Raw genomic sequence first — 72,067 nt, 5'->3', positions numbered from 1 at the left:
TTTCTAAGCATAAATGACAATCAACAATATAAACCTTACAGCTGGTTTTAATAACAGAATTCATTTGTTTCTCAAACGAGAAAGAGCTATCGAGAAACACTCCTAAATCTTTAGTTCTTAACTTTTCCAGTGGCCCAAGGTCAACATTATCTGCTAATGCTAAATAGGCTGCCGTTATTAACTAATGCTAATTTGACATGAATTAGCATTATGCACTAATGCTAACACTTACTTCTTTTTAAAAATGTGAGTAGCTAATGCTAACACTATTTCCCTTAACTTTATAACAATGTGAACGGCTAATGCTAACACTCTTTTTCCTAGCATTATAACATCTGAGCTGCTAATGCTAAGTAGGCTGCCATTAGCACCTACATCTAATTTAAGGCAAATACGCATTAGAACCTAATGCTCATATCGTTTTCCTTTGCTTTATAACAATGTGAGCAGCTACTGCTAAATAGCATTAGCTAATAACAGCAGTCTAATTTAATGCAAGTTAGCCTCATTTGCATTACAACGATGTGAGGAGTTAACGCTAAGTATGCTGCCATTAGTGGCTAATTCTAATTAGGGGTGAATAAATATTACCAGCTAATGCTAATATCGTATTCTCTTCCCTTTTAACAATGTGAGCAGCTAGTGCTAGGTAGGCTGATGCTAGCAGCTAATGCTAAAGCCAATTTAATGTGAATTAGCATCACATTAGTGAGGAGTTAATGCTAAGTAGACTGCCATTAGCAGGTAATGCTAATTTTAGGTGAATAGGAATTGGCAGATAATGCTAATACCATATTTTCTTGCTTTATAACAATGTGACCAGCTAATGCTATGTAGGTTGCCGTTATTAGCTAATACTAATTTGAGGTGAATTAGCATTATCCCCTTATGCTAACAATGTTTTTTCTTACTTTTTAACAATACAAGTAGCTAATGTGAACACTTTTTTTTTTTATTGAATTCTAATTTTTCCCTTGCGATGTGAAGAGTTAATGCTAAATAGGATGCCATTAGTGGCTAATTCTAATTTTAGATGAGAAAGCATTAGAAGCTAATGCTAATATCATATTTTCTTGCTTTATATCAATATTAGTAGGTAATGCTAAGTACATAGCCATTATTAGCTAATGCTAATTTAGGTGAATTAGCATTATCCACTAATGCTAACACTGTTTTTGCCAACTCTTTTCCCTTGCATTATAACAATATGAGCAGCTAATGCTAAGAAGGCTGCCATTATTAGGTAATGCTAATTATTATGTGTGTTAGCATTATCCACTGCTGCTAGCAATGTTTTATCTTACCTTTTAACAATATCAGCAGCTAATGCTAACACTACTTTAATTTCAGTTAAACCTACTTAGCATTAATTAACTTCATTTAGCATTAAGAAGTTTTTGCTATAGGCTACCATTAGTGGCTAATGCTAATTTTAGGTAAATAGAAATTGGCAGCTAATGCTAATACCATATTTTCTTGCCTTATAACAATGTGACCAGCTAATGCTAAGCAGGTGCCATTATTAGCTAATACTAATTTGAGATGAATTAGCATTATCCGCTTATGCTAACAATGTTTTTTCTTACTTTTTAACAATACGCCATTAGTGGCTAATTCTAATTTTAGATGAAAAAGGATTAACAGCTAATGCTCATACTGTTTGCTTTGTAAGAATGACAGCAGCTAATGATATGAAGTCTACCGTTATTAACTAATGCTAATTTGATGAGAATTAGCATTATCCGATAATGGTAACTCTTTTCCCCTGCATTATAACAATGTCAGGAGTTAATGCTAAGTAGACTGCCATTAGGGGCTAACTCTAATTAGGGGTGAATAATTATTAGCAGCTAATACTAATACCGTTTTCTCTTTTTCCTTATAACAACTTGAGCAGCTAATGCTAATTTGATGCGAATTAGCATTATATTAGTGAGCAGTTAATGCTAAGTAGGCTGCCATTATTAACTAATACTACGTTGACGTGAATTAGCATTATGCGCTACTGCTAATACTGTTTTCTCTTACTTATTAAAAATGATAGTAGCTAATACTAATACTCTTTTCCGTTGGGTAACAACAAAGTGAGGAATTAATGCTAAGTTGGCTGCTTTTAGCGGCTTATTCTAATTAGGGGTGAATAATTATTAGCAGCAAATGCTAATACCGTTTTCTCTTTCCTTATAACAATATGAGCAGTTAATGCTAATTTGATGTAAATTAGCATTATATTAGTGAGGAGTTAATGCTAAGTAGGCTGCCATTAGCAGCTAAAGGTAATTTGAGGTGAATAAGCACTAGTAGCTAATGCCAATACCCTTTTCTCTTGTGTTATAATGATGTGAAACGTTAATATTGTTCTCAAACAACAGAATGAGAATGAAATATTGATTCTAACAGGGCCCATAAACAGCATTAGCTTAGCAGCATTAGCTTATCAGAGTCTCCATCATGGTCACACAAATCCTTAGCGGAGCAAAGTGGCCTACTTAGCAATAGCTGCTGTAGAAAGCAAAGGGAAAACAGTATTAGCATTAGCTGCTAAATGTGCACTTGAGAACAAATCTATTGTGAATTCAGCCGTGAATGTAGTGTTTCCAGTAAGCTTCCATTTCCAAATGTTAGCTTCTCCTGTCTGCCTCTTTGTCACACACACAGACTGAAATGATTCACAGCCTTGTTTCATCCTTCTGTCAGTGTCACTGACTGTCACTGTGACTGTGGACATACAGCATGGGAAACACACACATGGCTGATACTTGTATCTAAAGTTACAAAATGTTGTCTCTGTCCAAATATTACCTAACTGTAAGTCTACTTTTAATGAAACTCTCAACATGACTTATCAGTTATCATTAATGTTCCTGCAAACAGACTCCTTGAAGACCCCCTACATAAATATCCATGTACTATCCAGCTAGACTAGTGTGTCTGTCCCTGAAAATATTCCTGCATGTGTGATTGTTCATGTCTCATCTGCAGGAAACAAACAGGAAGTGAGTGAAAGACACAGGAAATGATTCCAGCTCTTCCTCCTATATCAGACATTCTCTCCATACCTGAGAGTGTCCAGTCTCCAGCCTGGATCCTTCAGTCCAGCCGACAGAAGCTTCATTCCTGAGGGACCTGGATGATTGTAGCTCAGGTCCAGCTCTCTCAGATGGGAGGGGTTGGAGGTCAGAGCTGAGGCCAGAGAAGTACAGCCTTCCTCTGTGATCAGACAGCCTGACAGACTGCAGACACACAAAACAACAATCCATCTGTTATCCATCTCTATAGCAGCATAACTAAGTGATGGTTCAGGGTCACCTGATCCAGCTCTAACTATAAGTTTTATCAAAAAGGAAAGTTTGAAGCTGATCGTCAAAGTAGAGAGGGTGTCTGTCTCCTGAACTCAAACTGGGAGCCGCTTCCACACCCAGTCCAACATAGCCAGGCTTTCTTTGCTGCTTTGACAAAACCTCAAATCCCAGTCAGAGATGGTGAGCATCATCACAGTGATGATCATTTCTCTGTTAACCCAGGCTTTCTGCTTCAGGATCTGTGCACGCTCACAGAACAAGGAGACCTTTAAACATCATTTCACTAAATGGATGGACTGAGCTCAGCCTACAGATGAACTGGATAAATAAAGATTTGACCTCAGTGTGCTCAGTGTTCCTGTCTATTCCTAACATATTCCTAACATGATAGCTGCACTTTAGAGCTCTAAAACTGGAACTGACACATATTTAAACTCCACATGTTACTCAGTACATTCAGTTCTGACACTCGCCCACAGTCCAACAAAGGAAACATGGAGATCACATCAGTTTGTCACCAAAGTCTAATTATTCCAGAGGGCAGTGTTGATACAACTAAAGTTATTTTTAAGCAAAGTTGAGTTTTTTATCGTCGGAGTACTTCATGTCTGAAGTATCACTTAAATGCATTACACGCTGTTGATGGCAGCAAACAAACCACCCAAACAAACAGAGTTGGGAGGCTTGGGCAGACTACGTAGATTCAGCTAGTGGGAGGAGTCAAGATAAACCAAAGAAAGACAAGCTAACAAACACCACAGTGAAGTGAGTAGCTACAAACTTCAGGCCAATTAGTGTTGTTGAAGAAGTCGGTCTGAGGAACGTTCTTAGGATCAACAAATGACGGCATGTATGAGCCTCCCTCAAGACGCACCATCACAAGAAGAACACATGAGCTGTAGAAAAAGGAGAGACTATGAAAGCCACGGCGTTACAACGTGCACCAGCTGTTGGTCTCTCTGTAGACCTGGGAGTTATAGTACATGATATTAATGAAGAGTGGGAGCTGCATTCTATAGCAAACAATTTGTTATGAGGTAATCAGCTGATCTTAGTTTAACCGGAAGCCCTTCACAATAATTGCAAAGCCTTTATTTTGTCCAACTACCATCAGTTCGTCTGTACTGATGGTAACTTAAAGTCACACTAATGCAGTTTAGTTTGTATAGTGTAAGTAGTAGAAGTATACTACAGTACTCTGATCACTGATAGGATAGATTTATGTAGATATACACCTTTGTGTTTAACATTACTGCATTATAGTACTGTGATCTTTGACCTTATATATGGTTATGTTAGCTATACTGACGTATGCATATAACTGGATATGTATCTTATCTATTCATCTTATTTGTCATGTATTTGTATTGTGTACTTCCTTTTTGTAAGAAACCACACACGTGATCACAGCCACAAGAATCAATCAGTGAAAGAATAAAGTGCCTCAAACCAAACCTTAAGCTCCTTATTCCACACGCTGGGCCTTCAGTGGTGCTCTGGCTGACACACCAGAGTGACTGGAGTGCTAAAGAGTGAATCGGACACACCAGTGTAATCCCTGATATCTCCACTACATTTAATCGTCCTTCAGCCTGTGGCTGCAGTTAGCTGGTCTGCTAGTTAGCTGGTGTGCTAGTTAGCCGGTGTGCTATTTAGCCGGTTCGCTAGTCAGCTGGTGTGCTAGTTAGCTGGAATGCTAGTTAACCGGTTTGCTAGTCGGCTGGTGTACTAGTTAGCCAGTGTGCTAGTTAGCCGGTTCGCTAGTTAGCTGGTCTGCTACTTAGCTGGTTTGCTAGATAGCCGGTGTGCTAGTTAGCTGGTGTGCTAATTAGCAGAAATGTGACTTTACAGCTCGGCCTCACTCACTGACATTAGTCAGATATGACTGAATCTATATCACACTTAAAGCTTTCTGTAAATGAAAGGCTCAGTGAAAACGAGGCACTTCAGTCAATTTTAAAACACACACTCTGAATATAACCTGATCCAGACCAGGTTATAGGTTCAGCATCAGTAACCACGGTGATGTAGCCAGGTAAACACTTATGCATTTATGCTCACAATCACTCCAGTTAACCCAGCATGCATGTTTTTGGACTGTGGGAGGAAGCAGAGAACCTGAAGACAACCTACACAGGCCACACTATCACCCTTATTTACAGAATTATAATTTAATTGGGTGATAAAGTAAAGAAAATAAATATTTTAATAAAAAAATATTCATAAATGAACTATTATTCAAGTAAGTAAGTAGAATATATTTATATAGCACATAATCTCGTTTGTATAGAAATGTCTTCATCTGCTTTTTCAAAGAGTCAGTGGAGTCTAGACAGCATAAAGATAACAGCAGGGAGTTCCACAGCCTCGGTGCCTGAAAAGCTCGATCCCCACGTGTGTTGAACCGAGTCTGTGGGACCAATAGTGACCTCTGACCTAAAGACCTAAGTGCTCGGTATGAAGCATGAGGTTTCAACAGGTCAGAGATGCACTGAGGAGCTTCACCATGTACAGCTCTAAAAGTTATGAGTATAATGTTAAAATGAACCCTAAAATTTAGTGGCAACCAATGAAGAGAAGCCAAAACTGGAGTAATGTGTGACCTCTTGTTTGTGCCAGTTAAAAGTCTCGCCGCAGCATTCTGTACAGTGTGAAGCTCCAGAGCTGATTTGTTGAGACAAGTAAAAAGACCATTACAATAATCCAAGTGAGTAGAGATAAAAGCATGAAGAATCATCTCAAGTTCTGCCTTTGACACCAGTCTGAGTTTAGAAATGTTTCTTGGATGATAAAAACAGTTTTGAAACAGTTGTTTAGAGAGTTTCTCAAGCAACATTGAACTGCCGAAAATAACACCTAAGTTTCTGAGACTCGATTTAATGGAAGGACCTAAAAACTGATCTGCTGCCTAATTTCTGAAGACATGTGATCAGGAGCAATGATCAAAGTTTCTGTTTTATCCGTATTAAACTGGAGAAAGTTGAAGTTTCACAATTATTTGATTCCTGAAAGACAATTATTTAAACAAGAAAATGTATCAAACTGAGAATCTTTGAAAGAACAGTATAACTTAATGTCTGAATGTCATCAGCGTAGAGATGATAAGAAATATTATTGTAATATCTGATAATTTGGCCTAGAGCAGGGGTGGGGAACTCCAGGCCTCGAGGGCCGGTGTCCTGCAGGTTTTAGGTCTAACCCTGGGTCAGCACACCTGAATCAAATTCATTACCAGGCCTCTGGAGAACCTCAGGACGTGTTGAGGAGGAATTTAACCATTTAAATTCAGATGTGATGGATCAAGGAAACATCTAAAAACTGCAGGACACCAGCCCTCGAGGCCTGGCGTTTGTCACCTGTGGCCTAGAGGACGTATATAAACCAAAAAGAGAATCGGGCCTAAAACAGATCCTTGAGGTACCCCAGAAGGCAGAACGGATGTTTCAGACAACACATGATTCATACAGACAGTCAAAGATCTCTCAGATACAGTAGATACGACAAACCATTTTAAAGCAACACCAGTAATCCTGAACAAGTCCTTCAGCCTATTTATCATGATGCTGTGATCAACAGTATCAAAAGCAGAGGAGACATCCAACTCAGTGCACTCTCCAGAGTCTGCTGCCATCAGAATGTCACCACACACTTTAAGTTAAGCCATCTCAGTGGAGGACAGTTTACAGAAACCAGACTGGAAAATGTCCAGAACACTGTTTTTCTCCAGAAAGTCGTTAAGTTGTTCTGCAACTGTTTTTTCCACGTTCGTTCAATGATTCATTACAATCAGATTTAGTATAGACTGGTACACGAGGAATATCAGGAGAGACAATTTTCATAATTGTATCAAACAATACTTTGGTTCTTTTCTGAAGCCATTAGATTTGAAAACTATTCAGTTCCAGCTTTTTTATCATGTTGTTAAGTGAGGATATTGATTCCTTGAGATGTACTCGATGAACCTCAAGCTTGGAAGCCTTCCATAAACGTTCTAACTTGACAGAATATCTCTTGAAATTTTGAGTATTTTCATTTATCCAGGGATAGAAATTTGAAGAATGGACAACACTTTGCTTCAGAGGTGCCGCTGTGTCTAAATAAAATGGACAAAGTGTTGTCTCCAGGAGTTTAGCTGATTTAGAGTGGCCAGGTACGGTGGGTGTGCTCCGGTTAAAGAACACGGAGGCAGACTTCCAAATTCAGGTGATTTATTCGGTCTGTAGTGAGGATACAGTCACCTGACCTAAACCCAGTGGAGATGGTTTGGGATCAGTGTTGGGCAAGTGACTTTGAACAAGTAATTATAGTTAGTAGTTACCAAGAAGTAACTAGTAACTATTAGAGATGGACCGATCCGATATTACGTATCGGTATCGGTCCGATACTGACCTAAATTACTGGATCGGATATCGGAGAAAAATAAAAAATGTAATCCGATCCATTAAATATCACGAAAGCACCTCACAAAACTTGCAACACGCCGTAACTCACCTCAGAACGTTAGCACGTCGGAGCAGTATGCATCACGTGATAGAGCAGCTGTGGCATGCGGGACCTGTCGGTGGTCTGGATAGCATTTGGAGCTTCGCTAGCAACCCGGCATTTCATCTCCGACAAAGTTATCCCCGAGAGAAGTAAAGCAAGTGTGTAAGTCCATCTCTGAATGTTTGTAAAGCATTCCTGCGTTAAGCTTAACAAACGACTGCCTCTCGCTCTCCGGCTGCTACTTCAATCATGAAACTGCTTAACGATCAGCTGATTGGCTTTTCTGTCGCGAGTCCGTCTCTCTTCTTTGTTTTTGGCCCACTTTGCACCAGAAAGAGGAAACCAGCGGCTGAACAACAGCAGCACGTTTAAACTTGATAAGCTGTTGTTACAATTTATTTAATATTACTTTCTACACCAGGATCTTTTTCTACGTAGCTGATGCTGGTAACTGTGCAGGGGCGGATCTAGCAAAGTTTAGTCAGGGGGGCCGATAGGGCATTAACAGGGAAAAGGGGGCACAAAGACATACTTTTCTTTCTTATTCTCATTTAAAATGTCGAGCTTTTAATAAATAATTATCTGACACCCAAAGTTTTAATTTGATGTAAAATGAATAGAAGTCAATTACTGTATATAGTAACTATTAAGTCTAATATATATACCCTAGTAAGCTATAGTACTTTTTCCTTTGGGAAGGTACCATCTGTGCAGTCTGCAATTTTGTTGAAGAAAGATGTTGAATCTATTTAATATTTCTTGAAAAATAATTGATTTCTGTGCATTTTTTTTCACACTGCATCAAATTAAGGTTGATTACGTCGATTAAGCATCATGAGGTGGAGCGTGAGGGGTGGTTCCCTATTTTTTATTTATTTATTTTTGTTGTTGCTGGGAGTTGGAACCCTATTAGTTAGGTTGCTTAATATTTACGCTAAGTACTCTTTAAAATACCAGAATAGGGAGGATGGTGTAGGTTTAAGTTTATTAGATTGATCAGTATTGCTGAACTATGAAATATTTTTTTTTGCATACAGGTATAACAGAATAGCTTTAGTGTAGTTGTTGTTTTAAACTTTAGTATGAACTTATACAAAATGCAGCAAGATATTTAAAAAAACAGTTTTGTTGATTAAAAAACACTATATCGGATTCATATCGGTATCGGCAGATATCCAAATTTATGATATCGGTATCGGTATCGGACATAAAAAAGTGGTATCGTGCCATCTCTAGTAACTATACTACTAACTATAGTTAACTCTACGTAGTTACTTAGAGTTAAAATATTGTAAGTCAGTTACTAAAAGTAATTAATTACTTGAAAAGTAACTATTGCGTTACTTTAAAAAAAATGTTCAACCCTCTGGGGTCCAGGGTATAATTGGCCATTTTTAACTACTTTTGATTTGACCTCTATATTCCACCTTTAAAAACTATTTACTTTGCCTGTTTGGTATCATTCTTTTCAGCACAACCTCACGTGTCTGAATTTACAGTTATGTTTTCATTTTGACATACTGTATTAACACAATTGACCTAAAATCAGACAAAAAACAATATGAGTAGAAAAAGTTATATTTTTTACTGTTACAACCACAAACATGTTTAATAAATCATTAACTTGAAATCTAATAATTTTAATATTTTAATAATATTTTAATAATAATAATAATAATAATAATAATGGATTGCATTTATATAGCGCTTTTCGGGCCTTAAAGTGCTTTACAATGCCACTATTCATTCACTCTCACATTCACACACTGGTGGAGGCAACTACAGTTGTAGCCACAGCTGCCCTGGGGCAGACTGACAGAAGCGAGGCTGCCATATCGCACCATCGGCCCCTCTGGCCATCACCAGTAGGCGCTAGGTGAAGTGTCTTGCCCAAAGACACAATGACCGAGACTGTCCGAGCCGGGGCTCGAACCGGCAACCTTCCGGTTACAAGACGAACACCCTTAAAATCCTATACACAAGGTTTGCAAACAACCATTTTGTTATTTGTAACAATTTACCTTTTACCCCTGCAGCACCTGTAACAATTCCATTCAATTCAACTCTATTTATATAGTGCCAAATCACAACAGTCGCCTCAGGGCACTTAACATTCAGCAATTGCCTCATTGTTCTGACAGACAACATAAAACTATCCACTACACTACACACTAACTTTTTTTGTTCTTTTTTCCCCTACACACTAACTACACAACACAACATACTATGCACACACTCCAAATGCGCTAAACGTCACAAATCTCTCACATCTCACACCGTCACTCCTAAAACTTCCCCCTCTTCCTAAACAACCAAATGTCATGTTGCTATATCATTTTTTTGATTGGTCGACATGGTTCATTTTTCCACCAACAGGAAAGGGATGATTTGGGGTTTTTTTTGCTCATAAGCAGAGAGTGCTTGCTGTGCTGTCCTTAGACAGTAAAAGTGACGAAACTATTGAGGAAAAAAACGCTGCGTATATATTGTTTATCATGACTCTGGTTTTATGTGACCTATCAACACAATTTAAAAACTGGGATATGTCACCTTGTTGCTTTGTAATCTTGAAGTGGTCATGTGATTGGCTTACCATGAATACTTTATTCTTCCTCAGCCAAACAGCAGCACTCATGCGATTGTTTTGCCCCCTTAGCTCCAGGTGTTGTGCCAAAAAGTGATCGTCTGCCAGAAAGTGATCGCTGTCCGCGGGAGTGCATGCAGCTGCTTAACCCTTTAAAGCCGGTCAGAGTGGGCACACTCTGTTTTGCGTAACATAATATTCCAGAAACACGCTTTGCCGATCCGATCAGCTGTTTGTAACACTTCCTACTTTGGAATTGACATCAGCGTGAACTATCGCATATCCGCCATGAGCTGCCCAAAACCGGAAGTGATGTCATTTTTGCAGAAATGTATTTTTTACCATCATGGCCTCATAACCCTATACTAGTGTTTTTTAAAGTTATGTTTGACTTTCTGACTTTCTGTGTTGTTTCTGGGATGCTTAGGACTCATATTGCACTGCTGGAAATAGTTTATTTTGATGCATATGCTGCTTTTTTGCAAATTTGCACTATAATATTTATTTTCGTTTTTCCTGCAGTGTATAGAAATTAGTGTATTTCAAAAATAAAACTATGAAGACACTCAAAATAAATTTCATGTGGTGGGAAACTATTTTGTGCAACTTTTTTGCATTTACAGTTTTGAGGGATAAGCCTCTTAAATTTCTCTAACTAGAAATATATGTTAAAAAACAAAAACGATTTTCAACTTTTTTTTAGTTTATTGCACTTTTTGCAATTTATGTAATTTCTATGCACTTAATGCATGCATATTATTAAAATTTAGGCTGTAATGGTTGTATTGATGTAGAGCAACTTGAAATGCTCCCAAAAATGGCTCCACAGCATGTAAAAATATAATATAAGCTGTGGCGGACTTGGTTCTATGGTAAGTCTTAAAGGGTTAAAGCTGTAGCGCCCAGATTACTTATAGCTACTTCCATGCAGCTGATATAAGATTGGTTGTTGAAAAATAGTAACGCAACCGCACCGAATCCAATTCAGGATTTTGATTTCCATCACACTTCCACTGGATGCCCAGCTGCTCTCCTATTATGTGATTATCATCAACACAGAACTGGAGGATAAGACCGCGGTTCTGGGGGTTGGGAAGCTCATCTTGTAACCAGAAGGTTGCCAGTAGGATCTCTCTGTCTTGGTCGTTGTGTTCTTGGAACACAAGACACTTCACCTACTGCCTACTGGTGTTGGCCAGTGGGGCCGATGGTGCTCAGTCTGTCCCAAGGCAACTGTGGCTACAACTGTAGCTTACCTCCACCAGTGTGTGAATGTGAGACTGAATGAATAGTGGGATTATAAAGGGTCTTTGAGGGTCTCGAAAAGCACTATATAAATGCAATCCATTATTATTATTAAGAGCATCTTTAGGCCTGACTGTGCTCATTCTTCCTCCAACCTCTCCTTACCAAAGATAACAACTACATCAGTATTAGCTCAATAACAATTTCTGCAATTCAATTGTGGACATTCATTTTTAAACCTTGTGTAAAACGATGAAACCTAAAAGGCTGAGTATTATTCTTTGTGCAAACAGCTCTTGCAGGTTACCCCGGACTTAGTAATTAAATAATAATAATGAAAATAACCTTTCCTTTGAGCAGCTGTTCAGGCTACTAAACTCATCCCAGAAATAACAAGTGACACCATTAATAGTGGAGCTACCGTTAACAGGTGAAACTGATTTGACCTATAAGGCTACTGCAGTTACTTCTTATCAGGTTTAGTAGGGAAGACATCTGGATGAGGTAGTTAGTAGTATGTAGTTAGTACCGGGCGACTCCCCTCCCCCACATCGGCACCAGAACCCTGTATTATCTACAGGGTAAGAATGCCTGTTTTATCAAACTATGGCTATTACTACTGTGATCATTTGCAGCCCAGTGTGCTGCTCTCTCTGCTGGGATGAACCACTGGAGCTCACCCAGTCATCCCTTTCTTTCTCTCAAGAAGAAGTGAAATAAATGTATGTATTATGTTACGAGTCTAATATTCTTTAAATCAAACTGTAATGAATAAATGAAGCAAGAAGATTTGGTGGCTCCAAGTGTTGTAGAAGAAAAGATAAACATCTCATTTTGAGAAATCAGCCTTTAAAATTAAGTAAGTACTGTGAATAAAAAACTAACAGCAAACCAATCGGTAGTCGCCAATTACTTTTGAAAGTAATTCAGAGTCCAATTATCCACTCAAATGTAAATAAAAGTTCACTTGACAGCTGTATAAAGGTTACCTGTTTATACAATAATATAAGTCACATTTCAAATGATCATCTGTGGAAAAGTTTGAATCCTGACCTGAGAGTTTCCACTGCACACTGTGAACTCTTTAGTCCAGCAGACAGAAGCTTCATTCCTGAATCCTGCAGGTCAGAGTTACTCAGGTCCAGCTCTCTCAGACTGGAGGACTGGGAGCTGAGGACTGAGGACAGAGCTTCACAGCTTCTCTCTGACAGGTTACAGCCACTCAGTCTGAAAAATAAAAGACAGTCATACAACAAATACTCATGTTGAGTTTGTTAATACATTTCACAACATTAAATCTTGACTTTCTATTTTTAGAGGAAACATAAACATACTAAGAAACAACATCATATGTATGAACTTAAATAATTGAATAATTCTAACAACAAACTGTTTTCTGATCTGACCTCAGAGTATTCAGTTTACAGTTTAAACGTTGTAGTCCAGCAGACAGAAGCTTCACTCCTGAATCCTGCAGCTTTCTGATACTCAGGTCCAGCTCTGTCAGACTAGAGGACTGCGAGCTGAGAACTGAGGACAGAGCTTCACAGTTTTCCTCTGAGAGTTCACAGATGTTAAGTCTGAAGATAAAAACATGAATAAAGATTGTTGTTAAAGTGTAATCAAGGTGCAATAGCTTATTGTCTTGTGCTGAGCAGGTTAGTATAAGTTCACTTTAACTTATAAATGAATAAAAATGCTATGGAACAAGGATAACTGGATAAAGTTTACCTTTACTGGTTAAATTATTGATTATTTTTGTTAGTTGATATAAACAAAACCAAACATCAAACATATAAACAAACAGAACTAAACAGAATACAAATTGATCTGACCTCAGAACATTCAGTTTGGCGTGTGGACTCTCCACTGCAGCAGACAGAAGCTTTACTGCTGAAGCCTTCAGGCTGTTGGTACTCAGGTCCAGCTCTCTCAGACTACAGGACTGGGAGCTTACCACTGACAACAAATTTTCACAGCCTTCCTCTGAGATGTTATAGCTGCTCAGTCTGGGAGAGAAAGGAAAAAACAAAACAAAACAAAAAATATATGTGATCAAATGAAATTTGTTTATATGTTAAACCTTTTAAAAAAAACAAAAAAAACCAACCTATGAGACTATGAGTGCTACCAGTCCAGTGCACACGATTGGTACCTTGATGGTACCTTGCTCAGGGGTACCATCAAGGTAGCTGTTCGGTGGATTCGACCCCTGACCTTATGATCATGGGGCGACCACTCTACCTACTGAGCTAATAATTCTGTGTACACTATCATACAATATTAACTAAAACAATTATTTTAGAAAATCTTACTAATTCAGTAATTGTTATGCTATTTAACTGTGAGTAACACTGGATTTTAAACACTAGCTGTATAAAACTCCTCCTGTTAAAGGTGTGTATAAAGGAGATGAGCTGAAATGCAGACTTCATGGAGAATGTTTGCTGTCAGCATATATCAAAGACAAAGCAGAGATCCATCCAGTCTCTTCCACTAAGCCCACAGAGGGAAAGACAACCATTCTCACACACACACCTGCATGAAGTTTAGATCACCAGGTAATCTAACTGCATGTCTGTGGACAGTGGGAAGAAACTGTAGAGGACCCAGAGAGAACCCACTGTAATTCTGTGGGAACACTGGTTATGGAAGCCTTACAGTTAGATATGAATACTGTCAAGAAACACGACCTTAGAGGCAATTTCAATTATGAAGCCCAAGTTCTCCTCCTTGAATCGCTACCTTATCGTGGTGGAGGGGTTTGTGTGTCCCAGGGATCCCAGGGGCTATGTTGTCTGGGGGCTTTTGCCCCCTGGTAGGGTCTCCCATGGCAAATTGGTCCTGGGTGAGGGACCAGACAAAGAGCGATTCAGAAGACCCTTATGAAAAGGATATCGAGAGAACAGTTTACCCTCCCCGGGATAGGGTTACCAGGGCCCCCCCCTGGAGCCAGGCCCGGGGAGGGTGCCCGAGGGCGAGCGTCTGGTGGCCGGGCCTTAGTCCATGGGGCCTGGCCGGGCACAGCCCGAAGAGGAGACATGGGCCCATCCTCCCGCAGGCCCACCACCCGCAGGAGGCGCCATAGGGGTCGGGTGCATTGTGTGCCGGGTGGCGGCCAGGAGCGGAGGCCCTGGTGGACTGACCCCCAGCTGCCAAGACTGGCAATAGGGACATGGAATGTCACCTCTCTGGTGGGGAAGGAGCCTGAGTTAGTGCGTGAGGTTGAGAGGTACCGGCTAGATATAGTCGGGCTCACCTCTACGCATGGCTTGGGCTCTGGAACCAGTCTCCTGGAGAGGGGCTGGACTCTTAATTCACTATTTTTATGTTTTTTAACTGTTCTTTGAACTCAGCATTTCTGATTTATTTCCCATGGTTTTAAGATTTTTATCGATTATAAGATTTTAAGCAATGAGTTCATGTTTACTTACAGAGCTTTATTGGAGGCTTTGACCACTGGCAGCATTCTCAGAAGAGCCTCCTCTGAAGCAGAATATTTCTTAAAGTCAAACTCATCCAGATCTTCTTCTGATGACAGTAACATGAAGGTCAGAGCTGAGCACTGAGCAGGAGACAGTTTACCTGTGGAGAGACTTCCTGAAGTCCTGTATTGTTGGATCTCCTCCACTAGAGAACGATCATTCAGTTCATTCAGACAGTGGATCAGATTGATGCTTTTCTCTGCAGACAGATTCTCACTGAGATTCTTCTTGATGTACTGGACTGTTTCCTGATTGGTCTGTGAGCTACTTCCTGTTTGTGTCATCAGACCTCGTAGGAGAGTCTGATTGGTCTGCAGTGAAAGACCCAGGAGGAAGCGGAGGAACAAGTCCAGGTGTCCATTTGGACTCTGTAAGGCCTTGTTCACAGCACTCTGGTGAAAAGATTCTTTTTGTTTTAAAAAGCTAAAACTCTTGGAGGTTATTTGTTTCTGTTCAAGAAGATTTTTTCCAGAGTTGCTGAAGGTCAGATGGACATGAAGAGCAGCCAGAAACTCCTGAACACTCAGATGGATGAAGCAGAACACCTTGTCCTGGTACAGTCCTCTCTCCTCTTTAAAGATCTGTGTGAACACTCCTGAGTACACTGAGGCTGCTCTGATATCGATGCCACACTCTGTCAGGTCTGATTCATAGAAGATCAGGTTTCCTTTCTGCAGCTGATCAAAAGCCAGTTTTCCCAGAGATTTCATCATCTTCCTGCTCTCTGGACTCCAGTGTGGATCTGTCTCAGCTCCTCCATCATACTTGACCTTCTTCACTTTGGCCTGAACCACCAGGAAGTGGATGTACATCTCAGTCAGGGTGTTGGGCAGCTGTCCTCCCTCTCTGGTTTCCAGCACATCCTCCAGAACTGTAGCAGTGATCCAGCAGAAGACTGGGATGTGACACATGATGTGGAGGCTTCGTGATGTCTTGATGTGGGAGATGATGCTGCTGGCCTGCTTCTTATCTCTGAATCTCTTCCTGAAGTACTCCTCCTTCTGTGGGTCAGTGAACCCTCTGACCTCTGTCACCATGCCAACACAGTCAGGAGGGATCTGATTGGCTGCTGCAGGTCGTGTGGTTATCCAGAGGCGAGCAGAGGGAAGCAGTTTCCCCCTGATGAGGTTTATCAGCAGCACATCCACTGAGGTGGACTTTCTAGGGTCAGTTAGGATTGTAGTTTTGTGGAAGTCCAGAGGAAGTCGACACTCATCCAGACCATCAAAGATGAACACAACCTGGAAGTCTTCAAAGCTGCAGATTCCTGCTTCTTTGGTTTCAGTAAAGAAGTGATGAACAAGTCCCACCAAGCTGAACTTTTCCTCTTTCAGCACATTCAGCTCTCTGAAAGTGAATGGAAATATGAACTGGATGTCCTGGTTGGCTTTGTCTTCAGCCCAGTCCAGGCTGTATTTCTGTGTTAAGACCGTTTTCCCAATGCCAGCCACTCCCTTTGTCAGCACTGTTCTGATCAGGTATTGTCTTTTGGGTGAGTCTTTAAAGATGTCTTCATGTCTGATTGTTGTTTCAGGTCTGTGTGGTTTCCTGGATGCTGTTTCAATCTGTCTGACCTCATGTTCATCATTGACCTCTGCAGCCCCTCCCTCTGTGATGTAGAGCTCTGTGTAGATCTGATTCAGAAGGGTTGGGTTTCCTGCTTTAGCGATGCCCTCAAACACACACTGGAACTTCTTCTTTAAGAGAGACTTGAGTTTAGGCTGACACTTCTGAAGAGCATCTGAATCAAAAAAAGGAAAAAAAGAAGGAAAAATACAAATCTGGTCTGAAGGAGCTATGTGATGTACTTTGGCCTTTATTTAACCTATCAAGTTTTTAATATACTCATTCTACCAGAAATCAAAAAGGGGCTTCAGGAATTCCTAAATGTATTTCCTGAAAAAAGCCACGTTAAATGTTTTGAACCTCCACATCTGCATTGCTTTGCAGCTTTTCATATGTACCTGATGCCAACATGTGCAGGCTAAACAGGTTTATGCTTTCTGTGCCTCTTCTCCAAACTTTGTAACCAAAAATAACAACATTGAAGTGTCATAACGTTCCCCACTGCTATGTTATTTAAAGAAGCATCTGAGAGAGATTCAGTAATTCACATTTAATTCTTCTCGTAATTTACAATGGCAAAAGATAATGTAAACCCTTTCTGGCCACAATTTGCTTTATTATATGTAAATGTGGCATTTTTTTCATTAAACATTTAAGTCAAATGACCGATGCTTAAAGAGTGTCCTCTTGTTAGAGAAACACTCTGACTTTTCTTTTTTAAGGCAATCAGTTTGCATGGTTTTTAAAAGTAAAGAACACTTGTGTTTAATTAAATACAGCTCACATTAGATCTAAGTAGTTTCACACGTTTATGACGATCATCAAAATTCCTCCATGTAGTTTAGAAAATACATTTGCAGGCATGTAACAAATCCAAACATTCGTCGTAGAATGACGTTCTTGCCCTCTCCTTTTTCTTACAATGAATTCTGAGGTTTCACTTTCACATCTCAACAAACTGCAAGGTGACCATTTTTATTCATGGTATCTGATGCATGACCTCACCTTGTTGAGCAGATGGATCAGAGTTCAAACGCAGCTGAGAGAAAAGAAAAGGATCTTTGATCTGAAGATGCTTGATTGTTATCTTGCATGCTTTGTCTCCTTTTTTCCTCACTGTGTCGATCAAGCTGCGTGCCTTGTCTGCTCTGAGTGGGTTCCCCTCCAGTATCGATTCTTCCTCCAACTTATTTAAGATACCATCACTTACAAGGGCCTCAAGGAGCAGTTTAAGGATTTCTATTGTTACCCTCCAGACAAAGGCTGACCGTACCCTGGCAAGCTCCTCCTCTACAGGAAGAAGAAAGAGACATAAACATGCTTCTCAGTCGAAATCATGTGAAAAATACAGTGGAACCCCGACTTACGAATACCCCATTTAACAAAAAATTCCAGTTACGAAGGCAATGAACGGCAATATTTCTGCCCATGGTACGGCAAAATGCCGGTGTAACGAAATCCGCTGGCTCTGATTGGCTGAGCCTACAATGCCCACAAGGCCTTCCGAATCATGTGACAACCCCTTGGCTTCCGTACTCGTGCTTCGCTGTTCCACTTGAACGACATATTGTTGTTCTAGTTAGCAATTAGCCTATCGTTCAGCATCACCTCACTCAAAAGGTGCAATGGCTGTTTCGACTTAAGAAAATTTTCGACTTACGAAAGACCCTCGGGAACGGATTAATTTCGTAAGTCGGGGTTCCACTGTATTCTAACTTTGTTCAATTAACACTTCAACATCTCATCAACAAATACTAAATTTTAGGGTGTGTAGGGTTAAAATGATGCCAGCTTAAAATGAAACCGAAGAAAAAATTGAAACTGAAAAATAATGAAAAATATGAAAAACAAAATCTTGTCATTCATATCCTGCATTCCAGATTAAGTTTAAAATAAGAACGAGTGCAAGTACGAACGTGAGAATTATGTATATTGTAATAGGTATATTGTACCTAAATGATAGTACATTGTACAAACATGAAAAGTATATTGTTAGAACTATATCTAATATTGTTAGAACAATAGTATACTATAATAATAAACTTTTCACGTTATAATGTGACATAGCTCTATTTTTCTTTTGCCTGGGTGGCGGCTCTACGCTTCCGTACTACGCTTCTGTATCCAACACTTTTCAATGTGGCCTCACAAAATTATTATGACTACAACAACCATGAAAAGAGTTGGATGGACATTGCTACTCAATCACAGCTGCCTGGTCAATGTTTTTCATTAGTAATTTAGCAAAGTTGATGGTGTGTGTGTCTGTAAGACAGAGAGAGGGAGAGCGAGGGACAGATTTTGTATGATAAGCTTCATGTTATGAAGGCACAGTTTGAGCACTCGGGTCGCATCAGAGCATCAGGCCATATAGTGTGAGACCCTGCATCGTGACCTATGAACTTCTAACCTCTGCGATTTAATTGTACAGTTTGAGCAGGAGCTGAATAACGCGACTGAAAAAAAAAATCGCACAGTGTTTGCCCAGCTTAATGCAGACTGTTTAAACTAAACAAGCTGCTGTTTCACATAATAAACCCTGTCAGCTGCAGTATTGTCTTCTGTTTTAACAGTTAAAGCAGTAGAGACGAGCTGTTTGCATGTGCGTGGAACTCTAGCGTCATTAACCATGCTAGCTGTTAGCTTATAGCTCACGCTAGCTAACCAGCGAGCAGTTAAAAGGACAGCTGAAGCTGCACAAAATACCCACAAACTTATCTCACTACAATGTAGCGCCGAAAATATGACTCGCAGCTCCAGCTCGACACAGCGTCTGTAACATAAGACTGACATCCAGCTAACCACAGCTAAAAGATATTTAGAGAAAACTTACAGTTTCCTCAGGTTACATGAACTGAGTTGTTTCACGCTGAAAAGTTGGTTTGTTTTGGCTCTCACTGAAGACATAGCTACTCTTTTGTGCTGCTTTTACCCAATGGTATCTTTTGCGAGTGTGGACGCGTCATCTGTTTGCTCCTTAAATGCTTTTCTTCTTTTATTGATTTTTATGCTGATTTTTATGCTGATTTTTTCCCTTTTTTCCGTATGAGCTTACCTGCGATAGCTTCTGGACACTTATAGATCATTAGGACTAAAGTGTTCTTAACAGAAACAGCAACATTTTTATAGTTACCTTATCCTCAGCGCTCCGTGTGTCTGTGGCCTAGACACAGCTGAAGCCTGATTACAGTGTCTGGGCACCGAACAGCCCCAATAGCCTGGAAAGGTGCTAACCGCTAGGCTAACTAGCAACAAGATGCCTTCCCTATCCACAGATGACTACCACAGCCTCCTGCAGAAGATTGCAGTACTGGAGACAAAAATTCATCGCTTAGAAGTAAACGTGGAGGTAAATGGACTGTGTGGAAATGAAACAACCTTGCCTTTGATTCAAAACAATGGCGATGAGCAAGCTAGTACACAGCTAAGGAGCACAGATAACATGACCAAGAAAGTAGACTCTGTGCATTATTATAAATCCTCAAGTGATAATCCCCCCTTGGACTGTCTTGATGCAAAACCAAGACATAAATCATGTCTCCTGGAAGGCGGAGGACGTATCACGGGCAGAGCACAGCGAGCTGAAATCTCTGAAACCGACTGGCCTTCACTTCCTTCGAGACAGAGAAGCTCTTCTACCCCTGTATACGAGAGGAAACAGGACTGGACAACAGTGAATAGGAAGGTTAACAACAAACCTCCAAAACAACTGAATGTGAAACTGCACAACAGATTTGCTCCACTATCAAAGGACCCTGGATCTATATCGGACAACCATCCATCTAAAAGCAGCGAAGTAAGGTCTGAAAATCTGTTGAAAAGTAAAAGACCACAGGGAAAGCTAAAGGCTAGGCCTGAAACTCTGCTTGTGGGTGACTCTGCCGTAAAGGATGTACAAATGATGTGCGGTAAGAACACTAAAGTCCTCTGCTTTCCTAAGGATATGGTCAACAACCTGAAGGAGAGAATTCTTCAAATTGCAGATGAATATCCAACTGTGACAAACATTGTTCTGCATACAGGGTCAAACGATGTGTCCAAACAACAGTCGGAGGTTCTGAAACGGGACTTTACTGGAATATTAAATACTGTAAACTCTCTGAATGCAGCTGTATTCATCAGTGGACCTGTACCGCCGGTCAGAGGAGGAGACGAGAGATTCAGCAGGTTGTTTACACTGAATAAATGGCTTATATCAGCATGTACTGACCACTCGGTGCATTTTATCAACAACTTTAATATTTTTTGGGAACACAGGCATCTGTTCAAAGCAAATGGATTTAATTTTAACAAGTCAGGGGTGAAACTGTTCACCTCCAACTTGTTTTATTCCATACGTCATCCATCTGTGCTTGGTGCCAAGGCTGAGATAAACGAGGAGTTATCTCATAAAGAGGAACAAACAGTACTCCAAGAACAGACAAAGCCCAGCAGAAACCTTGAGGAGGAGCTCCATCTGCCCCCACCCGGGAAGAGCCTCAGAAAGGAGAGACATCTGAGGCAAGAAGAGGGGTCCCTATTTGCCTCCAACTCTCTCAACAACACCAACGACCAGGACCAGGGACCACGATCTTCCCCAGTCCCCCAAACCCCTGACAGGCCATCACCCTCCTCCCCCTCCCTTTCTCCCTCCTCCCCACACCTGAAATTCACTGAGAAGATGATGGAGCGAGTCAAAGCTGGGCTCAGATCTACCCCCCGGCCCAATCCCTTTTTGTCCCCCATAAACCCCCCACCAGAGCGGCCAAAGGTTCGCCATCGAGCCCCGCCCTCATCAGAGCAATCGAAGTCACATTGCCCAGCCTCGCCCCCCTTAGTTCCTCCTTACCACCTTCACGCTCTGTCTCCACAGTCTGATGTGTGATGTGTGAAGGGTCCGGGCTGCGAGGATTATGGCAGTGGTGACTTTTCCCAGGAGAAGCTGGGACCCTGTTTACTAGAAGGTTTTAAAATCTCTGTACTTTTAGGTGACAGAAGGAGACATGTGGCCTGGTCAAAACACAGAGAGCTGCACTCTAAAAGATCTTTAAACATAGTAAACATACCTTGTGTGCCACAGACTGCTCCCAAACACGAGGGGACAAGTAATGCCTCTAAAACACTTAAGTTGGCTTTATTAAACGTTAGATCTTTAGCTGGGAAAACATTTTTAATTAATGATTTAATCACTGAGCACAGCCTTGATTTTATGTTTTTAACTGAAACTTGGTTGGACCAAAGTAACAGTGGAGCTGTTCTCATCGAGACGACCCCTCCTAACTACAGTTTTATCAGTGAGGTCAGGGTGAGCAGGAGAGGAGGAGGGGTTGCTGTCTTATTTAATGAATCATTTCAATGTAAGCAGCTATCTCCTGGAAGTTTTCAGTCTTTTGAATATGTGGCTTTACAGCTGAAGGCCCCATCCAAAGTTGTGTTTCTTAATGTTTACAGGCCTCCCAAATACTGCACAGACTTTTTTAATGACCTCAGTGAACTGCTGTCTGTGATCTGTGTTGATTTCGACTGTGTAATTATTGCTGGGGATTTTAACATCCATGTGGACAACCCTCAGGACAAAGGGACTAAAGACCTGAGTAACACTCTGGGCAACTTTGGGCTGACTCAGCATGTAACAGAGGCCACACATAATAGAGGACACACTCTTGACCTACTGATCTCCAAGAGCCTGAGCATTTCAAAGGTTACTGTGTCTGATGTGGGCCTGTCTGATCATTACTGTGTTTTCTTTGAAAGTAAAATCTCAGCCCACACAAATATATCAACAACAGTGATCACAAAACGGTGTATAACTGAAAACAGTAGTGCAATTTTTAACCAGGTCTTCCCATTAACACCTGACCTGTCCAGAGGGTCAGTCAATGAGCTCGTCAATAGCTTCAATGCTAACATGTTAAATGTAATGGACACTATTGCTCCCATTAAGGTGAAGGTTATCTCTGGAAGGAAAAAGTCTCCATGGAGAAACTCCACACTGGTGAAAAATGAAAAAAGAGAGTGTAGGAAAGCTGAGCGCAGATGGAGAAAAACAAACCTCCAGGTTCATTATGACATTTATAGAGAGAAACTTCACAATTATAATTTACAACTGAGGAGTGCAAGGAGGTCCTACTTCTCTGACATCATCACTAAAAACAGCCATAATGCTCGGGTCTTATTTTCTACAGTTGACAGGCTAACGAACCCTCCTGTGTCAGTGGCAGCTGAACTTCATTCGACCATGGCCTGCAATGACTTTGCCAAATTCTTCACAGAAAAAATCCAAAAAATTAGACAAGCAATTGGTACATCAACAGCAGATCCAGGATATGTACTGTGTCCACCAAAAAACTGTTTAAACACCATGAAACAGTTTCAACCTATTAACAGCAAAGACCTGGAGGACATCTTAGGTCAACTGAACTCCTCCTCCTGCTGTTTAGATGTCCTGCCAACAAGTTTTTTCAAAAAGGTCTCAAAGACTTTAGAGTCAGACCTGTTACAGATCGTCAACTTTTCCTTAATGTCAGGTGTGTTTCCAGAATCACTAAAAACTGCTGTAATCAAACCTATACTGAAAAAGGACAATCTTGACAAGACACAAATGAGCAACTACAGGCCGATCTCAAATCTCTCATTTTTAAGTAAGATCATTGAAAAAGCAGTTTCTCAACAGCTCAGTTACTTCTTAAAACAGAATAATTGCTACGATGCCTTCCAGTCAGGTTTTAGACAGAACCACAGCACTGAAACCGCTCTGACCAAAGTGTTTAATGACATATGTCTGAATACAGACAGTGGAAAAATGTCAGTCCTAGTTTTACTGGATCTCAGTGCAGCATTTGATACAGTTGACCACAACATATTACTCAAACGACTGGAGAACTGGGCAGGTCTTTCAGGAACTGTACTAAACTGGTTCAAAACATACTTAGAAAACAGGAAATACTTTGTATCAATAGGTAACTTCACATCTGAGCAGACAAGTATCACATGTGGAGTTCCCCAAGGTTCCATCTTGGGACCCTTTCTGTTTAACATTTACATGCTCCCACTGGCACAGATTATAAACAACAACAAAATAAACTGTCATAGCTATGCAGATGACACACAAATATATATCACAATGTCACCAGGAGACCAAGGCCCCGTACAATTTTCTCCAGCTAAACAAAAACAAAACTGAGGTAATAGTCTTTGGCGCCAAAGAAAAACGATTACAGGTCACCAGAGAACTTCAATCTATACATCTAAAAACCACAAACCAGGCGAGAAATTTGGGTGTAGTGATGGATGCAGACCTAAACTTAGAAAAACACATTAAGACAATAACAAAGTCAGCTTACTATCACCTCAAGAATATTTCAAGGATAAAAGATCTGATGTCTCAACAGGACCTGGAAAAACTAGTCCATGCATTCATCTTTAGTAGGCTTGACTACTGTAACAGCATCTTTACAGGTCTACCTAAAAAATCAGTCAGACAACTACAGCTCATTCAGAACTCTGCTGCTCGAGTCCTCACTAAGACCAAAAAAGTGGACCACATCAGTCCAGCTCTGAGGTCTTTACACTGGCTGCCTGTCCGTCAGAGGATAGACTTTAAAGTTCTGATGCTGGTCTATAAAGCTCTGAATGGTTTAGGACCAAAATACATCAGTGACCTCCTGACCCAGTATGAACCTTCCAGATCCCTCAGGTCATCTGGATCCGGTCTTTTATCAGTTCCCAGAGTCAGAACCAGACACGGAGAAGCTGCATTCAGCTTTTATGCTCCTTATATCTGGAACAAACTCCCAGAAAGCCTCAGATCAGCTGAAACACTCAGTTTATTTAAATCCAGGTTGAAGACTCACCTGTTCTCAGCTGCATTTGAATAAAGCACCAAATCCACACTTTAAGCTTAAATTTCAAAACTTACATTTAACTACTGATTTTATCTACTGTTCTGATTTTATCTGTTTTGATTTTATATACTGTTTTGTTTGTTTGTTTGTTTGCTTGTTTTAATCAATTTTAAATCATGCTTTTTATTTGTTTTTGTTTCTAATGTCTCTGTAAAGCACTTTGAATCACCTTGTTGTTGAATTGTGCTATACAAATAAATTTGCCTTGCCTTGCCTTGCCTTTAAGCGAAACATTCTTTGTATGTGAGGAAAATGCTGTTCATCCTCTTCAGCTCTAGCGTAGACAACTGGCTTTGCCATGTTTTCATGTGTGTCTTCTTTCCGTGTGTCCGCTACTTTGAAACGCTTGGGCCCGCCACAGTTTCAAGCTGGTCATGTGACTGCATGGCCACATCTGATTGGTAAAAAAGTTACCGGAAACTCCACTGGCGGCATGTTATCTAATGTGTTAAACTAATTATTTTTTAAAAAGTAACGAGTCAAATTTTGGAAATGTAGCAGAGTAAAAGTACCGTTTCTTCTTCACAAATGTACTCAAGTAAAAGTAAAAAGTATCGTGCAAAAAGGGTACTTTAAAAGTAAATTTTTTTTCCAAAAACTTACTCAAGTAAATATAACGGAGTAAATGTAACTCGTTACTACCCACCTCTGCAGACGGGCAAGTATACAGGTATACTATGAACAAATATACATATATAAAGATGAAGCACTGTGAGGTAAACAGATCTACAGAGTGCTATGAAAATATCTACAGTAGTGGAAGCGTAGCTCTCTGAACAGACTATAACAGTGTAGGCACTATAACAGAGACTACACCATGTCAGTGTCCTAAAACTACAGCAGTAACCAACGTGGTGAATGTTGATAATGAAAGGATCATGGTCACTGGGAGGAGGAGTGTAGAAGGGTTAGGTGAGTGTGGATGGAAAGGCTCAGCGGGGACTGAGTTCAGTAGGGTGACAGCTGTGGGGAAGAAGCTGTTCCTAAACCTGCTGGTTTTAGTCTGAAGGCTCCTGTAGCGCCTCCTGGAGGGGAGGAGGAGCTGGAAGAGTTTATTGGCAGTATGAGAGGAGTCTGAGAATGATGCATACTCGGCGTAGAAATCTCTTTTTGAGCGTTGTGTGATGGAGAACTTTGCTTTGTGTAATGTTATAAATACTTGGATAATCCTCAGAGTCTCTGGACTTTTACTTAGAGATATTATATTCAGTCCTGTGGATAGTTATATATTTAAAAATATATCATCCTCTCTGGTTACTCTGGTATGAATGACTCTGAATCACTTAATGGTAAATAACACACTATTTGCAAATTTGCAAACTGTGAAAGAATTCCAGATGACAAGTCTGTAGTTCGACATACAAGTGACGACCTTTGACCTTCATCAGTTTTTATTTAATTGTGTCAGAGAAACTCAAACGTGCTCTTCATGCAGCTGAGTACATTCAGTGTTTAAAACGGAAGCTGTGCAGGTCTGAGATCAGCAGCTTTGTGAAACACCAAGCTGAGGTCCTGTTAATGCTGATATATAGTGACACAGTTACATTTCAATTTAATTCAATTTTATTTATATAGCACCAAATCACAACAACAGTCACCTGAAGGTGCTTTATATTGTACAGTAGATCGTACAATAACAGATACAGAGAAAAACCCAACATTCATATGATACAGGGGTGATTAATCCTTTTGACTTTGTTTTTATCCATAAAACAGCTGCAGCTTTCACTACAGCACATGTGGTGCTTTAACCTTTGTACTGTTTGCATCAGTTCATTCTGCAGTTAACATGTGAACATGTTGGATGATCTGTCTGCTGTCACTGGGTGGTGCTGAGGTCTGAATCAGCTCCTGTAATCACAAAGAGAACTGAACCATCACAAACTGAAATATAAAGTTTATCTCAAATCTGAAATAGAGCTGATCCTTCTGTCCTCACACACCCAGGATCTGAAGTTCTTCTCTTACATTTCTTTAGTTCTTCAGCTCTGCTCACATACGAGCTGTTTATTTCTTAAAGCCGTATATACCAACAGATTTTCCAATATAATGTTAACCTTTGAGTTGTTGGTGCTTTGTGAATGTGAATCTGCATACATGAGCAGACGGAGAAGGTTTCAGTCCTGGTTCAGTCTGCTGCTGCACCGTGGTCACCAACATACAGAGGTATCATAACAAATATTAATGCTTTTTTCCCTCTCAAAGGATGTAAGCTGTACTGCACATGTAACTTTGTGAACTTACCTCAATAAGAATGATTCAGACTGTTTTATTTAACCTGAATATTTGAAACAAACTTAGTAAAAACAATACACAGAGTCAGTGCTAAAAATGTAATCCGAGGAAAAATGAAACACACATTTTAACTTAAGCTGCCAAGCAGAAGTATTTGGTTTGAGTACATAAATATTAGGCTTTGCTATTTAATCTGTAATTAATGATCAATGAGGGGTTACTGAAGTGCAAGCCTTTTTTAAAATATGTGTTAATATCCTTACAGATGTGGCAAAAGAGTGAAAACATGCTGCTGTTTGCACATATTGAATAATCAGCTCTGCACAGGAGCTGCAGCAGAGTGCAGCCTGTTGCTCTTACAGTGTAATACTCATAATAAAAGTACAGTAACTGTGGTTAGTTACTGACGGAGCAGCCCGGTGCGTTTCTGCTCATTTCGTTCACCTGCACGGGTTAGCTAAACAAACTTTACAAAACAAGTTTTGCCGATAGCCGAGTGCCCATCTTAGCTAGCTAGCTAAGGATGTTAGCTACAGATTAGCTTACAAACACCTTTCACTTACCAAAAATATTGTGGCGGCTCTCAGGTCCTTCTGTCAGGCAGACACTGAAGAACACCTGAGTCTGTCAGTTTGAAACAGTCGGTAAACGCTGGACCTCCTCTCAGCGTCCCCGCTCTATGTGCCGTTCAGAGAACGCAAGTTTCTTCATGACTGCGGCTGCTGCAGATATTAGGTCGTCCATGATTTCTACAGTCACTGGTCAGCAATATAATGTGCGCAAACATATGTGGCTCATATATGTGGCTCTGAAGCCCCGCCCCTCAAGCGCACCCTCAGATGCCGAAGCAGTGCCAACTAATTGAAGCTGAAAAAATAACTGTACGTGGAAAAAAAACGATGTAAGTGTGAAAACCACATGAACAGTGAGTTTTTTCTTTAAATTTCTATATTTATGTTTTTTCACTATCATTTCACTTTCAATACATTTGTTTCAGTTTCAATATTTCTTCAGTTTCATTTTAAGGTGGCATCGTTTTAACCTCATATGTGGGTTCAAAGTACAAAAAAGTCCAGTTGTTTCTCTGCCAAACTCCTTAGACTGGAAGTTCTCATGTTATATTAATGTCCCACAGAAAGATTAAGGCAAAGATTAGGACAGGTTACAACTCGTGAATTTTATGTACTTATCACAGTTACAAAAAAAGAATCTGCCTGAAGTCTATACATCCATACGTCTCATCATACAAAGCACTGATCTCCTACCTGCTGATGGAGCTGCTTTGGCTGGCTGTTCTTTAGGTTCTTCCATCATCTTTCTATAAAAACACGAGAAGATGATTTTACCAAAAGAAACAGTGAACACAGTCTGGGTGTCACATCATATGAATTTGTGTCATGGTTTAGTGTACGGGCCACACACACTGAAACTGATCTGTGTGAAAGAACACATCGATGACATGTGAATGTAGTGATAACCTCATCATAATAGAGGTTTTTACTTTTTCACATATTTGTTCAGTATAATGATTAAATAATCTGACAATACAAACCTAAAATACTTTGTTCCCTGTCTGCGACTTTGTGCGTCTCTGCTATTAATGCTTACAGGAAGTTTTAAACTTAAAATCCTTCCCCACATATGTGACTGTGGTCTCTGGGGCCATTATCCTGAAACACTGGGGCTCAGCCCTGAAAGCTTTGCTATCTTCACCTGATAACAGCAGCTGTTTAAAGTTACTGAGTTTGACAGGGAAGTGAATGTAAATGTGAGACACTGTGTGCTCACAGCTAAAGGCTGCAGTCAGCTGTGTCAGAGCGTCCAATGATCCTTTAATAAACACTCAGAGCTCCATGTTGATGAAGCTGTCATGTGTGAGCTTGTGAGGCTCCTTTAAACTGGCTCTGCTCTGTCAGATGCTCACCTCTTCTTCACTGTCTCTGCTGCACTCTTCATCTCCTCTCTCTCTGCTGTACTGTTTGAAAAAACAAACAAATCAGCGTTAGCCAATCAAACTCTGTGCAGATGCTGCAGCTACAGCTGATATGTCATTCAGCTGTTCATCAATCAGCTTCTGCTGCTGTTTATTCGACTCTTACTCTGAACACGTGCAGATCTAGGAAGATTTTCTTGGGGTGTCAAAATCAAAGCGTTTGTTTTTTCAAACACACGTGGAGGTGTTTATATCACATATGGTTTAAATGATTCAAATGCAGTAAGTATACATGTTTCATATATCGTCTATAACTGAATTATGTTCTGTAGCCTACATAATGAAACACTTTAGTTGCATAAAACGTGAATTTTGATTTTACAGTGGGCCAAAAAAGTATTTAGTCAGCCACCGATTGTGCAAGTTCCCCCACCTAAAATGATGACAGAGGTCAGTAATTTGCACCAGAGGTACACTTCAACTGTGAGAGACAGAATGTGAAAAAAAAAAAATCCATGAATTCACATGGTAGGATTTGTAAAGAATTTATTCGTAAATCAGGGTGGAAAATAAGTATAAATAAGTAAGTAAGGATCAGCAGAGTTGAGGTGTTGGAGGATTGGATGTTCCAAACACAGCTGCAGTCAGAGAAACAGATGCAGAGACAGACGAACATCATGTGCTGAAGATCAAACTCTGTACAGACACAGGAAACAGCAGCACCGACTGAGATGCTCTCAATGACCACGTTCCTATTAAACACAGTTAGCAAAAGAAAATGAAAAAGAGAGAAAAGCTTAAATAAATTGCTGATTCTTACAAATTTACTTTAATAAGCCCCACGCTCCCGTACCGGGGGCAAAAGACATGTGTGGTATCCACAGAAATCTCTGCTAAAGTCTGATAGAAAACATTTCTACAACCACCAAACACACGAAACAAGCAATGATTAAAAGAGTAGTTACATAAATGCCCAAAAGTCCATAAACAAACAAAACCATACAGACTTCATGTAACCGGCTAAAGAAAGGCTAGTTAGCTCCCAGAGCTATCACCGATTCCAAACACCAAGTTTCACCGCACTCCGACTAAAACTCACTGAAATAGTTCCAAAAGAAGACCACAAAAACACACAGCGGCGCAAATGTGCTAAGACAGATTTCCTCCTTTTTGCCAGTACCTGATAGCATCGTGATTATCAGCAGCTACCACGGCTGCATCAGAGCCACATCCATCAACAACTGCCATTATAGAGACTGAAAATGTGACGTCAGTCCAGGGTAAAAGCGCAAAGGATTCTGGGAACGAGTGGCAAGCGATACTAGTGCAAGCAGGCTTTCACATGAAAACAGTCACACAGCGATAAAAAGACACACAAAGAATGGCAAGAAGCTGTTGTGTTATTGAGTGCAATAGTCGCATGACAGCCACAGGAAGCCGACGGATAAAGAGATCGGTTTTTATCGGATTGCGTCGTGGAAGAGAAATTGTTTAATCCATGTTTCCGAAGTAAAAAAGAGCTGACAGATGGCCTGGTTTACATCTGTAATGCCAAAAAAATCCACCAGAAGGCGCTGTGAATGTAAACAGTTGGCTCTTCTTATACCTCTCCCAAACAGGAAGTCAGAAACAAAAAAAAACATCCAACATATTTTCAGTGTTTTTGATTAAACTAAGATAAGAAGATATAATTTTTGATATATGATAGTGTTAGAGGACTTACTAAACCGATGTATGTCACCTGACAGCATTAAAAAAGTGAAATTAAATATTTAATTTTTTTTTTTAAAAAGTGGTCAGCCGAACAGTTGATTTGTCCCTTCATGGTGCTAATGCTAACATAACCTAAATGTTATTAATGTTGATTATTTGCTATAAAATCATTGTTTATCCATTGCTGTTGATAAATCAAATTAAGTGTTAATTTGATTAACATGATCCAGCTCTCCAAGACCACAGAATAAATGCTACACCCTAAGACCCCAATGACCAAAACCACAAGCAGATATGCTTGATTTGCACTGTTTTTTTTTTCTCTTTTTTTAAAAAAACAAAAATGATCTTGCACAGTAGCATTCAATCAGAAGTGGCCTGAATGTGAGTATTTTGTGCTGTAGCACATTTTTCACATTTGCAGATGAAAAAACTATGTATTTTGTTGTTTGATATTATACTGTCCTTTGATGGAATGAAAACAGCAATGTTCACTGGCATGCTGCTAGAAATAAACTGTATCCAATGCCCTGGATAGGTTTTGTTATTCATTTAATTTTAATTCGGCACTTTATTTAATTTTTTTCAACTGTATTATCTAATGTACTTGTATTTGCATGACACTCAACCGTTTGGTACAGATCAATATTTTAAAAACTACAGGGTCTATTGAAAAAAATGATTGTGGTTATTACTCACCCAACTCAATAAGGAATGCAAAAAAGAAAATTACATTGCTTTTTTTCTTGGTGAGGACCTCAAAGGGCTAAGAAACCTGGCCTTGATCACAACGTTTTAGCTAATTATAGGCCTATTTCCAAGCTGCCTTTAGTTTCCAAGGTTTTAGAGAAAATTGTTTTTAGTCAACTGAAAGATGACTAGATGATAACGGCATCCTTGAGGTTTTTCAGTCAGGTTTTAAAACCCTTCCTAGCAATGAATCTGCATTATTAAGGGTTTTTAATGACATCCTTCTGGCATGTGATTCTGGTAACCATGTTGTTCTTGTCTTGCTTGACCTAACTGCTGCTTTTGACACCGAAGACCACAATACTCTAATTCCTCAATTAAGTGATGTGGTGGGTATTGGTGGCCAGTGTTGGGGAGTAACAGAATACATGTACCACCGTTACGTTTTTAAAATACAAAATATGAGTAACTATATTCCGTTACAGTTACCGTTTAAAAAGGTGGTATTCAGAATACAGTTACTTTGTTGAAATAAATGGATTACATGACGGTACTTTCCTGTTTCATCTTGTCGCGGGTCAGGACTGTTTGGGTTTTGTTTGACAGCTACGTTCTGTTGTTCCAGGCGGCAGCGTTACGGTTGCCATGGTTACAGGGTGACGCTCTCTCTCTCTGCGCGTTTCCTGGGTGAGAGAGCGCCTTTTTGTTGTTGCTGTTGTTGTGCTAAGCTAACAGGCAGTATGCTACAGGTATAGCTCTAAAGAATGTAGCATCATGGGCAGTGTAGTTCGTGCTGCAGGGAGAATGGACCGTCATACCCGTTATGGGTCTGTGAGCGCGAGGAGGGAGAAAAAGGAAAAGTACGAGTTGTCATCGAGCAGAAACGGGAGCTGGAAGCATGTAAATACAATAATAACCACTTCAGCCAAGAAGAGAGCCTGATGAGCCCAGCTGTAAGTAAGCTATTAAGACTCGACTGTACACCGTGTTCGTGTTTTCCTCCGAAACAATAAGTTCCGTTGGAGCAGCCTTTCAACGCCTCTCTCTGTCTCTCACTAGCAAAGTTGACCCACACAACAAAGTAAAGCTAGTTTTCAGCTACGAGCCGACACGAACCCGACGTATTAGCCAGAGGTCCTTTACTACGGTTCGGAGCCGCGGACCTTCAGTAATAGTAATAAATCACAGCAATAGTACATTCATGTGTTAGGAGGTGGTGGGTAGGTGTATTGTTGTTGTTTGGGTTTTGTTTTCCTTTTTGGCATAGGTAGGCGAGGCGGGGCTTGATGGCATTCCGGCACACCTGCGGCACATCGGACGTCATCAGTGAGCGCTTTTATGGAGCCGAGTCACGGACGTCTGGTGTCGGAGTATTGTTGCTGTCACAAGTGGTAACGTGTTAGTGCAAGCTGAATCTGCTGATTCCACGCTGTGGAGCTGCATGTTTTACTTTTTGCCTGCTTCTCTTTTGTTTTAGCCTGTTCCACTGCCTGCTCGCCTGCCTTGTTTTTGGTGTTGGCTACTGTGGATCCGCGATGGAGAGCTACGTTCCATCAGGCTGTGATCACTGCTGCAGCTGTAGTTTGTGTTTCAAGTAAACTCTCCAACTCTCCCCGTCCACTTTTGTTTAACTTTCGGCTATCAACGGTACTCCGTAAACTCTGTTTTGTTCCTCGTTGTCAGGCAGCTCTGGTGCGTCATCTGCATACCTCGGCTTCGTCTCATCTCTTCGGTGTTACTCTCCTGGCACATTTTTATCTGTCACTGTATATAGCCACCTTCCTTGTAAATATTCCCTATTCTGGTATATAAACTTACATCACAACTATCCTGTGCCCGTGTGTGTTTCTGCCACTTAATCCATCCGTGTAAGATTACCTAACATCATGTAGTTGTAAACAGCATGATAATATGTTAAGTAATCCAAAGTATTCAGAATACGTTACTCTCATCGAATAACGTAATGGAATACGTTACAGAATACATTTTGGGGCATGTATTCTGTAATCTGTAATGGAATACATTTTAAAACTAACCTTCCCAACACTGTTGGTGTCAGAACTTTCTCTGTCAGCCTTCTCGGTTCCAAATCATCTTCTGCTCCTCTGTCATGCGGCGTCCCACAGGGTTCAATTTTAGGGCCACTGCTCGTTTTACTGTATTTATTGCCTCTGGGTTCCATCTTTAGAAGGCATGGGATCTCATTTCATTGTTATGCCGATGACTGCCAAATTCATTTGCCACTGAAGCAGAAGGGTGGCATCTGCATAAAACCCCTCATGACATGCCTAGATGACATTAAAGCTTGGTTGGCTCTAAACTTTTTAAATTTTAATAAAAAGAAAACAAGTTGTTGGTGTTTGGACCCAGTGGTCCCTGTGAGTCCTCCTCTGTAGATTTGGGACCCCTGGAAGTTTATTTTAAACCTGTTGTTACTGATCTTGGTTTTAAGTTGGACGTGATTTGAAATTGGAGAACCAAATCAGAGCAGTGGTGAAGTCCAGTTTTCATCATTTAAGGCGACTGGCAAATCTTTTCTTTCAAAGCAGCACCTTGAAACAGTGATCCATGCTTTTATTTCTTCCCGCCTGGACTATAACGCACTTTATGTGGGGGTCAGTCAGTCATTGCTCTCACGTCTGCAGCTGGTTCAAAATGCGGCTGCACGACTCCTAACAGGAACTTGTAAAAGAGAGCATATAACCCCTGTGCTGGCCTCCCTGCACTGGCTGCCTGTGTCTTTTAGAGTTCATTTTAAAATTTGTGCCGTTTGTCTTTAAATGCTTTCACAGTCTTGCCCCGCTGTAGCTCTCTGAGCTTCTTCATCTCCACACACCGTGTCAGTCTCAGGTCAGCTGACCAGCTGTTCCTGGAGCTACCGAGATCCAGGAGGATTTTATTTTTTCTTTCTTTTATTTGGCTTTTATTTATACCTTATGTAATTTTATTGGGGGGGGGGGGGGGGTTGGATTTCACAAGGAAGTCAAACAAAATGCAGTAATTTGCAAAACATGCTGCTAAACACAGCAGTACTACAAATTATTCCACCTGCTGAAAAGTGGATCTAATGTGGGCGGACTCACACTTAGCAAATAAACCTGTGATGTGAGAATGTAATCAAACAGTTGATCAGAGGCAAAGTAATTTAAAGTTTATGATGCTATCGTCTAATGTTAGCTGACATGATGTTAGCTTGTAAACTTATGTTGTTGTCTGGGTCTCATGTCTGATCTGATGATAATAACTGTGACAACACAGAGATTAAATAAAGGACGTTGGTGGGACTTCTTATGTTAGAACTATAACTTCAGTTAAGGAGTGAGACGTAAGGTGACAAGGAGAATGAAGAGAATGAGAAAGAAGTAACTGGGAAGAGAAAATGAAAACAAAAATTTGAAATGATCAAATTTGTGTTAACAGATGATGGTGATTTTAAAAATTCAAGTAATTTAAAGGTTTTATCCTATTTGTTGTTGTTTTTTTCATATTCTTCTATTTGCAAGAGGTTATTAATAAAACAGGTTCTCTTTCTGGTTTCTCTTTTTGGACGCACTCTCTACAGCTTATCACATCCAAAATGGCGGATGTCAAGTACAAAACCTCGACAGAAACAATCAGCAAGAATTTTAGCATCAGTCCAAAATAAAACTGTCCAACTACAGAGTTTTAAAATCCAACTAAACTATGAACAGAGATCTTTTACAAATAGGCTATTGATGAGATGACAGTGGTAACAAAAACGTACACATCCGCGCACACAGACAAAATGGCGGGAGAGCGTTTAACGGTCGACCTCATGAGTCCGTTACCGTGAACTATGGAGCGGCAGATTTGTGCTGGAACTGAGCTGCACACAGCTGATGTTAGCCAGGAAACATTACACACTGCTAACGTTACCTTCACACGGAGCTCCACACGGAGACGATCAGCGTCAGGCACAAACACCAAGTTCAGAAAAGAGGAACTTTGAGCAGGAAGGAAAGAGTCAGAGCGGCGTTTGAGGACACGTTTACAACCACGAACATCAGAATCTGTCTGTGCTGCATTCAAGTGCAAGTTGGAAACTCACTAATCTCTGTCATGTTGTCCAAAGATGATTTATTTCTGCTGGTTTTCCTGTTTGAAACACAAACATGTGTCAACACTTTGTTGTTCTTCACCCTGCAGCATTTGAATATTTCAGGAGTAAACTGATCATAAATTCATGATGTCATGAATGAAAGTGCAGACTGAGAGTGGATCACATGATGTTTGAGGTGTGTCATGTGACATGTTCAGTATTGTCACACATGTCTAGATTGTCCCTGATATCATAACTGCTCAAACACTGATGATTATATTTGAAGAATTATTCCTGATGGCAGCAAAGTTTGAATGGAGCTCTCTGTCTGTGCTGATTTGTCGCCCTCTGGAGGTCAAAGCACAAACTGCATGATGTCACTGTAACCACCACAGTGACAGGAAGTGTTTTTAAATGATGAAACATGTCAGTGATGCTGATAGTGTGTTCATCACAGACGTTCAGGCTTCATGTTGACATGAATCAAAGTTAATGTCATTATGGACCAAGGACAGTACTCTGGGTCTCCTGCAGAACAACTCGAGCTGTGATACCTGAATGAAGAGCCTCTGCTGCTTTAAAGAAGGAGGCTCGAGGCAGCGGTGAGGTGCAGACCAACCAGCTTTTATTCAGCAACTTTAACAGAAGGATCAGAAAAATAAAACTATACAGCACAGTGATGCTGACTGAAGCCACAGCATTAAACTAAACAAGCATCTGATCATCTTTAACAACATCTAATAAATAATGACAACTATTTAATCCTGTATTTCCTACAATAAAGCCTGTTCAGATATTTGTTGCTGATGGAAATGTAAAAGGCTCCCAGGAACCAAAGGACAAAAACAGAGGCAACAGTCACAGCTGCAAAGGATCCCCTAACACATAAACTGGTTCGAAGATATTTTCTAGCTCTGCAGAGGAGCTTGATTGCACGGACAGTAAAAAGTGGATTCAATAACAGCAGCGAGCGCTGAGTGATATAACGGTGCTGCGAGCAGCAGTGCAAAGGCTCACACAGAGACAGCAGCTACACTGTGTGTGGATGTGATCCACAGTCACAGCTGTGGGTTTCAGTCAGTGTGTCTCTAACTTCATGGTCACATTTCAAAGCTTATTGGAGCCAGAAGATGTCCAAGTAAAAGATTTATTGCTGTACTCGTCTACCAGGATAACAGGAGGTTCATAAAGCTGTGTAATACTTCAGCTTTCCATCATGGAGTAGTAGTTGTGTCCCTTTGTGTTTATTAGTGTGTTCACACGTCTACTTTAACTTCACTCTGTAATGAAAGGATTCAAATCCCTGATAAATACATACATGCTGACTCTGAGTCTCAGTGAAGGAGGAAAGGATGGATGAAGGCAGCCTAGTGTGGGTCATGTGTGTCCAGCAGTCATCCAGGGCCTGGATCCATCTGTAACAGGAAGACAAAGTCCAGCCTGTAATCATCCTATCAGGCACAGCGTTTCCATCCAGCATCCTGACGACGCTAACAACCCGTCAAACGTCTCCTCTGGTCCACAGAAGTCACACTTCCTGTGTCATGTTTACCTTTTTAAGTGTGCTATTCAAGCCTGTGTGACCAACTCTGACTCTCCAGATTCCATCCTGGTCTCTGCTGCAGCTTCTTCTACACGACTGTTTTCTGTATAATAATATCTGCCTTTCCCGTCTCTGTCCCAGTGTGCCTGCCACTCGTCCTTCATCTTTACCTTCATTATACTCTTCACCTCACTTTCACTGTATTTTATAGTCAAACCTGCACGACTTCTTCTTGCTGCACCTTTTTAAACTTATCGTCCTGTTCATTGCATCAACACCGATATTCACAGGGAGCCATAAGAAATCCACTTCTATCCCTCTGTGTTTGATTCTATACAGTAAATGAAGTATATCAAAAACAATATGTTGCCTAGAGTCTGAAGACATATCACCTGTGCTCACTAGCACGCTGCTAGAGTCCCAGCAAACCACATACCTCCATATTAGTGCGTCCTCCACCCAGTTCAAGCCAGTAACATCACTACCAGCTCCCAGTATAAACTGCCACATCATCTGTAATTCTTTTACTCATCACCAAACTTATTTCTGGGAGAACAAATGCAGCAGCCGTTCTTTTATCTGACAGTGTTGACGCATCAGTAAATATCCTCACATGACCTGAGGACTTTCCCACTATATGAACCTGCTTTTAGTCGCCCCTCCTCCCTCGCCACAAGCTTCCTTTACAACATAACTTATAAAAAACAACTTTATTGACAATCAGCAATAACAATTACAGACAGTCTAGAAGAAGAATCACATGATCAAGGAGCAGAAGTTTATGGTTTTAATAGCTTTTACATTTTGGGAAAGTTTTAAAAACATTGTTTGGTTTTCTTTCTAAAGCGTTGAAAGGACGGCTTTGCATCAGAACAGTAAGATCAGCAAATGAATCCATTAAAGTTCTTTTGCCTTGTTTGCAAAAGAAGCCAAACAACATTTGTGTTACAAAGAGAGACTTCAGAACAGATCAAAGATCACAAACATCAGGCACTGATGGAAACAGCCAAACACAGAAACAGAGGCACCAGCAGGTGAAGGAGGCCTGTTGTAGAAATGACTCTGAGTGCTCAGGTAGAAACGCATGAAGAACCAGTGCGTCTAATATTTGGAAACCAATCTGTGTTTGAGCGTCCTGGATGAAACACAGATCATGTTGCAGAGCGAGGACGTCGTCTTTCCTCCCGAGTGTGTAACTACAGGACGTGTGCAGAAGGTTTAATCGTCCTCCTGACAGTTACTGATGAACGAGTCCTTCAGGGAGGCTCCAGGATCACTGTGGCTTTTACCAGCTGCTGCTAAACTGAGAGGTGTTGCTGCTTCATGTGTGAAGATGTCTGCATGGCTTTAACAGTGCAGACGTTCCTCATGTGCACACATTTCATATGTTTTATTGTGATGTTTAGTAACATCTGCTTTCCTCCTTCAGGCAGACGATAAAGTGAGCTCAGCCTTAAACATGTGGAGAGAACGTTTGACCGACAGTCCTGGGACGACTGCAGAACAATGGTTTGTTTTTAATGATAAAGTTTCATAATGGAAATAAATGCTGAGCCTGTTTCATGATGTTGGCCCTGCAGCATCAGGCAGGATTAATACTGTAACAAACGTGTGTCACAGTTATAATGACTTTAAATGAAGACTTGGGTTGGATGGAGATGTCAGCTGGATTTGTGCTGACTGTCACTTTAAATGTTTTCAGTTCAGCTTCTAAATCTACTTTTGTATAATGTTTGCTGAGTTTTGCACTTCATGACGCTTTTAAGAAGAGCCAATAAATCCTGACTTTACACAAAAATAAAGGTTTAATGTGTTTAGTGTGACAGTGGAGGAGAGCGCACATAATAAGAGTCATTAACAGAATGGTGACAATTATAATCTGTCTCATTTTAGGAGCAGCTCACAGGCACAACAGACTACAGAGCAATCAAAGCACCAGTTAAACGTCCATGTGACCGGCTTACAGCCAATGAACAATCAGTCCCCACTGTCCCCACCAACATCACTGTACTGGAAAGACTGTGCTGCCATGGTCAGAGATGAACTGGTACTAAAATGTAAGGCAGCTGATGTGTGTGGCCTTAGCAGCACAAATGCATCACGGCTGCAACGCTGCAGTGTGTTTAAACATTTGAACATTTCTGTGGCTTCAAACCAGCAGCTGCTCTGTACTCAGTCGTGTTTGTGTGTCTGTCAAAGTGATTGTTGTCTTTAAAAAGCCTTTTGTGTTTGAGTTTTGTGAGCAGTGCCGAGCTTCTCTGTAGTCTAAGCTGAGTCGATATATTTGATTCCATGTTTGGTGTGATTTTCAAAGTCAGCAGCAGCAAACGCTGAACAAGCAAAGTTTGGGCCCATCAGAGACAGCAGTGGACCTGCTGACCTGTAGGTGTTGGAGGTGTTTGTGTGCAGCTGTGGGTCAGTCAGCTTTATTTCACTTATCCATGACAGAGCGCTGTTAGCTGTGAGTTAGCATCCACTGAGCTGTTTCATCTACTCTGTCACTGCCAGCAAGCAGAGCCCAGGGTTGGCTTCAGAAGCTGGACGTGGCCTTGCTCAAGGGCACTTTAGCAGCACGTTCCCAGCAGTAACAGAGGGATTCAAACTGGTGACCCTGGAGTAGGAATCACCCAGAAAAGTCACCTTATGCCAGAAGTTTTAGTGAGACGGGAACAACATTACAGCTCTGATGTCATTGACCTGTGCAGTGAGGACATATTGAACTGTGAGGACACAGCTTATAGGTTCAACACTGACCCTGGGTCAGCATGTGCAGGTGACATGGTGTTGGTGTCACCACTACAGACAGCTCAGGTTCAACTGGTTCTTCTTTGATTTGCTTCTATAGCACAAAGGTTGACACCAGTCTGGTCCAGTTAGCATCTGAATCCATAAACGTGTGAGCTCGTCCCACCAGAGGACGTCAGCATCATGGGGATAATGTCTACAGCAGGAAAACACAGGGACAGTTGGGTTTGCTGCACATCTGGAACACACAGTTAGCTCAGATATGTTCATGTCGCTAACACCAATACAGCGACTGAGTGCTCTATAGAAGCTAATGCTAACAACCGTAACACTGCTGTTTGTCATGGTTTTCAGACCAAATGATAACAAACGTTGGGAAAAGTGAAATATTGGAACATGAAATCATAAATTATTACATTTAAACAACAATAATACAGCTAAATTTCCCCTGTTGGCTCATAAGCTGCTCACCTGGATGCTACATCAGTGCAGTCCTCTCTGAACATTAGATAATCAACACACACACACTTATTGTTGAGGCTGACTTCACTAAACTCACAGAAACTCTTAAGAAGCTCCTCAAATGATGACTTTGGAGTTTTGTGTTACTGTCAGTGTATAAAAGCTAGAAAAGGAAGAAAAGCAGGAGAAATGATCAAAGTGCTGCTGTGTGCAGGAAGAACTACAACATGTTAGTGAGAAACACAAACAGGGTGTGAAACACACTCCAGAGGAAACGCTGTGTGCAGGCTGTCTGTGACTTCCTGTGTCTCTGCCACAGACTGGGACAGACACCAGTGAAACCAGTCACTGTGGTCATGTGCTTGTAGCCAGCAGCCTGTGATGTGAGGCTGCTTGAGTCAGTCGTCTGCTTCCACCATGTAAACCTTGGTGTCTCCTACATGCACAGATGTTTCCTGCAGACTGTGCTCCTCCAGCTGTCACACAGATGTTGAATCAGCAACATCTGCTGTCACGTCCTCCCTGGTCCCACAGATAACAGGCTGCATACAAGAGGCTCACCTCTGCTACCTGCTGCTCCACTCCCCATCGCTGTTTTGGCCACGCCTCCCGTTGGTCAGCAGGTAAAGGTGAAGCCTGGGACATGGAAGCCTTTACAGCAGAGCTTCATGGGCCTGTCCAGCAGCAGGCTGAGGAGAGAAAGGTGACAGAGTTCGCTGTTACAAACAGTTTCTCAGCTTTGATCTAAAAGAGCTTCTTTCCTGTTAAAGCAGCTGAGAGTGAGCACATGTTCTCCCCCTGAGGTTCTCATGACAGAGGAAGAACTCACAGCTGAGGAGGACCAGGATCTCCATCCACTCACAGTCCCTGCAAACAAAACCACCATTTGAACTTTAACATTTGTTGTCAGTTCTTGTGTCACTCAGCACATCTCAGCTGTTCCTCTGAGTTTCTTCTGAAAGTCTTCCTGTGATTGGCTGTTCACAGACACATGACTACATGAATCAGCTCCACATGTTCTCAGCAGCAACATCTGGGCAGCTGTGACAGGTTAAAGACAACATGTTTCTAAGTGCAATTAGAAGAAGAAGCCAGTAAAGACGCGTCTGTGATGCAAAGCAACAGAAGAGCAACGTGAGCCACAGTAAGTGATGGAGGATGAACTGGTCCTGTCTCTGTTGGTGGGCTCGTATACTGGCAGGAAGGAAGCTTCTCTGGGATTTCTCCCTCAGCACCAGTGAAGCCTCTGTTTCTGTCACTATTGTCTCTTTGAACTGTGATTATTTTGTGCTTTCACAGCATTTTCCTGTTTCATGGTGTTTTAGAAGCAGCAGTGTGTGTGAGCTCTCAGGGCCACCGTCCATCCTGTATACTTGTTGTTTGTAGTGTCACCAGTGCAGTGATGACCACAGGGTGGCGCTGTGCTGCATCACAGGCAGCCTGAGCTGGGCCTGTTCCATATAACATATATATCAGATGATGATATGAAACATCGTTTGTTTCATGGTGTAAAATATGTTACATGGTTGTGATGCTCACTATAGTGTCTGTATTAAAGTTCTCTCTTTCTCTTATATTTAATATAACCACACTACGGACGCTCGTTAGCAACAACGCCGGTAAAACCATCGCGTGGCTCCGCCGTCCGCTTCTTTATTTTCCACGTAAACCTTTCACAATAAAGCTCAAGATCCTATTGAGACTTTTCAAAATAAAACGAATCACATGAAAGAGCATGCAGAGAGTTTAGGGATGAAAAGCCAAAAAGAGCCGTCAGGGGCTAAAACATGAATGTTACAACAGGCTTTTCCCCGCAGCACGCCGTGTGATAAATACTCACAAAGACTCACAAACGTGTCGTTTCATGCGTCGGTCAAACACTCGACGCCCAGCTGGAAACACTTCAGGGAAGTTCATCTGCCCGAGATTCAGAAAATCGCCATAAATGCTCCATATTCACCTTTACATGGAACATAAAGGGAAAAGAAGAAACACAGTGCTGTGTCAGCGTTAGACATATAGATATATCCTTGCTTTTAATACATTTGAAGGTGGGTGGGAGAGGTGCTTCTCCGCGTAGTCTACGGTCTCTTTGGGATCGGTAAAGCTTTTCCTCACATCACCATGGGTCACTAACAGCTTTGCAGGGTATAGCAGTCTGTACCTGACGCCGGTCATCCCACGTAGTCTTCCTCTCATATTTGCAAATGCGGCTCTGCGTTTCCAACAGAGGGAGGGAAATCTGGGAGGATGTTTATTTTAAAAACCCTTATACATCAGGTTCTTGTTCTCTGCAGCTTTCAGCAGAATTTCCTCACCAATGTGGTAGTAGTGCAATCTCAAGATGATGGGCCGAGGAAGATGACTTTGTTTGGGACGCTGGCGATTCACTCTATGTGCTCGATCGATGAGTGGCTTCTCCTCGAGAGATAGCGCCTCCGCCAACAGGTGTGAACCAACTCAGTCATCTTGGGTCCCTCTGTGCCTTCTGGTATTCCTGCAGTTCTTAAATGATTCCTCCTGGAGTGCCTCAAGAGCTCCACATCTCTCATCTAACTTCTTTACCTCCGCAGACAAACGCTCCACAGTGGCCTGGAGAGTGGCGATGGTGTCAGAGTGGTTCGAGGCACAGTCCTGCAGTTCAGTCAAAGTGTTATCATGCCTGGCCACGTCGCTTTTTATGTCCGAAATTGAGGGCTGGATGCTCTGGTTCAAGGATGATATCTCGCCTCCTATGGTGGTAGAAATCTCTAATATGCAGGTGTCCAGTGCTAGTTAGTTAGTTCTAGTTCTAGTGGTTAGTGGGGCTTTATTTGATGATTCTAGTGTGTGTTACATTGTTGTCATATTGTTGAGTCGCAGAGCTGTACAGTGTTACAGTTTCTGTAGAGTCTGGTATAAGGAACTCAGATCCCTCTGTGAATAATGTTCACTGAAACTGATCTGTAGTTAATGAACTAGTCAGGATTTACACTAGAGAATGTTTCTGCCATTACATGGCCTGTATTTGTAGAGCGCTTTACTCGTCCCTAAGGACCCCAAAGTGCTTTTTTGCCCAAGGACACAACGACCGAGACTGTCCAAGCCAGGGCTCGAACCGGCAACCTTCCGACCCCAAAGTGCTTTACACATCCAGTCATCCACCCATCACACACTCACACAAGTTCAGTTTTTCATTGATTATGGTCCCAAGATATTTATATGATTGTACTTGCTCTATTTTCTGACCTTTAATTAAAGTGACTCCGTGCCCATTTTGTTGTTTCCTAAAATCAACAACCATGTCTTTTGTTTTAGATATGTTCAGCTGGAGATAAGACTCCTCCCACCACTGAACAAAGTCATCAATGACTGGGCCGTGGTTAGTTTCACCCTCTTTCAGTAAGCTGACAATAACAGAGTCATCTGCATATTTAATAATGACCCTGTTTTCATGTCTGCCCTGACACATGTTTGTATAGAGAGTGAATAATAAGGGCGATAGGACGCAGCCTTGAGGAGAACCTGTGGAGGAGAACACTGGGTCAGACAGAACCCCATTTATTCTCACTCTTTGTGACCTGTCAGTTAGAAAATCTAAAATCCAGCCCAGCAGGTTTTTCCTGATTTCAAACTTTTCTAAAAGTCTTTTAATTAAAATATGGGGCTGTGTTGTATTAAAAGCCGAAGAAAAATCAATGAAAAGAAGTCTTGCAAAAGTCCCTTTACTCTCTACATGTTTAAGAATCAGATTTAGTAAAGTCAAAAGTGCGTCCTCCACCCCTCTGTTGGGCCTGTATGCAAACTGCATTGGATCCAGCTGACCTTCAGTCTCTTCATAATCACATTTCTGAGGATTTTTTCAAAGACTTTCATGACAACTGAAGTGAGGCAACAGGCCTGAAGTCGTTTAGATTTAGGGACAGGAACCACGACTGCTTCTTTGCAAAGAGAGGGCACATGTTGTGTTTGCAAGGATTTGTTAAAAATAACCTGAAATATAGGCCTGAGTTCATCAGCACAAGATTTAATTAGGCGGCCACTAATATTATCAGGACCTGGCTCTTGTTCACATTGACTGTATGAAAGGCCTTTTTAACATCGCTGAGTTCAATGATAAAGTGCTGAGTATCTCTCAGTTTCTGTTTCAGTTCCCAAATATCCTCGCTGAAATCAGAAGAACTAAAACGAGCATAAAACATGTTTAAAGCATTTGAAAATCTCTGTCTGAATTAAAACATCTAAAATGACCTGACTGCTGCTCTGGGGATTTTGAAACCCTGCTATGGTTTTCATACAAGTCCAGGCAGACCCAAAAGTTTTTGCAGCAAATTTGCTTTCAAGAAGGTTTTTGTCTGTTTTGCTTTCAACATCTCGATTTTCATTTCCTTGGTAGCTGTCTGAAAATTGGTAACAGCCCCTCTTTAAAGGCCTGTCTCTTTTTCCTTAAACAGGATTTGACACTTTTAGTGAGCCATGGCTTATTGTTAGCGTAAATTTTAACGCGCTTACGGGGTATAATCATGTCTTTACAAAATACTGCACAGGAGCTAGTAACATCCACCAAAGCGTCGAGATCATCTCCACAAGACTGAAGACGGGGCTGTACGAAGTCACTTTATCTCTACAGACTGTAAGCTGTCGTCTGTGAGGCGTGAGCGTGTTTGTTTGAACACAGTTCACGGTGGAGAACAGCTGCTGACATAATGTGGATCCAAGATCCATAACTGGCCTACCTGGGGCTGAAAGTCTCCATAAATGCAGGCGTTTCGGCGGCTACACCGGCTTCCACGAGTGTGACGCTTATTTTGAGAAAATAATAGAATATAAATGTATTTTTATATTTCAATATCACAATAATCTTCCAATGTAGAACTACAAGTTAAAAAAGAAGTAACATAAATCAAATCCACTTCAGCTAAATACTTCTCATTTATTTCCATCTTACATGCTGTGACTGCAGCCATTCCCACATCTCTGTGAATGGGACTCATGGACATGGATCAGTGGTTGTTGATCAATGGTCCTGAGAATCTGCATAATTAAGATGAAGGAACGGAGCTCCCAGCCCATCGTTCCTGCAGCTGCAGGTTTCAGTCTTTATGCAAATGTCCTGTTTGTAAGACTGAAACCTGCAGCTGAGACTGAAGACGTCACCTGATGATGACGACACGTTTCTCCCACAAAACGCTGCGTCCAGATGAACAGAAGCAACAGACTCACTTTCCTGGATGATTGAGATGCATCAAGACTTCATTGTGTGTTACTTCTCATTCAGCACAGACACATTATTCCTGTTAGGTCATGTCAGCTGTCACTCAGTACAAGCACAACTGTGAACAACACAAACTTCTCTTCAATGTGTCACAGAAACACTAAGTGTGAGAGCCTGTATGACACACAGGACAGACTGTAAGCTCTGCTGGCTGCACAGCACTTTGTAGCAGTTTTCCAACATGTCCTCCACCCGTGATGTCAGTGGTGGGACCCCAGTCACAGCACTCAGCACCACCTCCTTTAAATGGATTTTATAGCAGTTCCTCCCGTTACTCGGTGCAACGCTTCTTAAATGTGTTTTTGCAGGATAAAACACAGCAGGTGGTGTAGAGAGGACGTCAGCTGACGGAGCAGAGGGAGGCAGACTGTGGATAAATGACAGAGTGAGAGGAGAGCAACCATGACAGAAGCACAGGTGTGGCAGATAGAAGTGGCTTTATAGACACTTATTGTCAGTCCTCGTGCATGCTGTGGAAATAAGTGTCTGTGTCATGAGGTGACATGTGAGCTTATCTTTGGTCAATAAAGCTGAACGACCAGTTTTCACTTTGCTTGTTACGCTTGTTTAGTGACGTCTGGGTTTCTGTGGAGCCCGAATTTTGATGAGTTCTGGTGAAATCATCTGAGATCATCTGAGCATCGGTGAAGAGTCAGCAGAGAAAGTGTGGGACAGAAGTTTGCTTTGGACACATGGACTGAAATCAAAAAGTAACAAACAGGATTTCCAATGGACAGTATGGAGAAGTGAAAGTACACAAAGGCTGTGCTGGAACACGTGTGTTACACTTTTTGACAGCTGAGAACAAAACACAATATTTTGCATCATCTCTGCAGTGTCTCTTCTTTCCTCTGCTGTTGTGCTTTTAGCTCCAAACTGTTTCAAATGGTTTGTCAGCAAGCTGACCTCTGACCTCTGCAGTACTAACTCCTGACCCGTACAAAGAGCGGGCGTTTCTGACCTTTGACCTGCAGCTGTATGTCTCTCAGTCTCAGTTCTTCTCTCCGTCACTGATGGAGCAGGTGTAGTTGCTGCTGACAGTCAGTCGTTTGTTTTCTCAGAGTGAGGCTGAAGTCTGAACTGTTCAGAGCATCAGGTCTCATCAACGTGCGCTGCTGTAACGCCGCTTTGTCCTCTGAGATCACCAGGTATGAAACCTGAGTGCTGACAGAGCAGCATGTTCCCCCTCATTCACCTCCACCACCACAGCCAAGGCATGCTGGGAAACTGAGGACACACAGACGGAGAACTGAAGTGTCTGCTGTGTGTTCATCTCAGAGTCCTCACAGGTGACACATTAGCTCCAGAACACCAAGCCAGGTGTTTGAAGCCTGACAGGGATTCTTCCCATCCAGAGGGAGGATTTAGCTGCACAACAATGAACATTAGTGTGTAGTTTAGAAACACAGACTGTGCCTGCACTGCATCTAGTGAAGAAAAGTGTTACTGCGAGAGAACCAGGCTCCTTTAAAGCAGCTGATATTAAGGTTGAAAAATCAACAATAAGCTGATGTAATCAACGTTTCACAAAATGGTCAGCAGCTAAAATCTGGAGCCGTTCTTTGGTGGTAATTAACAGTTTGTTCTTGTTAGCTAATTATGTCATTAAAGGTAGCAGCAGAAGCCTTGTGTTGAAAGCCCATTCCCTCACACATTCACACAGTATGTGTGTGTCTGTGTTACACTGTGGACATCCCTTCTGTTGGAGCGCCATCTTGTGGCAGGTTTAAGAAATGTTCTTCTTGTAAATCCAAACTGATGCACCTCCATAGCAGACTGTGGAGGCTTTCAGTGACATGAAGACTTGATTTATACTGTCATATTCTCCTGTTACACAAAGCACAGCACGCTGAACATGGATGAACTGAAACTCCCAGCATCTGACTGAGGAAAAGCACAAATCATTCTCACACTGACTCCTGCTTGATTTTAGATTTGCTTTCAAATCCTCACACTTTCATATGAAGCACTAAATGGGCTCCAGACTGTTTATCTCAGCTTCCTGTCAAACACACTGCTGCTCACACCGAGGCTCAGTTTACTCCTCCAGCCTGGCTTAACCTGCTGTCTGTTAAAAACAGTCCCACACTCCTCTGTTTAATCCTTCTGATCAGACTCTTTGATTTTGTATTGTTTTTACCTGAAGTTGTGTTTTTGACATGGTTCTGTCTGTGAAATAAAGCTCACACACACACTGCTACAGTCCTTCATACACTTAGAAACGAAGCTGCTCCTTTCCTCAGTGCTGACACATAAAGAAGAGTTGGTTTTATATCCAACACGTCTCTGTTCCAGAAAACAGCTTCAGCAGCCTCTGAGTCTGAACTTGGAGTTGGTTATAAGCCACAGGCCTGTGTGCACAGCAATGAGGAAATATAATGCAGTAAGTGAAACATGGATGTGTGGAACAGATTATCCCAAAGGTTGATTCTGTTCATCTGGACGTTCTCAGTGAAACATTTGGTCTCTCGGTCAGGTGACTCCTTTAGTCTCAGCTGACTGCAGCTTTCCAAACCTTTGTCACTGGATCACTCACTTCATCTCCAACGTGTCCCTGACACAGACAGCTGGAGCCGTTACAGCAAAATCATTGATCATCGTTTTTAGAACATTAGCTGGTGTTGGTGGGCAGGCTAGCAGTGCTAATTGTTAGCACTAGTTCTGCTGCTCTCCCTTTGTCTCTGTTATTGTTGGTCTTTAGTGAACAATAGAAAGTGTCTTCATGAGACTGTTGCCTAATGTTCAAATGTAGATAACACCACCTGCACCAACCTGTTACACAGCACAACCCTCTGGTGTAGCTTTGGCTGGAGCACATATTGGCAGCTCCAGTGACATCACCACTCCATGGTGACATCATCTCTACAGACTGTGGCTGTTACATATCCTCACCTGGTAATAATAAGACTGTCCTCAGCTGCACACAGCTCCAAGATGAACAAACTGAAGTAAATACAAATTAGAGTTACGATAGATTGAAATCTTGTAATCAGAGCTAATTCTTAGTGAAACTCTCACAACATCATATCATGATCCTGGGTTAGTGTCTCGGTCTCAGATCACAACATCAGCACAGGCTTGGCTTGGGTGAGGTATTGAGTGGTTCTTGTCCATGACAGCTGCAGGTACAGTGCCATCAGCCATGCTGCACCACATGTCTGCCCAGGAACATTAGTGTGGCTGAGTCTCATGTAAACATTGTGCTAAAGTGGTGGGAAAGTGGCTGCAAGCTGGCTGCACTGTGTCCAATACTCTCAGTATGATATCCACAAACCTCTGAGTGTCACAGAGTGGGCCTGTGCTCAGCTCACTGTGCCCCATTCAATTCTACTTGCATAGTTTTACAAGTAAAATTAAAAGTTGCTCAATGATAAGTTATTGTAGTAACAACTAAGTCCATGGTCATTATTTGTTAATAGTAGCTTAAAGCTTCTGCACCAATCATGGAGCACCAGGTTTAGAGCATGTGGATCTACAAAAGTAAGTCCCAGTAAGATGGGCTGAGCCTTACATACTAGAAGAAACATGTCATTCCCAGCAGATGAAGCGCCCTTTAAAGCAGGATCTCACTTTAAACCTAAAGAACTTGCTATGAGCATGCAGTGCATTCATGGTTATTATTCATACGATTGTGGGGAGCTAATAAAGTGCAACTATCACATTACATTTTATTATTAAATTGTTGTTAACAATCCCTTCACTTCTGCTTATCTAATTCATGGTTGCAGGATGGCTGACAGCTTCCATTAGGCAGGAGGTAATGTCCATTCTGGCCACAGTGCAACCCACAATGTGTAACTGACACTATTATATTGCATTATGTCACATTGTTACATCTTTTTAATAAATGATGACAGTCAGCTGAATTTGCTGCCCCCTTGGTGGAGGACATCAGGATCTGCTGCTCCATCACAAACACCACAGAAGAAGAACAACACTGGATCAGATTATCTGGACGTGTTTGACAGGGACAGTGTTCATGTTCATGGACATCAGGACAAAAACAGACGATGGAAACCTGCCAGATTTGAGCTAAACTGCTCGTTTCCATGTGTAGTCCCTGGGAGGTCACATGACCAACAAAGACACACAAGCTGTGTCCCAAAACGTCGGCTGCATCCTCCGGAGGCCGCATTTGAAGGCCGATGACGTCACAGCCAGGCGACGAAGGCTGTCCCGATTCCTTGACTCCTTCAAATGCGTCCTTCATTCCCCCGAGTTTGAAGGATGGGTCGGGTGTGTCCTTCGTGGCCCACCATATCCCAGAATTCATAGCGCGGCCCAGCCAAATTTCAGCTGCCAACAATGGCGGCCGCTACTAAGTTTTAAAATTTAACGAGGGAGTACTACTTACTTACAATGAATTCCTTACACTATATAATTTTCCCGTCAGTGTTGGGGAATTCTCAATGGTGCTTGGTGCCATACCCTCAGGGACTTTAATGTTATATAAAAACACTGACAGCTCAATATCTGCCTCAGTCACTCTCCCTGATCCAGCTGAGTCAGCAGTGGGAAAAATCTGCTTTTCACAGGAACTTGGTAACAGCAATAAGAGAATACGTAGTTTATTCCAAGAAGATATCATGTCTCTCCCATATATAGAATATCTTACTGGAACCGACATGTTCCAGATATCACCTGGAAGACAGTCTGGATGATCCCATAAATATCTAATTGTGAACAAGGTGAAGGAAATCTCATATAAAATTCTTCATAAATGTGACCCAGCCAGTCACTATATGGTAACATTTAAAAGAGACATAAATACTAATTGAACTTTCTGTGGGGATCATCCAGAAACTGTGGCACATCTCTTTTGGTTCCTCTACACAGAGAGTCTGGAAGAATTTAGCAGTTTTGTTATTGTCCATATTTTAAGGGAGTTTTCTTTACGATGGGAAAATGTTTTATTCTTTTTCTTTAAGTTCCCCAGGAAGAATGATAAATGTTTTTTATAAAATATTTGTTAATACTTTTAGCTATTTTATATCCATGAATGTAAGTTTATTAATAAAACACCATATTTCTGCCTTTTTATAAGGATATGAATTGTACATACAATCAATTTCAGACTCAACCAACAAAAAGCCTCTCAGAACAATATTTATATGTTGATTTTTTTCGCCTACTCATATCATAATTTTTTTACTGCTGGTTCTGTATGTTCATGTTCTGTTCTTTTGTAAACTTCATCTGTTTGTATGTTGTATACTCATTGTGTTTCAATAAAGTTCGATTTAAAAAAAGGTACGTTCTAAACGAAGCGTCAGACGTCACTGATCACGTGACTCTGGCCAAACGAATCAAGCCTCGACACGGTGCTTCTGAAGCAGCGCGTTGATCTTTCTGACACACGCACCGGAGCGTCAGCTTCAAGCGGACCATCACTACGTCTCACATCTAAAGGTGTCAAGGTAACTTTGAACTGAGTTCAGTCAATCTGGAGTTTTTCCAAGTTTTCTGTTGCTCTCTGTGAGAGAAGAGCGTTAAAGGCGGGGCTCTCCAGAGTCCAGCAAAACAGGAAACCACAGCTGGGTGTGTGTAAGTGTGCAAACCAATAGAATGCATCGTGGTGGGGGGGGGGGCATCACGGGCAAGAAAAAAATAAAATAATCGGTCGTACCCATGCTTCCCCGACGTCATGCCAGCGCATATTGGGAAATTCGTAGGCACCGATCGGTTTTCTATCAGCCATTTGCTGGGAGTAAGGGCGCCCTCCGTTTGCGAGGTGCGCCTGCTGCTGGCGGCACAGGGAGGAGAGGGCGGGGCGGCGGGGAGTCTCTGGCTGGCTGGAGCGGCATCTAATAACCAACTCGCAAAAGAAAATAAAAACAACAAACAGATATTATGATACAGACTTATAATCTGCACCCATGTTTTTTCTAAATTCTATAAAGTGAGCGCGAGAGCCCTCGGTGCGCCTGCGCGCTGCTGAAGTCAAAGTAAACTTTATTGTCATCTCCGCTACAGACAGTCCAGCATATAGAGAGACGAGACGACGAGGCTGCAGTTACAGCGGTGCAAGTAAACAAACAATAAATATAAGAAGAGTAAGAAAATAAATCTACACTTTAGGACTCGAGGTAAAGGATCAATAACAATTTAAATTTATAATTTACAGTTTGATGATTTAAAGTCTCACACAACCCGTCAAAAGGGGCGGGGCCGGCTGCTTCCAAGTAGAGCACATTTCATTTATAATGATGTAAATCCAAGCCCATCATGGATTCACGATCTGAATCCTGGGTTGTGTGAAATCCCAGAAATCAACCTTAGACAAAGTGAATCTGTGAACTAAGGTGTAGGTCTGTTAGGTTAATTGTGCTGATCCTCGGGTTGGGGGATTTGTGTTTGTACTGGAGCGCAAAATTCAAACCAATGGAAGATGGACAACAAAAGTTCAAAGCCATCAGGTGCTCAGGTTAGAAAAAAGAGAAAAGATGCAGGTAAGCAGACGTGTGATTGGATAATGGCAGGTCATCCTGAACCAATCAGACTAAACTCCAAACAATACATTATGTTACAGATTTTAATATTAATTAGTCATTGTTACTTGTTGATTTGTCCTTTTCTCATTGTGTGACGAATTATGACGACTGTTTGGTAGCTGTTATTGTCTCTCTCTCTCTCTTCATGTGTGTTTCTCTGGTGAAACAATAGTTTTGTGTTAATGTTAGGGCTGCACGATTTTGCATAAAATGAGAACCACGATTTTTTGGCTTAGAATTGAGATCATGATTCTCTCATAACAATAAATAAACATAAAACAACAAATGTCTCACGTTTTGTTGTTGCAGCAAAATGTTGTCCTGCTTGAAATTCCGTCTCCACCGTTGCTCGACGCTGCGTGTACAGAGCAGGTAGTGCAACAATAGAAAAATAGTTGCGGGACGGCACTGTGTAGCGTTTGTCTAGGGTGTTGATCGTTTTCCTAAATCCCTCGTTTTGCACAGTGTTGATGGAGCCATATCTTTGGTCAGGTGATAAGTGATAGCCTCCGTAATGTCTTTGTGCCTGCGGGAGTTCGACGTGTATAGGGAAGCGCTGTATAAGGTTCCCGTTATTAATGTTTGGGTGGTTGACCGGGACGGATTTTCTCCTGTCACTTTCTCGTCATCCCTGACGTGCTCTCCGTTGTTTTTTCCCTGCTAATTTTAGCATCACACGGCACAGCTTCTGTATCACGTGGTATTAGGCTCCGCCCTTGTCATTTGTTGAGCAGGAAGAGTGAGCGCTTGTTTTCATGCAGAGTACGTCCCGGATCAAAATGCGGTACATTTGATCCCTGTTGTCTTTGCTTGATGATTGGTTTGAGTCTTGACAATCCACATTGCTGGCGTTGCATCTTTCAATGCCAGCAATGGCAGGTATCAGTGCTCAAACCTTTTGTGTTTGTTTCCAACAAGTTGCCCACCTCGGGAAACAAAAATGTGTTGTTTTACTTGTCAGATGAACATATGAGACACTTTGACTCTTCAGTGCAGTGTGGAGCCTAACAAAGATCTGTTTTGTGTCCCAGCTGATCAGCAGGAGGAGGAGAGTCTGACGGAGAAGCAGAGGAACATTTTCAGCTACTTGGACTCAGCTCAGCCACTACAGAGGAAACAATGAGCTCAACACAGAAGGTGACAGACAGAGCAGGACCATATAACCAAAGATATTTATCACCATATACATCTGAACATTTGCCATAACGATGTAGCTGACGATAGAATTGACACCAGACAAAATACTTTACAGCTGCACAACTTTATTAAAAACCCATCAATGTATTTTCACTGAAACAAGCAGCTGTTGTTTATGTGCATTAAAGTTATATAAAAATGTAACAGTGCAAATGCAAATTCCTCGCTGACAGTTTAACCAAAAGGCGTTTCCAGTGGAAACTGGCCGACACATCCTGAGCATAACCATGTATAATATCCACTAAACTTCAGAAGAGGTTATACAGTCGTGGCCAAAAGGTTTGAGAATTGCATAAATATTGGAACCTGGAGAAGTTGCTGCTTAAGTTTTTATAATAGCATTTTGCCTGCACTCCAGAATGTTATGAGGAGTGATCAGATGAACTGCATCGTCCTTCTTTGCCATGAAAACGAACTTAATCCCCAAAAAGCCTTACCGCTGCATTTCATTGCTGTCATCAAAGGACCTGCTGAGACCATTTCAGTGATCGTCTTCTTAACTCAGGTGAGAATGTTGGCGAGCACGAGGCTGGAGATCATCATGGCTGTATCCCGATTCAGGTTCTGCAGCTTTAAAGTCCTCAAGGGCCGCGTACTCAAAGACCGCTAAGGCCGAAGTGCGAGGCTCGTAGGCTCGTGAAATGGGACGTCTAGCCTCCGTCGCGCTGCCCAGGTTGCCTAGCAACCACGATACTAACAGCTGGAAACGTTTCATACAGCTTTGTTTGACAGAAATGATGGAGAACATATTTAGTTCATTTGTTTCTACATGAGCTCTGTGTGATTTGATGAGTATCTGAGGCTGAGACCACAGGACTGTGAAACATGATTGTTGGGCTTCATTTCTGTGCTGAACAGTCGTTTAAGATTAGCTGTAAATAACAATTAGCTGATGTTGTTCATGAGACTAAAGTCATCTCACTGTGGTAATGTAAATATAATATGGCCAATATTATAGTTATTATATTAATCACTTCACTCACAGACAAGTATCTGTGACAGTGTGTATACAGATGTATCATATATAAGAGACAAATGTTGTTCCTTCAGTATGTTGTTACTAAATTTGGCTCAGTGCTTACATATATGTGTAAAAAGCAAATGTAGGAGCTGTGATAACTGTGTCTGATAGAATGAAGAGTAGACTGATATATGAAATATTCCTTTATTGGGTGAGAAAATCAGACCATGTCATAACTGCTTTAAGTCACACAGAATAGATATCAGAGCCTTAAACAGGCTGACTTCTGCTAAATGGGTCAAACTGGGCAGAAAGTCTACAAACACATAACATCCTTATAGAATATGATGTAACACTATAGATCAGCTTAGCTCAGAATATATAAAGCATATAAACAGTTACAGCAATATGATGCAACAAACACAGCAGCTACTGATCCAAAATACTCAAAGCTTCATAGAACTGAAACCAACATTTATTTTTAGCTCCATCCTGCTGCTGACACAGACTTTAGGTTTCTGAACATTAAACTTCTTGCTGCCTTTCATAGTGTGTAACTTGAAGGCCCTGAGTACTTTCTCCCACACTGGAAACACTGGGATGATCACATTATTTGAACATTACCTAATAAGACTGATTCAGCACAGACAGTTATGTTAAACTTTCCTAGCAGTCCTTCACAAACAGGGAACAGTCTGTCTATTCTCTCCATCTGTCAGCTGCTGCTGGCTCTTCCTCCTCCTCTTCCTCACACACTGCTGAGTTTGTCCTGGTGGATCATCAGGGCTGCAAAGCCTCACAGATGATGTGCAGCAGTGGCTCCCTCAGTCTGTCCTCACTCTGGACACTTGCAGTCGTCACACATGGAAATCAAATGTGTGATAAGCTGCAGGATTCAAACACAAGTGTAACTTATAAACACATGTTCATACTTTTATTCCACAATCAGAGAGTAAGAAACAGAGAGAGAGTGCAGGACAGACAGACAGGTGACAGTCTCAGGTGTACACACTGCTACACAACAGCACCAGAGAAGCAGGATTTAGTGTTTGTGTTATTACGAGTGTAAACAAGAAGAGTTCCAGATGGTGCAGTGGACACATGTGTGACTGCTGTGATTAAAGCATCTTTCTTTCAGCTTAACGAGTGAACCGTCAGCTCGTTCAAACACACGTTAAAGTGCGTTTGGCTCGACACCACCGAACAGAGGCAGCAATATAACACAGCTAACATTAACAGTGCAGTGGATCCTGCTTGTGCCGTGATGTTCAGGACTGCAAACCGAGCAGCATCACTGACTTTCAGCTTGTTGTGTTTGTGGATATATGACTGACTTTAATTATCCACAAAATCATCACATTCTCTGTCAGATGAAGGTCGACTATTGAACGGCGTATATTTTAAAGGCTTTAAAACCAAGTTAACGCTGAAAGTACAAACATCACTAATGTCACATAACTCTGCCGACAAGGCATAGCTATGGCTATGAAATGCTCTTTGTGTATCACTTCTTCATTATGAAAGATGTCATTAATGCACTAGTAATGTCTCATCTGGAGTATTGTTCAATCATTTGGTCAGCAGCTAATAAGACAGATCTTAACAGACTTCAGTTAGTCCAGAATAAGGCGTCCAGATTAGTGTGAAGATGTTCATACTATACTAATATTGATCAAATGCATAATAACCTTTCTTGGCTTCCTGTACAGGCTAAAATATTCTATGGCTTACTTGTAGTTCTAAAGAAAGCAATTCTGTTAAACACACCACATTTATTCTGCTCAGCTGCAGTATCCAGATGAAATACATCATCATATTACACAGTTTTCAACAAGCTGCAATTTAGTAAATGCTCGAGTTAAAAGTAACGTTTTGTAAAACTGTTACATTTAGAGCAACTTTTAAGTGGAATAAGTTGCCTTAAAAAATTAGAGAATTATTCAAAACTTCAATGAACACTTAAAAGCCGATTTACAGAGCTTTTAGTTGTTGTAAATATTGTAAGACATGATTTGTTTTTGAAATTTGTGTAATGTGCCTCAATGTTATTGATATTATTATTATTATTATTATTATTATTATTGATTGCTTATATTTGAACAATTGTGAAACCTCACTGTGGATGTAAGAGTGAAATTATGTGGATATCTTGAATCCACTTTATTGTGTAATATTTTATGTGAGTATTTGACGGAAGACGAGCAACATCTGTTGTGGAAGCTAACGGGGTTCCTTTAGAATAAACAAACATAGGATTTATTATCACTGAATAATTCTGTATAAATCTATACAAATTATAGAAATATGTAATAGGAAACAACAAAATAATCTAAATTATAAAATAGTGTGTGTGTGTGTGTGTGTGTGTGTGTGTGTGTGTGTGTGTGTGTGTGTGTGTGTGTGTGTGTGTGCATGATTTTAGTGTTTGAACAGTCATGAATTATCTTTAACAGCAGGTTGGATGTAATGTGTTAGAACTACCAGCAGGTGGGGATAAGAGACCTTTAAGGTGTTTGGTGCCACGCTCCACCTTCAGGTTTAAAACTAGTGTTAATGGAGTTTGAAGGTTGAGTTTGTTCCACGACTGCATTTCACTCACTGCCTCTGTTTGTATCTCTGTCACTGCAGGACCAACATGGAGCCAGAAGTCAGCGCTCTCAGGAGGCCGACAAACCTCACAGAAGAAAGGGAGAGAAAAAACACACCTGTGACGAGTGTGGGAAGGCTTTTACTGAGAAGACTTCACTAAAACAGCATCAGGTCATCCACACTGGAGAGAGACCGTTCAGCTGTGACTTGTGTGGAAAGTCTTTTTCCTTGAAGCGTTCCCTAAAAACACACCAACTCATCCACAGTGGAGTTAAAGCGTACAGCTGTGATCAGTGTGGCAGAGCTTTTACTCGCAGTAGCCACTTACAGAGTCATCTAGTTACCCACTCTGGAATTAAGCCATACAGCTGTGATCAGTGTGGCAGAGCTTTTACTCACAGTAGCCACTTACAGAGTCATCTAGTTACCCACTCTGGAATTAAGGCATACAGCTGTGACATCTGTGGAAAAACTTTCAGTCAGAGAGGGAGCCGAAATATACACCTACGCATTCACACCAGACATGATGTGTACTGCTGTGAACAGTGTGGCAAAGAGTTTATAACTCACACAGACTTACAACGACACATGTTTACCCACACTGAGGAGAGACCTTATCAATGTGACCTGTGTGAGAAGACTTTTAAATCTCCACATCACCTGAGAGAACACCAACAGATCCACACCAGAAAGAGACTCTACAAGTGCAGTTACTGTGAGGTATGTATTTATATTGTTATCTTGTCATTTTAGCCTGACTGTTTGGAACAACTCTCCTCATTAAACTGTGTTAGCATGTTAGCAATTCTACTGCATGGAAAAGCAGCTCTGAGTGATTATTCAGATTTTCCTTTCAGTTATGATTTTAGTATTACTGTAGTATTATGGTGGTAGTATTGTAGTTATTGCAGCCCAGTAAACTGAGTGTGTTAACTGAAACAGTCAAATGTAGTTGGACGTCTGCAGAGATGCTCTTTATTTCAGGCGACGTTCAGGATACAAATGTTGAAGGACTGACTTACACTGTCTTTGTGTCTTTGTTTAGAAGCAGAGCGACACAGATGGATCCAGTTCTCAACCCTGTCATCACTGTGGTGGTGGGAAAGACTTTCATTGTGACCTCTGTGGAAAAACTTTCAGTTGGCAAAAGACCCTAAAAGTACATCAACGTAGACACACTGGAGACAAACTGAAATACTGCAAAGAATGTGGGAGAAGCTTCACCACACCAAGTGAGTTAAAACGACATGAACTGATTCACAGTGGGGTTAAAAAGCACCTCTGTGATCAGTGTGGGTCATCCTTCACCACTGCATGGAAGCTTAAAACACACAAAGGAGTCCACACAGGAGAGAAACCACACAAGTGCAGACACTGTGAGAGAAGCTTCTCACAGTCAGGTAATCGTAACATTCATGAACGTGCACACATGGAAGGAAACTACAGCTGTGACCAGTGTGACAAGAGCTTCAGGAATCTCAGTTCATACTCTGCACACAAACGATCCCACGTTACTAATAAACTGTTTCACTGTTACCAATGTGCCCAAACATTCACCTCATTGTCTGCTCTGTGCAAACATCAGCGCGATCACTCAGGGCTGAAATCACTCCCATCACTGGATCACAGTGAATCTGAAGACACAGAAAGATCCTCTGGTTTCTGTGTCGGACTCAAAAAGCTTGAGATCAGGCTCCACAGAGTTCAGATAGAATCATTTAAACTTGTGTTGAACTGAACTGGTTGCTGGGCTGAACTTCTACATAATACAGATCTACATGGGATCTTCTTTTCTGTTTTACTGAGTCAGTTTTGTCCTTTTTTCTCTGTCCTGGTTTTGCTCGTCTGTAAATGATTGAAACTCAGTCAAATAGTTCATTGTTCTCCAGCAAAACGTTTTGGAAACTCATGTTTAACCTTTAAAACTCTGACATGTTTTAGCACACAAGGCTTCATCGGGGAGTTCACTCATGATTGGACCATGAGAACAAAGGTTTTTAGTTCTTTCAAAGAGAGTCTTGGAGATGTTTGATGTTTCTGTTTTTCTGAAACCACCTGAAAGAAAAACTATTTTTCTTGCTTTATGTAGTGTGGAAGTTTTTAATGTTTCTTCATCTGTGATGTTCTTGAATGTGTTCACGTGAAGATGGTACAAATAAACTGTCCTTTCAGCTTTAGCTCCTAATTTATTCATTATTTATGGATGTAGCACAGCAGCCGTCTCTTGATTAACACATGGAGGGCTCGGGATCTGATGGTGTCGTCTCCCTAATTTGCCCACTCAGTAAATCTCACTCATGGCCAAGAAATTGAAATAAACCTTGTTTCCCTGCTGGATAGTGATCCACTGTAACTCTGCTCCTCCTTCCTGTTTAGGATTTCTGTGGCTGAAGTAAAATTCCCTCCATCCATCACTTATCCCAGCTAACCCAAAGTGAAATAAAGTTTTGCTCGTCTTAAAAAAGCATTACAATAATGGGCATTACCAATGCAAACTGAATGATACAGAAGATGAAAGAAGAGACTTTGATCAGTTAATAAAGCTCATGATCTGGATTCATTGTGGCTGCTACACAGATACTTCTGGGTCACTTCTCTCAGTTAGGAACCTTCCTCACCAAACTGACTGTTGGACCACACCCCTGGTTTCATGAGAAATTGTTTCAGCCATGATTTCTCTTCCTGTATTTCAGAGTAAAGACTGAAGTGACAAATGGAAGCATGTTTAAAAACACAATGTGAGAGAGACGTTGAGGTCCTTAGAAGTTACCCTGGGTTTTTCTGTCACCCTGCTAGATGTTACACACCTTGTTATTGTACTGATTTCTACTGCTGGACTACTCCTGCGGAGAGTAACAATACTCTTACTAATTAGCTCCCTTTCACACCTTTGGGGATATTTATTTTTGTGTTTGCAGCGCTGTGAGCCAGAACAGCGAGAGAAAAATCTGCAACAGCGACGAGCCGAATGCTTACGTGAATCGCAGCAGCTGCACATGTGCTACGCTGAATTAGAGGATATCTTTGCTCTGGATTTCTATTTCTACTTTTTCATTTCTATATGATTCTTCTTGCATCTAAACAAAGATGATTCAATTTGCTAAATGTTGATGGCTCTTCGTGCTCAGGTGTAAATGAGACGTAATATTTGCTCTTGGTTTGGTTCTCCTGTACAGAACCTTGCAGTACAACAGAAACCTAAAAACATTATTTGTAGTTGTTATTCTTAGTTGTTCTGCTGCCTAAATACCACAGGGTCTGATTATGAAGTTATTGAGCTGCACATACTTTACGACCTGCTTAAGTTCGAGGTCACAGCGTCTGTAGAGCAGCTGGAACATAATGAAGTCTACAAGGTTAAAGTTTTCTCTTCAGTTATTGTTCTTTCTGCTGCTTGGTTTGATGGATCTGAGAGCTTTTGTTTTTATTATTGTTATTATAATTATCATTAATATTTTACTCTCTAGAAGCTTTAAAATAGTGTTTGTGTTTGAAAAAATTGATTTAAGAATTGAACAGAAACATCTGTCCTTCTGAAAATCGCCCAAAGGCACGGAGACAAAGTCAAAGGATGCAACCTGTAACTTTCTCTTCCTTCATGTCAGGACCATCATCCATGATTTATATAAAATGCATATAGCAACAGTAGCACTTTAGTTTGGACTTTATGATTTCTGTAACTGGAAAATATTATTTTGTTTAAAGACAGAAGTGACCGCATAGTTGCAACATCAAAGGGAAATATTAATTAATTAGCATCAAGTATATTTGTTGCTTAAGCGTTTGCACTATAACTTAAGTAGGATTATAACTTTTAAGGAAGGAAAGATTTCAGATATTTAGTTCACTGTTTCAGTTATTTTATATGAAATTAAAACATTTACGTTGGTCAAATATGATGCTCTAAATCAAATAAAAGTTTGAAAATAAATGATGTATTTTTAAATGCTGCAACAAATGTTCACAAAAAGTAACTATAATTAAAACCAGTTAAACAAAATCAAATGTTTGAATCATGCTTAACCAAATGCCAGGCTGGAGAGCTGAACCCAAAGTATACGTAGAAAGATTTCAACATCTGAGCAGTTTTTAATGTTTTTATCACATATAAATGTCACAGCAGTGGGTCCTGGCCCAATGCTTTGTGTTTTTGGTTTTCTTTGACTCTTGTTTTTCTTGGTTTTTGTTCTTCTTATTTATCAGGCTCTCAGTAATCTTAGTTCTCCCTCCCTCAGTGTTCATTTCAGCCTGTGTTTAGTTTCTGTTCCCGTGTCCCACGTTTCATCGTTTCATGTCGAGTCAGCCCTGTCTCTCTGTTTCCTGTGTCTCCCCAGTCAGCCCCGTCTCCCTCGGGCACTCATGTGTGATACAGAGTAATAAACCTGACTACATTTGCTACACTCTCTTTATTACCTGTTACTTTAAAATTCATACACTAATTATGTCTGCCCATCTCTCTAATGTGAAGGTCAAAGGTCAACATCCCAGTGACATAAGAATAATCCCAAAGGGGCAAAGGCAGCGGTTAATTTAGCACATTTAGCATTAAGGGTACAGCAAGGATATACTTTTACTTATTGTGGCAGGGGTGTGGTCTCTGGCCTGCTGCAGTGGAGGCTGGTGGCGGGACGTTGGACGGCACAGGTGAGGGTGATGGAGCTCATGACTCTCCCCTTTATAGTGACGGAGGAGACTGGCGTGGGGCAAGCGTGTAGTGGAGGAAGCCGAGGAGAGAGCTGGTTTCTGGCTACAAAGAAACCAGAAAAGATTGCTCGTGGTCAAATGTCAAAGGAGCTTGCAAAGAAAAGCGTCTGGACTTCTTTAAGTTACTTGAAGACGTTTCACCTCTCATCCGAGAAGCTTCTTCAGTTCTAAGGTCAAATGGTGGAGAGTCCCAGATATAAACCTAGTGGGAGTGACCCCCCACAGAGGGACATATGTGCATGTATGCAGGCAAAGACCTGCAGTTAAAAAAAAGCGCCCCTCGACAGCCAAACCCATCTGTTCTCTAATTGGATTGTTACATTGTTGATTGACATGACATTGACCAATCAGATGAAAGGAAGAAAAATAGGGTCAAAATCCGTACTTGTAACTTGCAGGGTTTTTTTTTCTAAGTCCACACACAAATCTTTTATACACATACAAATCTTTTTTACAAGTACAAAATATTTATGACCACATTTTGAGCCCATACGAGAACAACTGAGATCATTTGTCCACAACACGAGGTTAGTTATTAATATACCGTATTTTCACGACCATAAGACGCACTGTGCTAAAAGGCGCAGTCTCAGTTATGTGTGCCCTTACTGTATTTAACACACACATAAGGCGCACTGGACCATAGGGCGCATACAAGTACCGTATGAGTATTTAAAAATAAAGCGGGAGCAAACCTGAGTTCGGTACCTTACTCACATTTCTATTGCCGGTAATCGTCATCATCAACAACACACAAGCATAAAAGTGTGCGTATTTAAAACTAAAGCAGGAGCAAAACAAAGTTTGGTACTCACATTTTTATCATCAAACCCATCGAAGTCCTCATCCTCTGTGTCTGAATTGAACAGCTGCGCTAAATCTCCATCAAACATGCCAGGTTCACTTTCTTCACTGTCAGAGTCACTTTCCGTGCCGTGCGGCTCCTCAGAAATGATGCCGGCTTTTGCGAAAGCTCGAACAACAGTGCCAGCAGACATGTTAGCCCAAGCATCTACAATCCATTGGCAAATTGTGGCGTAACTCTCCCGGCGCTGCCTTCCACTCTTGGTGAAACTGTGGTCTCCATCGGTCATCCATCGCTGGATGTGTTTGTCGCCGATGTGTTTGCTGCAGTAGGAGCGGAAGATGGCCAGCTTTTCCTTATAATCCGCTGGAAGTTGCTGCGCTACCGTAGTCCTGGTCCGGATGGAAAAATGGCACCGTTTCATAAAAAGTGAAAGTGAAACTGCTTTTAGCCGAATGGTGACCGTCGAAACGCTTCTCCCGCTCGTTCTTTGCTCGATGATCGCTGTCAGGGGTTTAGACATCTGTTCACAAGTAAGAGAAATAAGACACTGCAGACCGACTCAGAGTTTAAGAACGTGTACACGGGTGAATGCCTCTGAGAAGACAGACACAACGAGTACAGGCTGCTTGCTTTATTTATAGTTCAAAATGGATTACATAGCACTTCCTCTTTTAACGGAAAGGGGAGAGCTCAGGCATTGTCTTAGCTATCTAACCTCTGCACACAAACTGAAAAATAACGACACAGCAGTATTCATGCTTATCTGACATCACAGACACTGAAGTAAAGAATGCATGTATATCCTGTCTTGTCAAACATCTCAAACACTGAAGTAAGGAATGCATTGTGTTTTGTTTAACAATAGGCTTGGTTATGTGAAAATATATGAACACTAGAAAATAAAACACACTTGATTATATTGTATTTCATAAAAATCCTCTATCATTCCCTCCTGTTGTTAATATTTTTCACAGGTTTAATCAATGCATAGTCACTTGTTAGTCACATTTTCAACTTGCATGTCATTTGGTGAAAACATACATGATCATCAGTTAAAATTCATCTTCTTCAAGTTCAATCTCTGCTTGTGGTTCGTATTGGGGTAGGGAGACATATGCTAGTAGTTTTGTGGTGAACATATTGTTTACCATTCTGTGGACACAGGGCAATATGCATGTTGAGAATAAGCAAAGGAGTATGAGCAGTACTCCAACGAGTACTAGTCCTTTCATGAGCAACGTCTTCCATGACCCACTAAGAAGCCATGTGAGCCAGTCCTCTTCACCAGTGATGTAGTCCTGTCGTTGAGCTTGACTCAGTTGTCGCAGCACGTCCAGTGCGTCAGTCATATTGTTGGAGTGCACATTATCAGGAATGTATGTGCAGCAAGTCGTGTTGAAGAGCACACATAAGCCTCCTTTCTCGGCTAGTATCACGTCCAATGCGACTCGGTGTTGCATTATTGTGATGCGCACTGCATCGATTTCTTCATTCTGAGCCTTGTTGATCTTTGTTGAAGCATTCAGAAACAGTCCAAAACGGTAGTCGAGTGTCTCTATCCTGAGCATGTTTTTGGCATTTCCTGCCCACGGGAATAGAGAAAGCATTACTTTTTGTCCTTTGGTCCATGTTTGAATTCGTCTGGTACGTCAGTTCCCCAGATTGAGTCGTGAGGTTGCACGTCTCTAGTGCTCCTCTTGCGTCTCGTCTGATGTGGTTCATCAAGCCTCGGGGCCTCCAGGATCCTCGCCGGGATCTTCTGCAAAGGAAGCAAAACACCTTTTCCTGCACCTCCCTAACTTATCCTATTTGGGACTCTTTAATCAAAAGCATGATCCTAATTATGTTCTTAACTTATTGACTTGTATTTATATATATTCTTCAACGTTACTCATCCCTTTAAAACTCTTTAAGCGCTGGTTTCCCGTCCGGTTGCTCGCTATCATCAACATCCTGTACACGAATTGTAGCTGCTGCAAGTGCCTCTACTCTAATCTTAAGTCACCTTTTTAACCAGAAAATCATTATAAGCGCCTATTCTACTAAAAGATCCAAAAGAAAACAACCTCTTTAATCCTTTAACCTTAACATAAAAATAACAGTTTCAGTTTTACCATATCCAAATGATCAACAAACCCCCAAACATAATCACGCATAATAAGAACCAAAAAAGTCCTAAAATGATCCTAAATTATTAAACAATTAAATTATTAAACCCTAAATTCCCCCTTTTATTTTGACACATGAAATGTGTCACAATACTATACAAAACTCAAAATGCTTAGTTTTTCCCCACTCATGATCCAATCTATGTCATAAAAATAAACTTGAAACAGAACAATTATCAGTCATGTGTTTCTCCAATTAATGGTAACATGAGTTACATCAAAAATGTTTCCCCTTTAACATTTGGCATTCTCCCAACAATATACTATAATCCCATAATCTAACCCCAGTCAACAAAACAGAAATTTTCTCTAGTAAAAGCCAATTGTTTGTCCACATTTATGCATCCTCACTCACCCAGCCACACATTCACTCACATGCAGTCACACCATATATTTGCTAATAGTGGAGCTTCCCGCACGATCAGATTCTCCACCCTCAGCAAAATGAGCTCATTCATTTTTTTTTATTTTCCATAGGAAAATATTTCTTTATGCTTTTGGACTGGATTGACTCGCATAAAATCCTACAATTTTGGACAGGGACTTACGACCTGATCAGTCCCCACAGGTAGCTTTCTCCTCAGCCAATTGTAATCTGGAAAGCCCCCCTTTTATTTGCTCTCCCCGAGAATTTGTCAGCGCTGTTGCAGGCCTGCTTAGAACAGAAATGAGAAAAAATAGAGCTGATTATTAGCTCACAAAACACAAAACAAAATCACCTGACAGGTTTCCTTTAAGTGCACTGTTACAAACTAATGGGCCCAATCCTAGACATGTCCATGTTTCCTAAAACTCCCTCTATTAAAACAAAAACAACAACAACCCAAACCTTACTGACAGAATCAACCCATCACCACAACAACCTTAAACACACAAGTTTTGCCACCACATAATCTCATCCCCTCAATACACCGAAAGTCTCATTAAAACCACACAATTTGCACACAAAAATCACCCCCTTTAACATACTTAAATTCAGCATAAAACCCCTTTACGACAACATATAATCACTAAACTATAAATTTCCTACCCAACTCTGCACTTCTCTTGTCTGCTATGCTTCCTCTTCTGAAAGTCTCAGTCACACACACACACAGGAAGCTCCTTCGTCACCACTCACTTCAGCTAATTTGCATACTGAGTCATCTCTCAATGAGTTGCTGTAACAACAGAAACATATGTTTAAACATTACCACCTTATTAAATTATTTTATTTCTTTCTACAGTGATCACTACTGTTGATCACTTAGTCCCAGAGCACTCCTAAGTCACTCTTTTAAAACTACTTTAATCACTTTTTGTTTTCATAACTCACTTTGTCATATAGCTTCTTTGAGTTCCTCAATTTCAAACTCAAATGTATTTTATGTTTGTGTGTGTGAATTTGCATATGTTGCTTTTCCAGTGTGTCAGACTCCTTCATAATTTTGCCTTTAAACAGTCAATTTTCTCCTTCCCAAATTTACTAACCCAAATTTTGATTTCCCACCTTAAATAGCAGCGTTCCTTGTCCTCAGCCAGAAGTTAGGGCTCCACTTGCCACTTTCCACCTCCGCCTTAGCCCAGCGGCTTTACCCTTAAGGTCCCGTCTTCTTCACTTCATCTCACCCGTGAGTCTGAGCTCACAGGGACTGAGTGAGGCCGAGTAATCGTGACTGTGCCTGCCTTAGGTTGTCCCAGGGTTTCGAGGTGGGATCTTACCCGTCATGGGCTATCCAGCCTTCCATACTCGCCTGATACGGGGGCCAAGTGGGCAGGGGAGGGAACACACTGGCTCTGGAAATTAAAGGAGTGTAAGCTGCTTCCTTCATTGCATCTTATATTAAACTATCCCACTTCTGACTCCTTCCTAGAATAATTTCACATATGGCACTTTGTGTATGTGTGTTTTCTATTCATTAATGTAATTGTCAGTTATTTTCTCTCTTCATTTTACTTTTTTATCTGTTTGTTTGTGACGTTCTACTTTAGTTCTACTAAACCTTGATGTAAAAACAATACACCCTCTTTTGACGCACACACTCTGCAGTTTGCCTACGCACACACTTCTCTCTCAGACTTCCTCTTTTCACACACCGCCTTGCACTCACCCTACTATCAACTTTCATAGTGTTATTATTATTTATTATTTTGTACCCGTCACACCCAATCCCTCAAGTATCGGCACAAATTTGTTTCCAAACCAACAAAATAATCAAAAAACAAAAACATACATGAGTCAGGACACAAAAAGACAAAGAAAAATGCTGCCAGAAACAAAGCAGAAGTGTGAGGGGAAACTGAGCTCACAGACAGCTGCATGTGTTGGCTTTTAATAGCATGCAGCCTCTGCTCTAAAAAACCAATAAATAAAAAATAAAAGAAAATGTGTAACATGCTCATCAACTTAGCGGTGTCCACACATTTAATTCAGCTTCATAATCCTGTAGGTTTAGTTATTATCTACAGGGTTTGGCTTATTAGTTGTTATTATAGATGTGCTCTGTATCTCAGTAATATTTATCTAGGATAAATGACAGGTTTTCAAGCAGGTTAAGTGCCTCTATGCACCTAATTGGTTTAGATATTGCCTTTATTTTCTTCATCTCATATGCCATTATACTGAGTTTGAGCAAACCTTAAGCTTGGTGCAGACTACTTCATAACAATTGTCCATCTCACATCATACTGACTAGGATACTTCTCGTCAATATTAATTTTATATCATTATTAATATCATCATCTTTTTCTCTCTATATAGTAACAATAGTATATTACAATATTTTACTAGTGTATATCACTATACTACTACTGAGCCAATTTAATAGTTAGGATCATCTTACTCAGCAAACAGATAATTTATAGTTCATCCAATCTGTACAAATCTGCTCTTTCTCTGAACAGGTTTGTGCCCACTTTTAGACTGGTCTTCTGTTTGCCTCATCTCAGATCCAACCTTCAGTCACATGCATTCTCTCTGTTGCATGTCGAACCAAGTAGTTTATTATTATATTTTATTTTGTATCCATCAAGGACGTGAATGAGCTGCAGTCTCACCCACCTCCAGGATGGAAACATTTATCTTTTCACACACTTTCCTTGGCTGTACAATGATACAGCCTTAATCTACCTTATGCATCTCTCTTTTTTTTCCTTTTTTTTTTTAGAAAAGGTCTTCATATGAATGATTTCCTTTTATTTATTTCATACAATCTGGGCATGATGGGTCATAAATGCACTGATTTTTGCAGCCACGGCCACTATCTCTATGTGACATAAAAAGGGGATCGGTTAGATGCTGTTTTGTCACATGTCCTGAGGCTGATTTCACAATTATAGTGTTTTTTGAAAATGTTACATTTGGGACTTCTACAGTTAAAACAGTTTTACAAGCTCCTGTGTCTCAAAACATTTTTTTTTAACGGCACACCGTTCACATATACTACAACTGTTGGTTTGGCTTCTGACCCTAGCAGCAGTTGTTCTATATTGTAAACTTCCGCTTCATATGTTTCACTTCCTTCCTCTCCACGTCTTCTACGTCTGTCATCATCACTTTGAAAAGATGCCATTCTGCTAGACGTTTTGCTTTTTTCTTCTGACTTTTTTCCACATATAGCTCTTTTTGCAAAGCGGTTTTTAAAGCATTTATTAAATCAGGGGTGCATTTGCCTTGCCAAGCTGGACAATATATTTTATTTTGTATTTCTCCACCTTTTTGCACTGACTATTCCTGCATTTGAACAGTTTTTTTCTAACCACTCATAAAAATCCTCTATCAATCGCCTTATGTCCGCGGAAACTCAGCTGCGTATTCTTGACCTGTCGGAGCTTGTTTTCCAGCTTCCTCCACGTGCGAACCATCGATTCATTAAATTAACCTTAAATTCTCTCGCCGCTGCTCGATTTCCATGTTCCTCCGCGTAGCTGATGGCCTTCAGTTTAAACTGTGCTTCGTAAGCGTGTCTCTTTGCCATTTTCAGGGTTGTTAAAACAACGATGTCCTGCATAACGCACATACCTGTTCTTTTATACACGTATGTGCGATTGTCCCGGTATATACGATCAACGCCCACACTTCACCCTTTAACGTTCTCATGGTGTTCTCTACTACGTCCTCCTTACAACACATAGGGGGCACTGCGCTATAGGGCGCGCCGTACTTTTTGAAGAAAATCTAAGACTTTTAAGTGCGCCTTATGGTCGTGAAAATACGGTACTGCAACAACATGGCAACAGAGCAGCTGCAGAGAATTCAACATTAATGAATCGATGTTCACAACCTGCTGCACAACCTGCAGCAGGTTGTGGCCTGATGTGTTTTTAAGAGTTTCACTTTCAGGAGGAGAAGATTTAAACGAATCACACAAATGTGAACTACAATGTCTGTGACACACAATTTATGCAAACTGCAGTAAATCTGACCTGAAGAAATCCAGTCTTCTGCCTGTTGTGGTTGTGACAGCTGCTCGTAGGAGAGTTTGTTTGTAGGAGGTGGAGATGTTCTCAGATCAAGTGCGTAATCGTCTCTTTGTGTAGACGCTAAAAGCTGTGAGCCAAAACTCTCTGCTCTGAAACTCTTCACTCAGTCCTCACGCTGAGAGTTTAGAGGCTGAACTTCTTGTTCCTCCATAACACTTTTCATGAAACAGCAGAAATGAGCTTGTGTTTCTCAGCAGTGCGCACACAGAGAACCGATCCTCTCTGCTCAGTCTGAACAAATCAAAGTGAAACGTCAGTGAAAACACAGCTGCTGATCAAACTGTGTCAGATTAATGCCTCAATGTTTCACTGTGAGGTTAAAAAATACATAAAAATGATTTAAAGAAGTAGGAGGCAGATTTTCACAATAAGAGCACTTTGTTTTTAATATAGCTGTCGAAATTAACGCGTTAATTGCGATAATTAAATTTTGGAATTAATTACGTTAGAATATTTAACTATTTAGCGCAACACGCAGATAAAAAAAAAAAAAAGTCGCTCCCATAATTCCACTTGATTTGTTTACCGCGCCACTGAAAATGGAGAAGCAGGAACAGGATGGCCTTCTAGATGGGGAATTCAAATACAAGAAGAACATAGATGGGACAATAAACAAACGCGTTGTAATTTGCACTCACTGTAGTAAAGAGTTTCAATTTCACCGTTCAAATTCGACCTTAAAATACCACCTTAATGCCAAACACGCGTTTGTCGGGGCAGCAGCTTCACCCGGCCTGCGTCAGACCACTCTTAGTGAACGCAGGCCACTCGGTAAGTCTTCTTTGGACAAACTGACCGACAATATAGCCAAATGGATAGCAAAGGACTGTAGACCGCTAAGCATTGTGGAGGACAAGGGCTTTGCGGATGTTTTAAAGGTTGCATCTCAGGACGCGTCCTACAAGCCCCCAGCGAGAAGCACAATAACAATTCGAATCCACGAACTGTATGAAACGGAGAAAAAGAAAAAAGAAGAGGCTTTAGTTCACACAGAATGCGTGGCTCTGACAGGAGACCACTGGACATCATTGAGTAATAACAATTACCTGGGAGTTACTGCGCATTTAATCACTGAAGCCTGGGGTCTGACATCCTTTGCGCTGACTATAATGAAAACGGAAGAGCGGCACTTTGCGGAGGCTTGTGCAGAGCAGTTCCAGACTGTTGCTCGCAGGTGGAGAATTGAGGAGAAGGTGACAACAGTAGGCACGGACAGTGCGCGCAATATGATCGCTGCGGCTCGCATCATGCCATTCAATCACATGCCGTGTACCGCGCACATTCTACAGAGATGCATCACAGTGAGTCTCGCAGACAGTGGCTTTGTCACTGCGCTGGCCAAATGCCGCAAAATTGTTGGCCATTTTAAGCACAGCCCAGCAAACACAGCAGAGCTGAACGCAGAGCAGGTGTCACTGGGGCGCAAGCAGGAGCCGTTGGCCCAGGACGTGCCTACACGCTGGAACTCCACGCTGGAGATGGTGAAGCGCTTGATCCGCAACCAAACTGCAGTAACCGCGACTCTGGTTAAACAAAAGCATAAACTTGTCCTCCTGACGCCTCCAGAGTGGGACAAACTCCAGAGACTGAAGACACTTCTAGAGCCCTGCAGGTGAGCCTGTCATTGTGACCATAATTGTAGGTTTAGATTAAATGTATCAAACATACATCTTAAATCAGTTTTGTTATTATGAAAATGTCTTAATACCTAGTAATAAAAAGCTTTTTTTAATTTGCTGTCTTATCTGTGTGTGTGTGTGTGTGTGTGTGTGTGTGTGTGTGTGTGTGTGTGTGTGTGTGTGTGTGTGTGTGTGTGTGTGTGTGTGTGTGTGCGTGTGTGTGTGTATTCCACTGCAGATATGTGACTGAACTGCTGGGAGGAGAGGCCTACGTCTCCTGCTCTGTAGTTCTACCAGCCTTCTGCCACCTGCGCCGTGTCATGGAAGTAACTGATGAGGACCCTGCATATGTGGTGAGGTTTAAAGAGAAGTTTAAGGAAGACCTTGCTTCCCGCCAGGAACATACCAACTATGCATGGCTCCAGATCGCAACTGCACTGGACCCACGTTTTAAAGACCTACGCAGTGTGCCCAAGACTGACAGAGAAGCAGTGTGGACCACACTGGCAGGCATGCTGCATGAAGACTCTCCTAGAAGATCACACACTGCAGAAGAAGGTCCAGCCAAGAAGAGGCTGAGCCTGCTGCAGATGGACTCTGACTCTGAGTCAGAGGAGGAGGTACAGCAGGACAGAGCCATACAGCGCTACAGAGCAGAGCCCTGCACTGCCTTAGAGGACTGTCCCTTACAGTGGTGGGCAGCTCATGCAGGAGCCCACAGCCAGCTGGCCCGCCTTGCTCGCAGATACCTGGCCACTCCTGCCTCCACAGTGCCCTGTGAGAGGCTGTTCTCTGTAGCAGGGCACATTGTGAACAAGAAGAGGTCTGCTCTGCACTCAGAGAACGTGGACAAGTTGGTTTGTCTCAGCAACTGGCTGAAGGATGAGTAGACCAGAGGACCGTGTGTTTAGAGCTTGTTCTATGGTTGAATGTGATTTAAACAATACTTTTCACTGTTTTTCATATTTTTTTGCACTAATCTACCTTACCCAAAAGGATGATTGGAGATTTTTTCTATTTTGCCTGTTGAATTAGGCCTATGTTCTGTGAACTTGAAGATGTATATGGATAAAACAATGTGCTAGATTTAAACGGGTGGAAAACATTCAGTAAAAATCCCTCACAATTATTTGAAGCCCTGTTCTGCTTGTACTGTTTGTACTCACAATTAATAATAAATAAAACAAACAAGTGTGTTAAAAACCACTATCTGTCCCGATTTTTACACACATATACACATATATTTCGAGTTGCGATTAATCAATTTTTAGGCTGTGATTAATTCGCTTCCAGCACAACACCCAGCCTACGTCAGACCACGCTGAGTGAACGCAGGCCACTCAGCGTGGTCTTAGCATTAAATAACACTAACAAGTGTGTAAAAATCCGCTATCTGTCCGTATGTTTGCACACATTTTGGTCATATTTCGAGTTGCAATTAATCATGATTAATTAATTTTTAGGCTGTGATTAATCTGATTAAAAATTTTAATCATTTTACAGCCCTAGTTTTTAATTCAGTTAATGTCAAACTGTCATCAACACCTCTGTGTTGTCTCCGTCTCTGAGCAGATTCAGGCATTACTCAAATAATAAAGGCTTTTTTTCACTATTATACTTTTCATTAGTCTCCAGGTTGATGATTATAAACAGAATTATTAAAGTTTTTATCATTTCAGGCTGAAAATCAACATGAATTTGGTTCTAATCAAAGAAGCTCCTTTAATGTGTGTCATTAAAATCCTCACACAGACTTAAAAAGGCGACATTAACATTAAAATAAATGAAAGAAGCTTCAGCTGAGAGCTTCATGCAGTCATCATCAGCAGCTCATAGCAGTCACAGCTCTTTATTACGCAGCTTTGCAGGAATTAAAGTGGCTGA

General features: G+C 41.2%; 2 protein-coding genes and 1 long non-coding RNA gene across 3 annotated transcripts; 1 reads left to right on the top strand and 2 right to left on the bottom strand.

Moving 5' to 3' along the window:
- Positions 1-12,635: 12,635 nt before the first annotated feature.
- On the bottom strand, positions 12,636-35,219 carry LOC112434122 (protein NLRC3-like). Its single transcript, XM_076876506.1, has 8 exons — positions 35,019-35,219; positions 28,710-28,760; positions 28,051-28,103; positions 17,673-17,957; positions 15,051-16,842; positions 13,452-13,625; positions 13,023-13,196; positions 12,636-12,843 (listed from the first exon to the last, which is right to left on the bottom strand). The coding sequence occupies exons 2-8, from the start codon at positions 28,739-28,741 to the stop codon at positions 12,642-12,644; spliced, it is 2,712 nt and encodes a 903-aa protein (XP_076732621.1). The 5' UTR covers positions 28,742-28,760; positions 35,019-35,219; the 3' UTR covers positions 12,636-12,641.
- Positions 35,220-36,505: 1,286 nt separating this feature from the next.
- LOC143420841 (uncharacterized) lies at positions 36,506-41,818 on the bottom strand. The gene is made up of 3 exons (XR_013100571.1): positions 41,772-41,818; positions 40,493-40,620; positions 36,506-36,596 (listed from the first exon to the last, which is right to left on the bottom strand). It is a non-coding gene; the product is annotated as an uncharacterized LOC143420841 (long non-coding RNA).
- A 27,855-nt stretch (positions 41,819-69,673) lies between these two features.
- Positions 69,674-71,138, top strand: LOC143413431 (E3 SUMO-protein ligase ZBED1-like). The gene is made up of 2 exons (XM_076876503.1): positions 69,674-70,176; positions 70,422-71,138. Exons 1-2 carry the CDS (start codon positions 69,674-69,676, stop codon positions 71,071-71,073), a joined length of 1,155 nt encoding a protein of 384 aa, XP_076732618.1. The 3' UTR covers positions 71,074-71,138.
- Positions 71,139-72,067: the final 929 nt, after the last annotated feature.

This window comes from Maylandia zebra, linkage group LG2, assembly GCF_041146795.1.
Source record: "Maylandia zebra isolate NMK-2024a linkage group LG2, Mzebra_GT3a, whole genome shotgun sequence".
Lineage (NCBI taxonomy): Eukaryota > Metazoa > Chordata > Actinopteri > Cichliformes > Cichlidae > Maylandia > Maylandia zebra.
This window is presented reverse-complemented; position numbering and strand designations above follow the sequence as displayed.

Coding starts and splice junctions, on each gene's coding strand:
- LOC112434122 (XM_076876506.1), bottom strand. CDS start 28,741: ATGAAGAGTGCAGCAGAGACAGTGAAGAAGAG. Junction 13,197..13,451: donor GCCAAACTGAATGTTCTGAG/GTCAGATCAATT, acceptor TTTTATCTTCAG/ACTTAACATCTGTGAACTCT. Junction 12,844..13,022: donor TGTAAACTGAATACTCTGAG/GTCAGATCAGAA, acceptor TTTATTTTTCAG/ACTGAGTGGCTGTAACCTGT.
- LOC143413431 (XM_076876503.1), top strand. CDS start 69,674: ATGAAAACGGAAGAGCGGCACTTTGCGGAGGCTTGTGCAGAGCAGTTC. Junction 70,177..70,421: donor ACACTTCTAGAGCCCTGCAG/GTGAGCCTGTCA, acceptor ATTCCACTGCAG/ATATGTGACTGAACTGCTGG.